Source organism: Eubalaena glacialis, chromosome 19 (assembly GCF_028564815.1).
Source record: "Eubalaena glacialis isolate mEubGla1 chromosome 19, mEubGla1.1.hap2.+ XY, whole genome shotgun sequence".
Taxonomy (NCBI): Eukaryota; Metazoa; Chordata; class Mammalia; order Artiodactyla; family Balaenidae; genus Eubalaena; species Eubalaena glacialis.
In genome coordinates, this window is record NC_083734.1 from 21,231,201 (window position 1) to 21,292,148 (window position 60,948).

A 60,948-nucleotide genomic window follows, 5' to 3' on the forward strand; every position below is an offset into this window, starting at 1 on the left:
ATTCCTATGGATTTAGAAAGTTCTTCTTTGTCTCTAGCCTGAGTCCCTCATGGTTTTCCATGCTCTCCAGCCTTTAGACCTGAGGTTTCCCCCCTGCCTAAAAACAGACTGGGTGACCTCTCAAGAGAGGCAGTTCCTATCCCTGACTCTAAATCTCAATGTCTGGTGTCAGTCCCAGGCCCTCCTTTCAAATAGGTTTCAAGGCCCCTCCTGTGCCTACCTCTGGACTGGCCCACCTTGTCAATATCCTTCCTAAATCTTCACTCGGAACTGGACTTGCCCAGAGAAAAACAAGCTTGCCCCTTATTTTGGCTACTGTTGTGTATGAACAGAGCCCAGGAGAAGTTAGCTGCTTGGGTATATGTACCTCTCCCTGCCAGCCCCTAAAAAAGGATTACTGCTGCCTGAGCCACTATGGAGAACAGTATCGAGGTTCCTCATAAAACTAAAAATAGAACTGCCATATGATCCAGCAATCCCAATCCTGGGCATATACCTGGCCAAATTATAATTCAAAAAGATACATGCACCCCTATGAATAGCAACACTATTCACAATAGCCAAGACATGGAAACAACCTAATGTCATTGACAGATGAATGGATAAAGAAGATGTGATACACACACACACACACACACACACACAACGGAATACTACTCAGCCATCGAAAAGAACAAAATAATGCCATTTGCAGCAACATGGATGCAACTAGAGATTATCATACTAAGTGAAGTAAGTCAGAAAGAGAAAGACAAATACCATATGATATCACTTATATGTGGAATCTAAAATATGACACAAATGAACATATCTACAAAACAGAAACAGACTCACAGACGTAGAGAACAGACTTGTGGTTGCCAAGGGGAAGGTGGAGAGGGAGAGGGAGGGACTGGGAGTTTGGGATTAGCAGATGCAAACTATTATGTGTAGAATGGATAAACAACAAGGTCCTACTGTATAGCACAGGGAACTATATCCAATCTCCTAAGACAAACCATAATGGAAAAGAATATTAAAAAAGAATGTATATATGTGTATAACTGAGTCACTTTGCTGTACAGCAGAAATTAGCACAACAGCGTAAATCAACTGTACTTCAATTAAAAAAAAAAAAAAGAATCACTGCTGCCTGGTATCAGCTGACTACTTGCTAAACCCCCAGGTCTTTGTCACTCCTGCTGGCCCAGCCTTGGCTCTTGGGACCCCCAAAGCAGGATGTCCTCTTTGTCCCTGTTAAGCTTCATCTTTTCAGATTCTGGTCTTTGCTCCAATCAACAGAGATGCTCTTAGATCCTGATTGCATCACCCAGCTTATTTGCAGTCCCTTCTGGTCTCGATTCAGTCTCCGGGGCTGGGCCCAGGGGCACTCTGGGGGCACTCTGGGTGTTGCTGGGTACAAGGCACCCTTCTCTCCCCTTGCTCCTCAGTGGTGATCTATGTGTGGGCTGCTCTGGCCCTTTGAACTGCCCACTGCCATCAAGCTCCCCATTCATGCTACACATAGTGGCCTAGCTGTGCCCGAGAGCCGGGACCCTGGCGTCACGGGACGGGGCCCACATGGCCCAAGGTGGTCTGTTGGTGCTGAGGCACCTCCATTCAGCCCTCTCGGACCCCACAGTTCCCCGACTCGATAAACTTAGAGCCCACACAAGCTCCAGATAACAAAGAGGGAGCCTGCACCCTCCCACCAGCTGTGACGAAGCAGGAGCCTGCCCTTCCGATGTCCAGAGGCCTTGGTAAGCATGGCCACGGGAGGAGAGGCTACTGGATGGCAGCTCGTTTCCCAGTGCTGGTACTTAACAGCTCTCGGCACAAGGCCACAGTCACCCAGGGATGTGGTAGCTGTGCTTTCCCAAACTCCACCAGCGTCAAATTGACAGAGAAGAGGAGCCCAGGACTCCAGCCAGCCTTTCCCTGAGTCCCGTGTCCAGCAGGGGCAAGGGCCAAGGGGGGTGGGCAGTGCACAAGTCACTGGCTAGAACTCATTCTGGGTTGGCTCTGGGAAAAACAAGTCACCTGACAATAGGCAACATAATTGAGTGTCTTACACAGTGTCCAAGATCGTAAATTTTGTAGGACTGCAGCTCTGCCATTTAGCTGCTGGGTGACCCTGAGAAAGTTACTTAACCTTTCTGAGCCTCTATTTTCTGATGTGTAAAATGAGAATACTACCGCCTCCTTACAGGGGTCATCTGGGCATTTATTGAGGGCGCACTGAGTCCCAGGAGCCACGAAAGGACTGCTTCATTTCTGCCCCACAGAGTAGATGCTGCAGGTTCAAATCCATTTTCCAGAATCCTTGGAACCAGATTTTTGAAAAGTACTTCAGTGCATGTTTTGTTTATTTCATGATGCCTCCAGGGGTGCACCCCATAATCAGAGACATGCATCTGCGGCTAAACGCATGATTATTGACATGAAGCAAAGCGAGTAAACTCTCTGGTTACAGCCTCACATCAGGTCAAATTTTTCACCAAATGAGTTTTGAAACAAAACTCAGTTTTCCGACATTGTTGACTTCCTGAATTGCAGGTGGACCTGAATTACCATCCCCATTTTTTAGGTGAGGCAACGGAAGCTGGGCTCAGGCTACATTGCCCCAGGATGCCCAGCCAGTGGGAGCAGGGCTGAGGTCTGTCTGCTGCGTCCAGGACCTGAGTCCTTATGTGGCCACCTCACCTTTTGGAGGGATCAGTACGTGATTTTGCCTCTTGCTTCCTACACAGTGCCTTCATGTCAGGTCCCCCCTTCCAACCTGGTAATCTCCAAGGGGCAAACTGGGGAGGTTTAATGTCTGTGAACAAGGCATTAAATCCCAGACTGGGGAGTGACTTTTGCAGTGATCCAGGGGTTTGTCCTTGCTGCCCTCACCTGCCTTCCTAGCTGGCCTCTCTCTCCAGCCCAGGCCCTTTCCTTACACAGTGCCCAACCCCCAGGCCTCACTCAGGCCAGAGTCAAAGGTCCATTACAGCTTGGTACCCATGGGGGTATGTGTGTGCTTACTTGTGAGCCAAAGGCAGGCATGGAGGGGATGGGACAAGGGCAAAGTGCCCTGACCTGACACAGGGACTGTGGGTCAGTGGCGTGTCTTCATGGTGCTCTGGAAAAAATCTCTCCACCCAGCCAGGTCCTACCCCACCCAAGTCCTGGCAGGGGGAACATCGTCAAGAATGTAGGCTTGAGATGTCCTGCTGCTGGGCCTCCCCTCTACCCCAGTCCATAGGCAGCCCCTCCTCCCAGCTGCCTTCCCCAAACCCAAAGGGTGTCAGGATTACTGAAGGTCTGTGTACTGTGCTGTCCCCAGGTTCAACCACCCCTTCTGTCTCTGTCCTGTGGCTGGGCTCCCACCCTGAGATCATTGTATGTGTTTTTTTCCTATTGCTGCAATAACACAGCACCACAAGCTTGGTGGCTTAAACATATTTATTACTCTACGGTTCTGGAGGCCAGAAGTGTGAAATGAGTCTTGGTGGGCTAAGATCAAGGTGTCCGCAGGGCTGTGTTCCTTCTGAAGGCTCTAGAGGAAAATCTGTTCCCTCGCCTTTTCCAGCTTCTAGAGGCGGCCCACATTCCTTGGCTCGTGGCCCCTCACACTGCATTGCTCCAACCTTGCTTTTGCCATCACATCCTCTCTGCCTCTTCTGCCTTCTTCCATATTTAAGGACCCTTGTGATTATTTTGGGCCCGCCTGGATAATATTGGGTTGGCCAAAAAGTTGATTTGGGTTTTCTGTAACATCTTACGGGAAAACCCAAACGAACTTTTTGGCCAACCCAATACAAGACACTCTGCTTACCTTAAGGTCAGCTGATTAACAATCTTAATTCCACCTGCAACCTTAATTCTCCTTTGCCATGTAACCTAACATATTCACAGGTTCCAGGGATTAGGATGTAGACGTCTCTGAGAGGCCATTGTCTGCCTACCACATTATGCCAACAGCCACGGAAGCCAGGGAAGCAGCGTACTGAGGGCGAAAGGGCGTGAGCTGGAGAGTAAGGAGGTCTCAGCTCACAAATTGTTCTGCCCCTCAATGCTGGGATGACCCTAAGTAAGTGACTTAACCTCTCTGTGCTTCAGCTATCGCATTCATTCAACAACTGTGCATGGACCACCTACTATACAATGAGTCTAAGTGCAGGGGATAAAGCAAGGACTGCCTCTCATGGAACTTACTTCCTAGTGGGAGAGAGAGAGAAAAGAACAAAATCAATATATTAAATGTCAGGTGGTGGGAATAATTGTTATGGAGGAAAATAAGCAGGGGAAGGGTATAAGGACTGAAGGGTGGGGTGAGAGGTTATTTTAGGAAAAGTGGTCAAGAAAAGCCTCTCTGTAGAGGTGACAGTTGAGCTGAATGAAGTGAGTGGATGGATCAAGGCCTGTGAATGCATATCAAGAGAAGGACGTTCCAGGCAGATGTGAACAGTACATGCAAAGGCCCTGAGGCAGGAGTGTGCCTGGAGAGTGAGGAGTGGCAAGGACACCAGGATGGTGAAAGGAAGCAAGTTGTGAGGACTTTGGAGAGGCAATGGGGGTCACAGTAACTAGGGCCTGGTGGGCCATAGGGGGCACTTTGGGTTTTACATCAAATGAGATGGTCAAGTTGAGAGTAAGAACTTTTCAAGAATTAATATTGTGTAAGAATACATAGCACAAGGGCTGAAATATAACAGCAGCTTAATAAACTGAAATCCCTAACTTCCAGGGCAGAGGCCATGTCTCCTCCATAAGTCCGGGAGCTTCCGCAGGCTAGCCTCTGTCTCCCCCATCGGACTAGGGCATCCTCCATGTCAGAGCATCTTCAGGGGCCTGCAGGGCTTCCTCTGCGTTCAGATGCCACAGCCCAGAGCCCAGCCCTCTCCCAACAGCCTCCAGCATCCGGCCCTGTTTGTGTTTTCTCAGTATTTCCCGCAGGCCCCATGATTCTGTTAGTTTTTGTTGCTCCTTTATTAATTGGCTTTTCTGTCCTTGGGCTTATTTGATTTCCACTTAATTGCTTAATGACAGCAAGGTTTGTTTTTGGTCTTTTCTTTCCCAGAAGAGGGGCAGGTGCTGGAAAATGGGCCAGGCTGGCTGCTCAGGGCCATCTGATCTTTTCCGGGGCAGGCCTCTTCTCCCACCTGGGCTATCAGGTCCCCCTCCCACCTGTCACCCTACGGGGGACAGAGGAGGGAGGCCAGAGGCTGCCGCAGCTCTAAGCTGCACACCAGGGCCACCCTGGGTGTTTGCAGCCGGGGGCTGGTACTGCGGATCCAGTTACACCCCTTCTGTGGAGCACGGATCCAAGCCAATGGGCTTGGCCTTGAATACACAGCATCACCCACTCTCAGCAGCTGGAAAGTGGAAGCCTGATATCCAGGCTGAGGCCACAGAGGCTCCCAGAAAACTTGCCTGGGGCCACAGAGCCAGCACTGAGCAGCACGAAAGCCAGCACTGAGCAGCACGAAAGCCAGCTCTGCCAGATGCAAAAGGCAGGCCCTCCCTTTTCCGTGGGATGGGAGAGTGAACGCGATGGGCTAGGATCCTGTGCTCTTGGACATCACAGCGCAGCAATGAGAGCTGCGTCCACCTGACCAGACCTACCCCCTTGGAGGAGGAAGGGGGAGGGAGGGAAGGAGGTTCTCTGAATACGTACAAGGTGCCAGGCGTATGCTGACCTCTTACATTCGCCATATTGTTTAATCCTCATTGCAACTCTAGGAAGAAGTACATCGAACATGATTTATAGATGAGGGCCCTGGGAGGTTAGGAGAGGCTAAGAGGTTTGCTCAAAGTCACACCACTGTAAGTGTGAGCCGTAATTTGAACTCAGATTTGTCAGAATCCAGATCCTGAGCTCCTTTGAGGTCACCACGCTAGAGACTGGAGGAGGGTCTTATTTTTGTGGGCTGGGCAGGGATGAACCTGTGGTTGGCTGGTGACCACTGGGTGTGGGGTTGGGAGGTGTCAGCTACCTGAGACTGACCGTACTGGAAGGAGGTGGTTTGCTAGGGAATCAGACCGAAAGTGCCCCCTTCATGCCTGTGATCTGGGCTCGGGCCCTGCAGGGAGCACCCAGCAAGGCTGTCTGAGCTGCCCCCTGGCCCTTGAGGCTCTCTCTCTGGGGACACTCAGGGCCTAAACTTCAGGGACTTCCCTTCCACTACACTGGGGCTGCCAGGGCTGCTCAGAAACTTCAGTCTCTCCCTCTCTCTCTCTCTCATACACACACACACACACACACACACACACACACGGAATCTGTGGTCTCACAGCCCGGCATTCTAAACCCTGCCCAGCCTGGCCCCAAACTCTTCAGGCTCATTTTCTAACACCTGGCACCTCCCAGCATACACACCTCATCCTACAGCAAGCCAGGGGTCTCTGTGCAGGGATTGTTGATGGCCAGGAACGTAAAGCCACTCATACTCACTCAAGGGAGTTTAAGGGAAGCACACAGGACACCTCTCGGGGCCCCAGGCTTCTCTCTGCTCCCTGCCGCTCCTCAAGCACACCGGCTTTCTCTGCCTCCCCATAGCCCCGCCTGGACATGGGCTGGCACCAATAATGCGGGCTGGCACCAGTTCCCGCTCCCGGGATGAGCTTCCTGCCCACTCACCTGCTCACCACCATCCATCTGACTAGTTCTCAGGCCTCAAGTTCCCAGGAGCAGGGCTCTGATTGGCTCAGCAGAGGTCAGGGGTCTATGTCTGGTCCAATCAGCTGTGCCAACAAGAGATGGAGTTCTTTGGACATAGGACTGTCCTGTCTAAGGGCTCAGGGTCTCAAAGAGCCGGCAGTGAGCCTAGAACAACGGTTGACATTGGGCCACTTCTTGATCCTCAAACAGACCTACACCTGCCAGCCTTTGCTCTTGCTGTCCCTCCACCTGAACACCCTGCCCACAGATCTCTGTCCTTTGTGGTCCAGAGCAGGTTATTTGATTTCTCCAGTCCTCCAGCTGGGTAAAACCCCTACCCCCAACATCTTGGGATGGGCCCCTACCCCACCTCTCCCCCCATGGCCTCTTCCAATGATTCATTCCTGGTTTATCTGGGCTCTTCCCCAGCGCACACGGATTTGGTCCTGCCCAGCCCCAGTTTGCCCAGGCACAATGTCCTTACCCCTTACCCTGCACTGATGTTCAAACAAACTGAATAGGGGAAAAGCAATTGCATATTCTGGAGACCCAATCAGGACAGTGAGGCTAACTCACTGAGAAAAACCATCTGCCAGGCTTTTCCGCAGCCAAGCTGACTCCCCCTCTAGCCTGAGAAAATGACTCCTTGCCAGCCCAGCCTCCAAGCTAACCCCACACCCTCAGACCAGACCTATTCGGCCAGACTCCCCCTGAGGCCCCCATCTTCCCAAGTTTCCCATTCTGGGGCCCACCTCCTCCCCTTCTTAACACCTAATCTGAAACTCTCAGGTGCGGGTTACTCTTCCACCCCCTCCCACACCTGCAAAACCTTTTAAAGTAGAGCTCACAGTCAAAATGCTCAGATGCTGAAGATAATAATCCCGCCCTCTTTCACCCCCTTTGTCTGTAGAGCAGGGTCTGACTTGGACTTTCCATTCTAAGCCCCATTAAATTTTTCCCCTCTCTTCTTTTTTAAACACGGGGTAATTTAAATCCTCTTTTCACAGATGAGAGGCTTTCAACTTTGGCACTAGAACTGGGGTTTGATTTATTTATTTTTTGATCCTCAGAATAGATTTTTTATTTTCCCAGCCAGAGGGACCCCCTGATCCTCTGGGCCGAGCTCTTGCTTTTACAGAAATGATTGCTCAGACCCAGGAGGAGAGGCGACCCACCCAAGGTCACAGAGCACAGGTGGGCTGAGGACCCAGGTCTCCTGATGCCCCTCCTCTGGACTCCTCTATTTTCACTCTGCTGCAGATGGTCGTTTTTTCTAACTTGCAGCAACTATGTGCTTCAAGAGAAAAACAGGAGGGAATTAGATCAACAAGCATCACCTGAGAGACGGCAGAAGCCAAACCAGCTACAGCACAGACCAGAACAATTATGAGGACAGTCGCTGTGTGACCACAGAGCTGGCGGCTGGGCCTGGTGGGCAGTGCTAGAACACAGCTGCCTCCAGAGCCCCCTGGCCCCCAAGCAGGGCCTCGGGCACTAAGAAATAGTGGCCCTGGTGCCTCTGCTTCCCTGACACTCCAGGTGAGGCCGGGATCCCAGGATCTACCCTTTGTTCTGGCTGCTGTCATCATAGAGCTCGAGGTTCACTGCGGGCTTGCTAGGTGCCAGGCCCTTTGCACACACACGGTCACATCCAGCCTTCCCAACAATCCCGCGAGGCCGCCACCATTCCACTATGCCCACTCTACAGATGAGGAAACTGAGGCTCAGAGGAACCCAGCAACTTGTTCAAGATCATACAGCAGATAGAAGGTAGATCTGGGATCAGAAGCTGTCTGGCTCCAGAGCCCACACTCTTCCCATTACGGCCCTCAGATTAGATTTTTTGAAGTTCCACAGGTTGGGAAGGAGCCAGGTGGACAGGATCAGAGTAGGACTGAGGGACCATTCCATCCACTAATTGAAAAAAAAAATGCTGTCTGTCATGAGTGCCTGGGGCCATGCAAATCAGCAGACGGCTGACCTTGTTGCCGACCAGGGTGGACCCCAGCCGGCAGCATCAGCGGATCAGACACTCACCTGGGATCAGGCCTTTCTTTTCTTCCCCTGGAGGCTGACCCTGCCTGTGTGGACATGCCAGCCATTCCAAGGCCATTCCAAGGCTAAGATACCTGTACACCTGTACCTGAACAGGGGTGTGGCCCTGGACCCTGGGGGTGGGCATCAAAGTAGAATTAGATGGAAGCAAGTTGTGCCAGGGCCGTGGAAAGGGCCCCCATTCCAGAAAGTCCTGCACTGATGGAGGAGGGGGAGAAGGAGGAGCCTCTGGCAGTAGAGAAATGAAGCTGCTCTCTCCTTAGAGCTTGGGTCTTAGGAGGATTCTGCGTGGGATTGGTAATTTACTTGGGATTTACCCAAGTAAAAGCCCATGGTCTTGAGATGACCGTCAGGGCCCTGTATGACCTGTGACCTCAGTGACCTCAGGCCCTATTCTGTCCTCGGTCCTTGCTCCTCCCCAGCCACATCTGCCGCCTCACTATTCCTCAAATACCCCAGGCACAGTCCTGCCCCGGAGCCTTTGCAATTGCAGGTCCCTCTGCCTGCACCTCCTCCAGACCTCACATGGTTGACTCATCTCTTCCCTAGAATTGCAAGTCAGCTCACAGTTGCCTAACCCCACGTTCTTACCTTTTCTACTTAATACCTCTGGCCATCTAGTATGATATATTTTGTCCTAATAGATGCGTGTATTTGTTTGTCTGTCCCACATAAGCTCTGTGAGGGCAGGGATTTTGTCTGTTTTGCTCTCTTCCTGGAGTTTCCAACAGTGCCTGGTGCATACATGCATCGTCCTTGAATGAGGTCTTCAGCTTTCCAAAGGCAGAAACGGGCATCACCTGGGTCACAGTCTGGGTGGATGTTTGGAAGCGGCAAACACCAACCGCTGGTCACATCCAGGCACCTGTAAGACCACCCAACTGTGAACGAGTGTGGGAGTGAGGGCAGTGGGAGGCCAGCCAGGGCAGGGAGGAAATTTCCACCGTGTGGTCCCAATTATCACGTAATTACAGCCTCACATTTCTCTCCACTGCAGCATCTGCTTCTATTCAACCAAGAGGGTCTAGACCAACACTGAGAGGTGTGTGTGTGTGTGTGTGTGTGTGTGTGAGAGAGAGAGAGAGAGAGAGAGAGATAGAGAGAGAGAGAGATGAGAGAGAAGTTTTTAGAAAAACATATTCAGAGTCAACAGGCAGCCACAGACCAACGGCACCCAAAGGGTATGTGCCAGCAAGAACAATTGCCTTTTCCCTTCTAGTAAATTCCCCACAGGGGCTGTGGTACCTGAGTCAGTAAGGAAGTTCTAGGAAAGAGCAATTAAGAGCACCCAAGGCTGTATTTACGTGACATCCACCATCTGGATGAAAAGTGAAAATTCCTCATTGTCAGGGTGTTTTTTCTCTGTACAAAGCTCTAGGTATTTAGAAACATCTGGGTGACGGGCTGGCTGATTCTGCTTTTCATCCAGATGCTCAGCCCGACTGTGGTTTCTGTAGAGACAGGTTCAAGCTGGGGGGAGGGGGCGCGGAGACGGTCGGGGAGAAGGGGCCACAGTCCTGCCCTGAGGAACCTTCTGACCCTTGGTTCACTCTAGTCCTTGCCACCTGCCTCCTCAGCTGGAAGGATCTGTTCTCCCCAACCCCTCACAGCCCCCAAGTTGCACAGAGCTGAGACACACTGACGTTTATGCAACATCTTCCACTGGGAATCAGCCAGCCCAGCACAGAATTAGCTGGCATCTTCCCACTCTTGGATTATACAGACAGCGACTTTGATGGAATCTGGCAACCAGATTTATGAATCAGTCGATATTTATTGCGGGGAACAATCCATCTTCATGTCTGGTCTGTGCACACAGAACCCTGCTCCAGGCATGCCCAGAGGCCTTGGTGCTAAATGTTGAAGAGCTCGGGGTGAATACATCTGAGGAGGGGGCAAAGGAAAGGGGTATGACACCATCAAAAATGAGACAAAATATAATGTGAAGTGTAACTGGTAGGGGGAGAGAGGGAAGGAGGTAGCTACCCTATCCATCCCATGTTCATCCTGGTCTGCCCTTCTCAACCCTCTCCCAAACCCTCACATCCTCCAACTAGCAAAAGTCACTGTTTTTTTTTTGTTGTTGTTAAATTTATTTATATTATTTATTTATTTTTGGCTGCGTTGGGTCTTCTTTGCTGCACGCGGGCTTTCTCTAGTTGGGGCGAGCAGGGGCTACTCTTCGTTGCGGTGCCTGGGCTTCTCATTGCGGTGGCTTCTCCTGTTGTGGAGCACGGGCTCTAGGCGCACAGGCTTCAGTAGTTGTGGTGCGCGGGCTCCGTAGTTGTGGCTCACGGGCTCTAGAGCGCAGGCTCAGTAGTTGTGGCACACGGGCTTAGTTGCTTCGCGGCATGTGGGATCTTCCCGGACCAGGGCTTGAACCCGTGTCACCTGCATTGGCAGGTGGATTCTTAACCACTGCACCACCAGGGAAGTCCAGAAGTCACTAATTATTAATATTCTTTGAAGTCAAACATGTTGCAAAATTTTGATGCAATGCATTCCAGTGAACTGAAAGCGTGTGTGTGTTCTTCTAATTATCTACGCTTTTGTTCTCTCCCCTGCCCACTGGACCATTAAAGAAACTGAGCCTGACCACCCAAGCCCAGTCTTCTGATGGACCAATCAGAGAGCCAAGGTTGTAGCACAGCTGATGAATGGCCAGGGAAAAGGCTACTCAGGATTCTCTCATTTGCATGCCTGCACTGATTGGCTAAACCACAGCCCCTGTGGTAGAAAGTAAGCTCCCAGTTAAAGCAGAGGGGATCCAAGTGTCCATCCATCCAATGGCAGTCTGTTTATTTTGAGGCCTAGGAAGGATGGTCTGTTACTGGGCTTCTCAGACTAATTGTAAGAAGTGAGGGGTGGAATTTAAGACAGGTGGGAAGAAAGAAGTAAAATGGTCACCTTCTTGTGCCTCCTTCCCAGCCCTAACTCTGCATCCTGCCCCAACTACTCCTGATTCTTCTGGCCCTCTGTGCCAAGGCCACCACCCTTTCGACACTGTGCCAAAAGCCCACCCCACAGACCCTCCCCCACCTGGAGCTTCTTGCAGGAAATACAAGGCACTAAGGGGCACTGACGAGGGGAAAGGGAAATGTTTGAGGGGCTTAGTAGCCCTCCAAAAATTAAAGAGCAGAGTCTCTACCAGCAGGGAGATGAGAGACACTCTGACCCTTCCTCATTTCTCCAGCCTTCACACCATTTAGGATCATGAGGGCTGCTCTAGGAGTGATGGAGGAGCTGGGGGGCAACGGCTGGGTTGGGGAGACAGGGCCTGGCACCATAGTCACCCATCCACAAAGCTTGGGCCTGAAGTTGAGCAGAGGAACTGCTTTCTTGCCTTACGGAGACAATAGGTCTGGGCGGGGAGGGGCAGGCCAGGCAAGAGAGGCATCTCAGGAACTGACTCCCCAGATGGTACAGACAAGAAATGGGCTGGGCCAGCCCCTGTCTCCCAAATGGGAGGAGAAGGAAAGCACCCAGAGGAGATAAGAGACAACTGTCCCCCACCCAACCCAAGAACCAGGACACCTGGGCTCTTAACCTGGCTCTTGTCAATTACTTCACCCCTCCAGACCCCTGTCAGATGGGGAATCATGGTTTCTCAGACCTACCCCAGAGCTAGTCACACAAGACAATACATGTAAAGGACTGGAATCTCTGTGGCTCCAAAGGACAGAATCTGAACCAATGGGTAAATTTACAGGGGATCAGGCTTACACTCAGTGTATAAAAGAGTTTTCTACATTCAAAGTGCCCGGCAATGGAAGCAGCTCAGTTAGTGATTTAGCACAGTTCAAGCACCCAAGTAGAGTTTGGATGACCATCTGTTGTAGAGTATGATTTCCAGACATTTTCATGCACTAGATGGGAATTTGGGCATAATCTGTTGGCTGCCTCTAACTCTTTAGGAGTCTATGATTCATTCATTGAAGAAATGTTTATTGGTTGCTCACTAGACCCATCTCTGTCACTGATATACTGTGTGACTACCAATTTTCCTCTCTGAAGCCAGTTTCCCACATATAACATGAGAGTGTTGGGCTAGTGGACCACTGAGGGCTCTTCCAGCTCTGACAGGCTGCCTTGTTCTAAACGGAATCAGAAGAACTACACAGGCTCACTCTCCACCCCCTCGTCCCCCTCCTTCTCCTGCTTCTTCCCACACTGCCCATAACTTAGCAGAGTTGGGACAGAATGAACTTCTCCTGGCCTGGGAAGCCGTGTAAAACAGATGGGCCTGTTGCCATGGAGACCAGGGAGCCACTTGTCTTGGGGGGCTGGGGATTGGGTGGGGGGTGAAGGCAGGCACGGGTGATTTACTCCTGTAACAGCCCAGCCCAGAATCTACATGAATGTTAAACGGGGTGGCTCCAGGCAATCACTCAGCCAGACAGATCAGAAACCACTTAAGATAAAAGACCCAGAACATCTGTACATCCCAGGGATGCCTGTGACTTCCCCGGTTCCCCACCCCCACTGCACAACCTTGGGCAGGTCAGCCCCTCTCTGGCCAGAGGATTTGACTCAATCTTCCCGCAGGCAAAGCTGGAGGAATGCAGGATCTGTCCTGAAGGGAGGGGGGGCAGGGGATATAGGCAGTTCTAGAGGGCACTGGCTGGGGGAACTGAGGGAAGCTGACTTCTTGGGCTCCTTAGAAAAAAACAGTTCTCTGGCAATCAGCACTGTCCAACCACAGATGGGCTGCCCCAGGAGGGAGTGAGCTCCCCAACCCTGGAAGCATTCAAACTGGGCTGGGAAGATCCTCCATCAGAGACTCTCAGGACGACTTCCCCATCAAGCAGGAGACTGAGCCTGGTAGCTTCTGAGGGCAGCTCTTTCAATTCTGATATCCTGTGATAGCAGAGGCAGAAGAATATTGTGGTTACAAGTGTGTACTTTGGAGTCAGACAGACCTGGGCTCAGGTCCCAGCTCTGCATCTTACTTGCTGTGTGACCTTAAACAAGTTAACTTCCTCTGAACCTCTATTTCCTCACCTGTGAAATGTGAGGCATAATACCAGATCTATAAGATTTTCTGGAAGGGATTACAACGCAGCAATGTATCTAAAGTGCTTAGTACAGTACCTAGCCCGTATTGAACACCTGACAAGTGGTTATTATTAGTATTCTGTAATTAGTAAACTTACAAAGGAATGGGAGCTCCCAGCTGTTTGGATTGGACTCAGCCAAGACGCCTGGCTCCTGATCTTCCACTTACTGTGTGATCGTGGGCAAATTTCTTAATCTCTCTGTGTCTCCATTTCCTCATCAGTAAAATGAGGCTAATAATAGTGCTCACCTCATAGAGTTATTGTGAGGATTGAATTCTATGTCGCATCTGAAGTGTTTGGGATAGAACCTAGCACAGAGCAAGTACCCAATAGCCGTGCGCTACCATCACCATCACCATCATCATTGTCTCATCCTCGTCCTCCGCTCTGGTTGTCTTCCCCAGTGCTTAGTACTTGTTAGGGCCAAGGGATCGATTTAGAGATAGTGGATCATGAGTAGGCAATGCTGCTTCAAAACTTAGTGGAGACAAGAGAGACCGAAAGGAAGAAAATGGAAAGGGGGCAGCCTGAAGGAAGAGGCAGCAGAGCGAAGTTGGTAACTAAAGGAGAAGAGCAAGCATTCACAGTGGCTCCACACTTGTAAGGAAGGGAGGGGGACCGACAGAACAAGAGAAGGGACTGATGGGGAAAAGGGTGAGTGGCTCCACGTGGAAACCTCGGTCTTCATACAATGCAAATGTTCCATATTCAGTTGACAAACATATCTTGAGCACCTACAGTGCATAAGGCACTAAGAATATAAATATGAATAGACATGTTCCTGATCTTAGAGGAAATGTTTTTAGCTTTTCACCGTTGTGTGATGTTAGCAGTAGGTTTGTCGTATATGGCCTTTATTATGTTGAGGTATGTTCCCTCTATGCCCACTTTCTGGAGAGTTTTTATCATAAATGGGTGTTGAATTTTGTCAAAAGTTTTTCTGCATCTATTGAGATGCTCATATGGTTTGTATTCTTCAATTTGTCATGTGGCATATCACACTGATTGATTTGCAGATATTGAAAAATCCTTGCATCCCTGGGATAAATCCCACTTGATCATGGTGTATGATCCTTTTAATGTATTGTTAGATTCGGATTGCTAGTATTTTGTTGAGGATTTTTGCAGATGAAAAAAAAGAATGTTTATGCCAAAATGAAAAGGAGAAAAATAAATCAAGAAAAAATAGGAAAAATATATGAACAGGTATGGTTCCTGCCCCCCAAGGACCTTGTAGTATCAGTGGGGGAAGTAAAGACATCCCAAATGCATGCAACAAGCATAACAGATGCTTTTATCCACAGTATCTGTCCAAGTAGCTGCAGAACAAGGAAGTGATTGATTTCACCAGGCTTCAAGGAAGAAGTTACTCATGAACTGAGTAGATGTTCTCCAGGAAGACTGGGGGAAACATACCTGTAGGAAGGGAAAGCATGAGAGAAATACCAGTGAGTGAAAAGCCATGCCATGTTCTACACTAATAAGTCACTCTGATACTGAAGACTCTCAGATCCAGAGCTGAGGCTGGAGATGCCTCAAGGGACCGTGGCCCGGACAGCAGTGTGGGCCATAATACAGAAGGAGGGAAGGATCAAGAAGAGAGTTGTGTTGGGATGTGGGGACCCTGAAAGGGAAGGAGATAGGAGTTTACAACGTGGGTTTGGAGTCAGACACATAAGAGGAGAGTTCGGCTGGGAAAAATCAGGGACAATTCTTCCTTTAAGGTAGGAGGGAAGGAGGAAAGAAAAGCACAAGACATTTTGAAGTAGGGAGTGAGAACTGACAGGCCTAGGAGGTCCACCCCTGACCTTTCCAGAAAAGTCAGAGGCAAGGACTTTAGTTAAAAAAAAAAAGTTGGGACAGTATAAGGGGCCCAATGAAAGAGGGACTGTTACTACATTTCCTACAGACATTAGAAGGGTAAGTAAGAACCTTATAAACAACTTAGACAAACTGGACACATTCCTTGAGAAATACAAGTTACTAAAACTGACACGAGATAAAATAGAAAAACATAAATAGCCCGATATCTATTAAATAAAGTGAATTTGTTGCCAAAAACCTTCCCACAAACAAAACTCCAGCACTGGATGGTTTCATATGAATTTCATCAAATATTTAAGAAAGAAATAATGCCAATCCTACACAGACTCAGAAAATAGAGGAATATGAACATTCCTAACTTATTTCATGATGCCAGGTTAACCCTGATACTAAAACCTGACAAAGACATTACAAAAGGAGAAAAATAATGACAAAACAATATCCGTCACATATATAGATCACAAACCCTTAACAAATTACTAGCAAGTAAAATCCAGCAATATACAAAAATAATTATGCATCATGACCAAGGTTTATCCTGAGAATATAAAATCGTTTGAACGCTCAAACTCACTAATATAATTTACTATATTAACAGAAGAAAGAAGAAAGCCCATATGACTGTTTTTATAAAATCCAATACCTGTTTAGCATATTTTAAATATCTGAGCAAGTTAAGAAGGGAAAGAATTTCTTCAAACTGATAAAGGACATCTATGAAAAACCTTCAGCTGACATCATATTTAATATGCTTTAATAGATATTCCTTCTAAGATCAGGAACAAAGCAAGGCTGGCCACTCTTACTACATCTATTTAACATTTTACTGGAGGTTTTAACTAGGGCAATAAAGCAAGATAAAGGAATAAAAGGCACAGAAAGGAAAGAACTAAAACTTTATGCACAAATGGCATGATTGTTTATGTAGAAAAACGCTGGTAATCTATAAAATAGCAACTAGAACTAAGAAATGAATTTAGCAAAGTCACAGGATAAAAAAGCAACACTCATTGTTCAATCGTATTCCTCTATACTAGCAGCAAACCATTGGAAAGTGAAACCCTTAAAAATTCCATTTACACTAAGGCCAGAAAACATTAAAATACTTAGGAATAAATTTAACAAAAGATGTGCAAGACCTATACATTGACAATTACCCCCAAAAATACTGAGATAAGTTAAGGAGGACTTAAATAAATGTTCCTGTATGAGAAGACTCAATATTATTCAAATGTCAATTCTCTCCAATGTGATATATAGAGTCAACAGAATCCCAATCCCAATTTCCAGCAGACTTTATTTGTAGAAATCGATAGGCTCATTCTAAAATGTACATGGAAATTCAAATGACCTAGAATACCCAAGGTAATCTTGACAAAGAAAAACAAAGTTGGAGAACTTATACTACCTAATTTCAAGTCTTGCTGTAAAACTGGTGCACAGTCATCAGGACAGTATGATGGTATAAAGAGAGACATGTCATTCAATGGAACAGAGTAGAGAGCCCAGAAATAGACACACATTTAAGTGGTCATTTGATTTTTCAAGAGGGGAACTAAAGCAATTCTATGGGTAAAGTAGTCTTTTCAAGAGGTGTGGCTGGGACAACTGGCCATCAATATAAGAAAAACATGAACATTGACCTCTATCTCACATAATACATAAAATTTAATTTGTGATGAATCATAGATCTAACCTCAAAAGTGAAGACTGTAAAGCTTCTAGACTAAAACGTAGGAGAATGTCTTCATCACCTGGAGATAGGCAAAGTTTCCTTAGAAAGGAGGCAAAAGGTAATAAATATCAGAGAAAATATGATAATTCAGTTTTCATAAAAATTTATAACTCCTGCTCATCAAAAACATAATTAAGAAAACGATGATATGCAATGGCTGCGAACAGCAGTCTCCCCAGTAGTGTGTGCCACCTGTTGCTTACATGGGCTGCCTTAAGGGACATTGGAGACCACCCTTTCCAGTGGATGTTTATGTCTGACCTCATGTTGTCCCCAGTCGCGGCTCCAGACAGGTATTCAGGTGCCTTCAGAAAGCCCCAGGACAGGGTGACCAGGGTCCACATTTTCCAAGTCATCATGTCTGTCACACCAAGCTGCAGGACCAGGAGCATGTGACTGAGGTCCTACACGGGGCCCAGTTCAATTTCCCTGGTTGCCAGAAGATCCATGTCTCCAAGAAGAGGGGCTTTAGCAAGTTTAATGCAGATGAATTTGAAGCCCTGGCAGCTGAAAAGTGGCTCATCCTGGATGGCTTTGGGGTCAAATACATCCCCAGTGATGGCGCCGTGGACACATGGTGAGCCCTGCACTCTTAAGGGCTTCAGCACTGCCCCCTCCTTACTCACACCCACCAACATATCCTACTTCTTGTCCAAAAAATAAAATGGATAACAAGTCACAGACTAGGAGGAAATACTTGCAAAACACTCCATTAAAGAACTTGTATCAAGTATATATAAAGAACTACAATGCAATAATAAAAACACAACCAACCCAGTAAAAGGAAGGGCAAATGCTTGAACAGACATTTCACAGTAAGGGAGGTATACTGAATGCATGCCTACGCGATGACCCAGCAATTCGACTTCCAGGTATTTACCCAAAAGACAGGAAAACATATGTCCACAAAAAGACGTGTACAAGAATATTCACAGCAGCTTTATTCACAGTAGACCCTAATTGAAAACAACCCCAAATAAACTGTCCATAAACAGGAAGGTGGATACACCAATTGTAACAACTACTTGGTGATACAAAAGGGACAAAGTACTGACATTTGCAACAAAATGGATGAAACTCAAAAATATGATGAGTACATACTATTTGATTCCATTTATGTGAAATTTTAGAAAGGTTTTTTTAAAAATGAAAATGGATTGCTTCTGCAGGATGAGAGCAGTGATTGACTGGAAAGGGGCATGAACAGATTGCCTGGGTGATAGAAATGTTCCATATCTTGATAGGGATTTGGGTTACACATACAAAGCGTTTGTCAAATCTCCTCGAAGAATACACTTATAATTTGTGCATTTCACCATTTCACTGATGGAGATTGAACACCCCTCCCCCATACACATGCACACAAAAAAACACAAGCAAATATTGAATTCTACTTAATGATATGCATGCTGAAGTATTTGGAATGAAGTATACTGATGGTCTGCATCTTACTTTAAAATATACCAGAAATAAGATGTATTGAAGGCTAGATATATGGATAGGTATTTGATGAAAGAGATACGGCAAAATGTTGACAATTGTAGACTCTAAATGCTGAGTACTCAACTGTGAGTACTCAAAATTCTATCCAATTTTCTATATGTTTAAAATTTCAATAGGGGAGTCAAGAGAGGGGTTGCAGGACTGGTCAAGAATGGAAAAAACTCAGAATAGCCTTGAGGTGAGGGCAGGAAGGAGTTTTCAGGCTTTTCCAGGGACAGTGAGGGTTCAGCTAGGGTCTATAGCCCTCGTCTGTAAGAAAGCCAGTCAGCACGTGTCCCCAAGGCTCTTTTGTCAACAGTCACCCCCCCCAGCCAGCCTGATCCTATCCAACAGGATATCTGAGGACAAGATGGTTCCATCACATTTTCCATCTCCCAGTGGAGGGTGTCTTCCCCTTTGGACCAGAGGTTCTCCATGGCAGGGTCTCCCCCATCAGACTAGGAGCTTACTTCAACCAGGACTTAGATCTTCCCCATCACACCAGGAGCTTCCTTAGGCTAGAGGTTATGTATCTCCCATCAGCCTGTGAATGGGGACTAATTCCACCATCAGACCAGAAGGCCTCTCTGGATGTATCTGCCACCAGATAGGGGCTTCTCAGAGGGCTGTCAATCATTTCTCTTTATTTCCTTCAAGACTCCCACTTGGGTTCTGCAGCTTGAGCTCACTCAGCAGAGAGGAGGGAGGAGTGATTGACAGTATCCTAGCAAGAATAGCAGGAATAGCTGTAACTTCAATCATCCCAGAAGCAGACACTCACTTATATGGGTTTCACATTTAGCCAGGGAAAAGCAACGTTAATTCACTGGAGTGACTGAGACTTTACACACCCTAAAGTGAAGAAATTCTAACGTGAGGTTCCCCCAGCAGCTGTAGCTGGGAAACATCTCCCCCAGGCATCGGCAGGAGGTCACGCAGCTCAACAGATCATTGGGCAGGGGGAAGCACAGCCACCTCCACACACCTGGGCTTACAGGAACTAAGGGTGGGGTGTACCCAGAGATCCAGAGAGTAAGGGGTGGTGCTGAGGCCCCAGGAAAAAGAACAGGCAAGAGAAGAGAGGGGAAGAGCCAAAATATGTCTCCTTCATTTCCCTCTTTCTCTCTCTCTCTCTCTCATGCATACACACACACACACACACAGATGCAGTTTAAACTTAAAATATGATTCCTGTTCACAAGGGTAAGTTCCCTAGCAACTGATTACACATTTGCAAGGTGTTGCATATAGGACACTAGAGTAGATGCCTGGCTGAGAAACGGAACAAACCTGGTTGCTATACGGGATACAAGATCTATTGATATTTATCTCTCATCCTTCAAACCAGTTTCCCTAGACCCCGCCCCCAACACACAGACACCTCTGACCCGTATAAATTTGATTAACTTCCAGATTTTCTTTGGGACTCAGCTTCTATTGTCATAACCCAGATTGTTGTTATTATTCTGGGTGAGATGGAGAGAGGACCATCAAGCTGGGCCATGAGAACTAATCTGCCATTTTCTACATCAGAGTTTTTCAAAGTGTCATCTTGTTTGCTTCCAGCAGTAGCAGACTAGATAACGTAAAAGGTCTTTTCACTACAAAACAACTAGCTTCTGCTAAAAGAGTCTTGAGCGCATTTCTGGGGTCAACATAAGTAACAGAAATATATTATAGTCCCATCCATCCCCCCAAATTCACTGAAACTAAGGCAATGAATAACAAGCAGCAAGACAACTTGAAAGGCAGGTGTTGGAATAAGACAAGGATATCTACTTTCATCATTGCTATTCAATGTTGTACAACTAGAGCAATTAGACAATGAAAATAAAGACATCCAAGTTGGAAACCATGAAGTAAAACTATGTCTATTCATAGATGACATGATCCTATATGTAGAAAATCCCAAATAATCAACAAGAAAGCTACTTGAGCTAAAATTCAGTAAGGGTGTAGGGTATAAGATCAAAACCAAAAGATCAGTTGTATTTATACACACCTGCAATGTAGAAAGGGAAATTAAGAAAGCAGTCTCACTCATAATAGCATCTAAAAGAACGAAATATTTAGAAATAAATTTAACCAAGGACATGAAAGACATATACACTGAAAACCACAAAATTTTGCTGAAAGAAATTAAAGAAGACCTAAATAAATGGAAACATATCCCATGTTCATGGAGAGGAAGGCAATAGTTTTAAGATTGCCTATGCTACTCAAAGTGATCTACAGATTCAAAGAAATCCCTATCAAAACTCCAATCGGCTTTTTTTGTAGAAAAACAAAAGCCAATCATCAAATTCATGTGAAATTGCAAGGGACTCTGAGTAGCCAAAACAATCTTGATAAGTAATAAGACAGAGGACTCACATTTCCCCAATGTCAAAACTTACTACAAAGATACAATAATCAAAAGAGTGTGGTACTGGCATAAGGATAGACCTATAGACCAATGGAGTAGAATTGAAAGTCCAGAAATAAACTAATACATCCATGGCCAGTTGATTTTAAACAAGAGTGCCAAGTCCATTCAATGGGGAAGGAACACTTTTTTCACCATATGGTTCTAGGACAACTGGGTTTCCACATGCAAAAGAATGAAGTTGGACCCTACCTCACAGCAAATACAAATATTAACTCAAAACAGATTTATGACTTAAATATAAGAACTAAAACCATAAATATCTTAGAAAAACATAGGGGAAAATCTTTATAACCTTGAATTTGGCAATGGATTCATAGATTTGACACCAAAAGCACAAATAACTAAAGAAAAATACAGATAAATTGGACTTCATCAAAATTAAAAATTTTGTGCATCAAAGGCATTATCAAGAAATTGAAAAGACAACCTACAGAATGGCAGAAATTATTTGCAAATCATTTGATAAGGGCTAAATATCCAGAATATATAAAGAATTCCTACACTCAACAAAAAGACAAACAACCCAATCTCAAAAATGGAAAAAGGACTTGAATAGACATTTCTCCAAGGAATATATACAAATGGCCAATAAGCACATGAAAAAATGCTGAACATCATTAGCCACTAGGGAAATGTGTATAAGAGCCTCAATGAGATATCACTTCATATCTACAAAGATGGTATTAATAATAATAATAATAAATGGAAATTAACAAGTGTTAGGATTTGGAGAGATTAGAATTCTCGTGCATTTCTGGTAGAAATGTAAAATGGTACAGACTCTGGAAAACAGTTCGCTGGTTGAAAAACCAAAATTTAAACATAGATTTCTGTATGACCCAGCAATTCCACTCCTAGGTATATACCCAAAAGAACTGAAAACAAGGATTCAGATACTTGTATGCCAATGTTCATTGCAGTAGCCAAAAGGTGGAAACAACCCAAACAACAGGGTAAATGGATAAGCAAAATGTGGTATACACACACAATGGAATATTATTCAGCCATAAAAAGGATGAAGTCCTGATACATGCTACAACATGGATGAACTACAATCATAGCCATATTGGGGGAGGGGTGCAGATTGTGTAGGTAGCTGGCTTTTACTCTAAGTAAGACGGAAAGCCATTGGAAGGTTTTGAAGGGGCAAGATGTGAACTGACTTATGTTTTTAAAGAACCACTTTGGAGACAATGAGGGAAGTAGGGAAACCAGTTAGGAGGCTATTGAAATTACCAGGTAAGGTACAATGGTGGCTTGACCCAGGATGTAGCAGTGGATGTGGTAAGAAGTAATTTACATTTCTGTAAATAATGTCAATAGGATGTACAGACAGCGTGGAATTAGAGTGTGAGAGAAGGGGCAGAGTCAAGGATGGCACTGAGGACTTAAGCCTGAGCAAAGGATCAATGGAGTTGACATTTACAGAGAGAGGGAGACTGTAGGAGGAGCAGATTTGGAAGGGGGAAGATCAAGAGTTTGTATTGGGTCATGTTAAGGTTGATTTGCCTGTTAGATGTCTAAGAAGAGTTACTGAGTAGGGAACTGGATGCATAAGCCTGGAGTGAGATATGTCAGAGGTAAGGAAACAAATATTCAGGTCTAAGACACAGGTCACACAGCTAAAAAGTGGCAGGACCCAGGACTCACTCCAAAACCTGGGTTCTTAACCTCTGTGTTATACTGCTTCCCCAGTAACCCATGGTGAGCCAAGACTTGGTTTTTGAGGAGGGAGAACAGAGTGGAAGTTTTCAGGCTGTTGACCCTTAGCCTTGATGACTATAGTTCTCCCTGTCCCAACCTGAGTTGTTACTAGGATAGGATTCATCTGCAGTCCCTCTCAGCATGCATTTATTTGCCTTTGTAAGAAAGCATTTCCCAGGAAATGGGCACCCCATGTCTCTCCGTGCGTGTGAGTGAATAGAGTGGGAGGAAGCGAGAGTTGTTGAGGGTTTTTTTCTTTCTTTCTTTCTTTTCTCCTTATTATTATTATTTTTTTTTGGAAACTGTCCGGGGGACGTGGTGTTGCTGCTGGTGGTAGCAGAAACTGCTACAATCAGAGCTATTTCGAAGCAAAGAACTAATTTACTGCATGAATGACTTTAGCTCAAAAGAAGAAATAAGGACGACCAGGAGTCCTAAGGCAGCAGAATAATAGGGTAATTTACACGGAGAGATGAGAGAGATGGGAGAAACATGCAGGGTAATTCTTTTGCATAATCTTTATTTTATATTTTTGCCCTTTATCCCTTTGCCTCTCTGGGCACAGAGCCTCAGTTCAGACATGCTTCTTGGCCATCCTCAGGTCGATCCCTGAAAAAGAAGAAAGGGCAAGGAAGACAGGGCTGCTCAGGCTGGGGAAGAGACCGTTGGTCAAGAGGGGGTTTCATGGCTGCTTTCTAAAGCCAGCTTCTGTTAGGAGGATGGTCTGTGGGAGGTCCCCACTGAGCCTTGAGATTGCTGAGGGATTGCAAAGGACAGCTTCATATGCCCAGTTGAGTGCAGTGTACAAATTAGATGCTATCTACCACCAGCCTCGGCTGGCCCCAAACTAAGAGCTCACTATTATCCTTGTTATGGACTGAATATATGTCCCCCCTTCCAAATTCATATGTTGAAATCCTATCCCCCAATGTGATGGTATTAGGATGTGGGACCTTCGGGAGGTAATTAAGTCATGAAGGTAGAACCCTCATGAATGGGATTAGTGCCCTTATAAAAGAGACCCCAGAGATCTCTCTCCCCATCTTTCTACCATGTGAGGATACAAGGAGATGTAGGCAGTGTACAACCCAGAAGAGGGCTCTCGCCAGGATCCAATCATGCTGGCACCCCATCCTAGGAATTCCAGCCTCCAGAACTGTAAGAAATAAATTTCTGTTGCTCAGAAAGAATTAAATATCTAGGAATAAACCTACCTAAGGAGACAAAAGGCCTGTATGCAGAAAATTATAAGACACTGATGAAAGAAATTAAAGATGATACAAACAGATGGAGAGATAAACCATGTTCTTGGATTGGAAGAATCAACCTTGTGGAAATGACTATACTACCCAAAGCAATCTACAGATTCAATGCAATCCCTATCAAACTACCACTGGCATTTTTCACAGAACTAGAACAAAAAATTTCACAATTTGTATGGAAACACAAAAGACCCTGAACAGCCAAAGCAATCTTGAGAAAGAAAAACGGAGCTGGAGGAATCAGGCTCCCGGACTTCAGACTATACTACAGAGCTACAGTAATCAAGACAGTATGGTACTGGCACAAAAACAGAAATATAGATCAATGGAACAGGATAGAAAGCCCAGAGATAAACCCACGCACATATGGTCACCTTATCTTTGATAAAGGAGGCAAGAATATACAGTGGAGAAAAGACAGCCTCTTCAATAAGTGGCTGGGAAAACTGGACAGCTACATGTAAAAGAATGAAATTAGAACACTCCCTAACACCATACACAAAAATAAACTCAAAATGGATTAAAGACCTAAATGTAAGGCCAGACACTATCAAACTCTTAGAGGAAAACATAGGCAGAACACTCTATAACATAAATCACAGCAAGATCCTTTTTGACCCAGCTCCTAGAGAAATGGAAATATAAACAAAAATAAACAAATGGGACCTAATGAAACTTAAAAGCTTTTGCACAGCAAAGGAAACCATAAACAAGATGAAAAGACAACCCTCAGAATGGGAGAAAATTTTTGCAAATGAAGCAACTGACAAAGGATTAAGCTCCAAAATTTACAAGCAACTCATGCAGCTCAATATCAAAAAAACAAACAACCCAATCCAAAAATGGGCAGAAGACCTAAATAGACATTTCTCCAAAGAAGATATACAGATTGCCAACAAACACATGAAAGAATGCTCAACATCATTAATCATTCGAGAAATGCAAATCAAAACTACAATGAGATATCATCTCACACCGGTCAGAATGGCCATCATCAAAAAATCTACAAACAATAAATGCTGGAGAGGGTGTGGAGAAAAGGGAACCCTCTTGCACTGTTGGTGGGAATGTAAAATGATACAACCACTATGGAGAACAGTATGGAGGTTCCTTAAAAAACTAAAAATAGAACTACTATATGATCCAGCAATCCCACCACTGGGCATATACCCTGAGAAAACCATAATTCAAAAAGAGTCATGTACCAAAATGTTCATTGCAGCTCTATTTACAATAGCCAGGACATGGAAGCAACCTACCTAAGTGTCCATCAACAGATGAATGGATAAAGAAGATGTAGCACATATATACAATGGAATATTACTCAGCCTTAAAAAGAAACAAAATTGAGTTATTTGTAGTGAGGTGGATGGACCTAGAGTCTGTCATACAGAGTGAAGTAAGTCAGAAAGAGAAAAACAAATACCGTATGCTAACACATATATATGGAATCTAAAAAACAAACAAAAAAAATTGGTTATGAAGAACTTAGGGGTAGGACAGGAATAAAGACGCAGACCTACTAGAGAATGCACTTGAGGATACGGGGAGGGGGAAGGGTAAGCTGGGACAAAGTGAGAGAGTGGCATGGACATATATACACTACCAAATGTAAAATACATAGCTAGTGGGAAGCAACCGCATAGCACAGGGAGATCAGCTCGGTGCTTTGTGACCACCTAGAGGGGTGGGATAGGGAGGGTGCGAGGGAGGGAGATGCAAGAGAGAAGAGATATGGGGATATATGTATATGTATAACTGATTCACTTTGTTATAAAGCAGAAACTAACACACCATAGTAAAACAATTATACTCCAATAAAGATGTTTAAAAAAAAATATTTATGTTGCTCATAAGCCACCCAGTCTATGGTAATTTGTTTTAGCAGCCCTAACTAAGACCATCCCAGATTCTTAATTTCCCAGCACAGAGAAGATCTGGGCTGGCAGGATGCTTAGAGCGCATTTGGTCCAAGACCTACATATTCCAAGTTAAGGAAACCACAAAGGCCTGGGTTCCAAGTCTTACTCCAGTACATACTAGCTATATGACCTTGGCCAGACCCCAGAGCCCTCAGTTTTCTCATGTATAAAATCAAGATTGTCATCTTCACTGATATTCGTGAGGATCAAGTGAGTCGATGCTTGACAAAGTGCTTTGTAAACTGCAAAGTAACATATAAATGTGAGTTACTGTTATTATTTGTCAATGAAGGAAACTGAGTCCCAGGGGGATTAAGTGACTCATCCAAAGTCACATTGTAAGTAAATGTAGATGAGAGCTTGAGCCTAAATCTCCAGTGTTCTTTCCACAGGAGAGACAGTGTGGGGTAGTGGTTAGAGTACAGACTTTGGAGCAGGCTGCCTTGTCTGCCATTTGCCAGCTATGGGACTTAGGGTAAGTCAGTTATCATCCCTGTGCCTCAACTTCTGCAAAGTGAAGATAATAATAGTACCTACCTCAAAGAGCTGTTGTGAGTTAATATATGTGAAGCGTTTAGAACAATGTTTGCAAGTGGTGTTTAATAAATGCCAGCTATCGCTATTACTCAGGAAATATGAGCTAAGCCCCGGTAACCTCAAAGCATGTGGGGCTCTCCCCTTGTGGATCCTCTCAAATACCAAGAAAGGAGAAAGGAGAGTCATGTGCAGCAATAAGAATTCTGGTTAGGTTGAGTTAGAGCTTCAAGTGTGGTAGAGCCAAAGGGTTCTGCCTTGGAATCAGGAGACCTGAGTTGTGGCCCCAGCTCTACCACCTAAGACAATCTCTCCAAGGTCCAAGTGCCTTCCCTATAAAGTGAAGCTGACAATCCTTTCCAACTTGTTCGTACTATAGGGCTTTGAGTACACCCAAGTGGAACACCTCATAAAGTTTAAAGTTACCTTTACAACTCCAGATTGGGAACTGTTTGAAGGAAGGGATTCACTTTATACCCCTTGTGTTCAGAGCCTAGCATACCATAGTAGCTCAATTTTTGAGTGAATTTTTGTTTAGAGGTTAGAATGTGTCATTAGTTGTTAGAATTATTTCTGGAGAGCTGTCAACTGCACCTCTTTGCCTTTTTTAGAACTTAGGAAGCAGCAGGAGCCTTACTGCACAAATCCACATCTGCCTTATGACCTGGACAGATCATAGGAGACCTTAAAAGACTAAAGGCTAAAGCAGATGGGAAGAGAGGAGCCTAAGATCAAAGACCAACCCAGAGTTCCTGATGCTGACAGTGACCATGACTCACTGAATCAAGATTTGAGGGGATGGGGAAGGAAACCCCAAGGAATAGTTCAAAATATCCTGCTTCCTCATTGACATATATACACTACCAAATGTAAAATAGATAGCTAGTGGGAAGCAGCCGCATAGCACAGGGAGATCAGCTCGGTGCTTTGTGACCACCTAGAGGGGTGGGATAGGGAGGGTGGGAGGGAGACACAAGAGGGAGGGGATATGGGGATATATGTATACATATAGCTGATTCACTTTGTTATACAGCAGAAACTAACACACCATTGTAAAGCAATTATACACCAATAAAGATGTTTTAAAAAAAATATCCTGCTTCCTAAATCCTAAAGTGAGCACCACCAATCTGACCTGGACATTAGGCTCATCCTTCCTGGAGGCAGAAACATGGACAGATTGACTTTGACCACATTTTGCTTCCTTGGTCATGAAATTCAACCTTAGCCACAGTTCTATATGCCCTGACCTTCCCCATTCCAGACCTCTTTGTCCATTCACCATAATTAAACAGCCACAGAAACTCCATAAAGGTCCAGTTATTGCTACAAACAGAAGATCGGGAGCTATTCTCTGTTACCTGTACATAAATGCTCCTACTTAATGTGTAAAAACACCTATTCTATGATTGAATGGGCTCTAGATTTATGGTTGTAGCTGTTGCATTGCTGTAGCCTGTGCTTTTATGGCCCTAATTCCACACTAAGCCTTAGTTTTAATTTTCTCCTCTTACCCTGAAGCCAGAGTTTCCTGGATGTGGGAGAAGGGAGAGGGTTCCTGCCCAATCACTCTAGGCCACCTGTCACAGCAAAAATTCTTGCTAGAGCCAAACCAACCCACCTGCTCCTCCATCAAAGAAGAAGGTCACCTACCCTGTAGGGAGGAGGCCTGAGCAGCCCAGATGCCCTCTGTGTTGGAGGTCTGAGCTTTGAAAGTAGCAAGTTCATCCTCTAAGTGTGCGAGGGTAGTGCCAGCTGTTCACGGCCCCAGGAGATGCCCAGGCTAAGGCAAAGGGAGGGCAGGGGTCAGATAAACAGGTCAAGAAAAGAAGGCCTGCCAGTTGGAGGACCTGACCCTCGCCGTAGGTACAGCATCATTGAACAAAGAGCAATGGGAGGAGGGCAGGTAACAAGCTCTGTCTCTATCCCTGGTGCTGACTCATGCTTGTAACACTTGGTCCTGATTGTTTCTCCCTAACCCCAGGATTCTGGTGACTCCTGTCCAATCTTCTGTTGCTTTTATTTCCTCTCTTGATGACATTTTAGCAATTTTTACACTGCTGTAGAGTAAGCAGAATTGTAATTTGTGTTTCACAATTGACGCAACCTGTTTCAAGTAACGTTGACAATTCTATCACATTTCCAAGAAAGTGTTTTCCTTTGGGCACATTGAGGACTCCTCCCCCTAACACAGCATTGCCTCTCACACAGTCCTTACCCATGATGCAGAGGTGAGAAGTGGAGAGAGAATGACATCAGCAGGAGCTACTGGGTGAGTAAAGTTGGTCCCAGCAGGACGCCTCTCCTCCTGAAGATTTAGTATTCTAGGGAGCCACCAAACAGCCCTTGTGGAGCAGAGTGGGTTGTTTGAACATTTCAAATTTTGCAAAGCCACTTAGTGTGACCAAAAAAACTCTCCCAAGAGGCATATTTGAGATCTGGAGGGCAAGGATAAAGAGGGAGAAGCCCCACCTCAGCTCCACTCTCCAGACAAGGGAGAAGGATGGACTCACCCTATGAGGAAATCTGGTATTTTACCTGCTACAACCAAGACAGGGCTACAATGGGAAAAAAATGGGTGATTTGAAAGAACTCCCTGAGGGATTCTTTTAGGTCCCTTCTGCTCTTACCCATGGACTTGTCATTCATTTTGGAGTGGAAGAAGTATGGGCTCTAAACTGGAAACGATAATCTACCACTTGCTAGCTGGTGAGTTTGCACCAGGCATTTAATCTCTCTCGACTTCTGCTTCCACATCTGTAAAATGCATGATAACAACATCCCTCTTCACAGGATTCTCATGAGGACTCAATGAAATAATAAATGTAAAACACCCAAAGCATGATGAGGCCTCAATGAATGGGGAGAGGGGTTCTCTTCTGTCCTCCCTCTGTGCCTCACTCTTCTCAGATATACAATGAGACTTTGAACGCCTCCTCAGAAACCCAAAAAGGCAAAGGCCCTTTGAACTTCAGATTTCTGAAGCTCAAATTCTTACCATGCTCTAAAGCCAGGACTAGAGAGAAAAGTGGGCTTTCTGAGGCCAATTCTCATGTTCTTAAGATTCTGGGGGGAAATCGTAAGGTCATGGATACTAGTCATTGATAAAAGAATCATTGGCACACCATGGAATAGAGCACCCACACTCATCCAATGGGGGAGAAGAAAGAGCCATTTAAGTAAATAATCTGTTCCTTTTCTGCCCCATGTCCCCATAGTTCCTCTCCATGACCCCTTCCTCCATACACATGCGAATATTTGGGAAAATGGGCATGGTGCTTTCAGTCCTTTCAGGAACCAGACACCTTCCTAACCAATGCAACCAGGTGGTGGACATCACTATAAAGTGAGAGGATTGGAGTAAATGTCCTCTAAGCTCCTTCAGCCCTGATCTGGTTGTAAGTATACACACTGGCTTACACAAGCTGCTTGTAGGCAAGGTTTGAACCTTGTACTTTGACTATGTCACCCTTAGATCTGATTATTGTGCTTTCCATATGTGTGCACAAAACTCGACGACTGGTAAGTGGAAAAAATTACAACTAATTGGGCCAGATAGGCAATTCTCACTGGCCCCAAGGTCTTCAGAACCATGGACAGATCCTGCCCCCAAGGGGAAGTTGGTCGAGAAGACTCACAAGGGGGAAAAGACCAAAAACAAAAACAAGAATGTCAGGGGCTAGAAGAGACCAGAGAGATTTTCTAAATTTAACTAATCATTTTAGAGACGGGAAAACTGAGGCCCAGAGAGGAGGAAGGACTCTTCTGAAGTCATACAGTGACCAAGTATGTTCTTATGACTCCCAGACCTTTTTCTCATAACTCAACAAAGAATACAAAGTCCAACAACTTCAACTTGGTAAAGGGAGACGATGTTTCTATGTTTGTTCCCAATTTGAGCTTTTCTGCTCCAAATGACAAGGAAAAGGACAAGAGAATCCTTCTCTCAAGGTTTCTTTGTGATAGTCTCTGTCAAACAAATTTAGAAAGTAAGAGTTCCAGTCCTGATCATGAAATGGTACACACACACACAAAAATCAATATTATTGGGTTCCCTGAGGGTGATTCATCTCCCTTTAAGAGAAAGGCCACCTGAGGGCAGAGACCTTCCTCTTCCCCCCCAGCATCAAGTTGAATACTCGTCTTCAGTCAGCTTTCTGCATTTGAACGTTATGTTTTCCCCTTTCAGCCCCCTTAACCTCTCCAGACCAGCCCCTGCTAAGACAAGCATACTATCTTCCTCACCAGCCCAAGAATTCCCTATGGGAGGCAGCCACGGTGTCTCTTTGGGGTGAGTACTCCTTCCCATTGGGAGCTATGCCTCCCTCACTGGGCTCATATTCCCACAGGACAGGGACTGGTCTACCCCAGTAGGCAAGCCTGTCTTTTCCTCCTTCTCCTCAATACTTAGGATGATAGTATAAGCCCAGAGGAATGGGGGTAATTATAAGAAAATTATACTCGGGCCAGGAGTCCTTTCAGGAACCAGACACCTTCCTAAAAGTGTGAAGAAAGTGCAACACCCAGGAGTCTGAAATCTCTCTCACTACATTTTTACAGGTTCACATCCTACCTCCCATTCTCCTCATCCCAGCCCCAGAAACATCTTCATTAATCAGTGCATCCAACAGCAGGAAAGCATCTGGGAACTTTGGTGCTAAGCTGCTAATTGGGGTCTGTGGCTTGGAGGGAGGGGTCAAAGAAGGAGGAGTTATTGTGCTACAGAGAAATTGTTCAGGTTTCCTTACACACTGGAGCCCTGAGACTGGGCTGTCTCTTTGCCCCCTTCCTGGCGGCAGTCACATGTCTGCCGAGCTAGAGTCAATAGCCAGAGGACTCGGTGTCTGAAGGTGGTAATGATGAGGTCCTGAGAGGCAAGAAGACTCCACTCTACTTCACTAATGACAAAGGTCAGCCCAGGTGCCTGGATATCCCTCCAAGCTATTCATTGTTCTCAACTTTGGGTTGGGGAGGGAGCCCCAAAACTCTCACCTCTTCAGTGCAGAAAGACAGCACTAAAAGGGACTTTGGACATCATCTAATCAAATCTTCTCATTTTACAGATGGGTAAATAAAGGCCCAGAGAGATTCACATGGCAATTTAGCATCAACATACGCCTCCAAAAATCAGAAATTCCAACTCTGGAGCCACAGAGAGGCACCATGGTAAAGTAGAAAAGGCTCTGGATTCAGACAGGACTGGTGTCTAAATCCTGACTCTGCCACCTGACATGCTGTGTTCTTGGGCAAATCACTTAACCTCTCTGAGCTTGTTTCCTTGGTGATGATGGGAACTGCGGGGATTTAATGAGATGGCATGTGTGGAAGAGCTTCATACATAACAGACAATCAAAGAAGGGAATTCTCTTTCCCCAGTCTGGATTTCCTCCACAGCTCCTTCTCAACCCCATCAGCAAATCTGTTCTCCCCACCAGCCTATAGGGCCTCTGCCCTCACCTTTCCTGCCACCATCTAAGTGCCCCCAACTCCCTCCCCCCAGAGTAAGTTGGGGAAGGAGGGTTCTTGAGTCCTTTCTGAGCTCTCTCCCTCCCTGCTTCACTCTTTTTTGTCTTTCCACCCATCTCTGAGGGGTAGCAGAGGTTCTAGTACAACCAAGTGGAGGCAGGGAGCAGAACAAGGTGGGAAGAAACCAGCAAGGTCAGCAAGCTGGCCTCTTTGTTCCTGGAAAATGAGTGCAATTTCCATTCCTTTCCATGGGAAGCTGGGTTCAGTGAGACAGCGGCAGCTAAGGTGTTGCCGTGGTGAGTAATGGCCCCAGCAATGGCTCTGCCCTCCGCTTGTACCTCGTGCCCCAAGGATGAACTTGGGGCCAATGAGTCAGGGGGAGCGACAGCTTCAACTCAGCCTCAGTACGCACACCAGCCCCTCAACCCTCTGCAGTATTTCTCTTCTCCCGGGAGTCCCCCAAACCTGGTCTCAGGAGAAGCGGCCACAGCTCATTTGATCCAGTGCACCAGGGGGAGACGGAGGCCCAGAGAGGGGCAGGGTCTCACCTGAAGGCACACAGCTGCTCAGCCATAGGCCCTCCCTCCCGCAGAGGCTGCGAGACTTTCTGACACTCCCTGGGGCCCTGCCGCTAGCCCTGAGCGCTTATCTACAAAGGAAAGAATGAAAACACAGACAGACCTAAATTGAATGTTAGCTTACTAGCTATGTGACCTTGGGAAAATTACCTAACCTCAATGTTCCCATCTGTAAAAGGTGACAATGATGGTATCTCTGCGACCGTTAAAGGATTGATGGGTCAGCATATTTAAAGTGTTGCACACAGTGCCTGGCACACGGCAGGCACTTAATATGCATGAGATCCCTCTCAGCCCCATTCTGTGCAGGTTTCCACTCTCCATTTCTTCCCCAGACATTGCCAGGGGAGCAAGAATACCCAGGTGAGGCTCACAGCCAGTGTGTCCTCCTGCCCCATGTTGAATGGTCTCTAGAGGGAATTAAAGTCCAGAAGTGGGAAATCGTGTTTCCAGAGAGGCCCAGGGGTCCCTCAGGCCTGGGTTCCTACGCAAGGTAAGAGAAGCTTGTTCTGGGTCATGTCCCAGCCTTGAGTCTGAGCACATTTGATCTGGGTGGGATAAGCTAACTTTCTGCATCTGCCCTGCTCCCAACCACCACCGGGCCCTCGGAAGGGCCCCCGAGCTCTGGGCCCGCACATGTGGTCTGCATGGGCATGGCTGAAATGATGCCCATTTGCAGAACCAGAGGAGGACTTGATTGAGAAGAGCACAGAGGAGCCCCTGAGGGGTGCAGGGGGAGCTTTCTGAAGATCCTCCCCACCCTACGCCCTCCCCCATCACATTCACAGGCAGGTGTACACACGTGGAGACGTGCTACAAGCTGCATCCTGCTGAGCGTGTTGATGGGCGCTGCCTGCAGGTGAGTAGGTGAGTGGGAGAAGACCCCCCTCCTGACTCATGGCCAGTGCTTCCCATCACTCTGTGTGTCCCCCCTGGGACTCGTCCCACCCAGGGAGGGACATCCAGAGTCCCGGTTCTCATCTCCGAGCCTCTTGGCAGATGGCAAACCCCAAAAGGGTCAACCAACATCACCCAGGCTGGAAGTGGCAGATGTACGGCTCGAAGCCATGACTTCTGAGTCCAAATCCAGTGCGTTCCCAATGAAGTGCAGCGCACACACAAGAACACACATGCGTGCCGGGCCCACACACGCCCTCACCAGCACATGGGAGCGTGTGGCCAACATTAAGGGCTTACTCTTGCCAGGCCCCATTCTAAAGTGTTATTAAGTCAAGTTGAACCCTTTCAACACCCGTAGGAGGTAGGTACTCATTGTCCCCATTTTTCAGGTAAGGAAACTGAGGCACAGAGACGTTAAGTAACTATTCAAGGACATAGAGTTAGAGCCTAAAGATGGATCTTGAGAAGTCTGGCTTCAGAACCAACCTCTTAATTGCTCTGCTATCTCTGCCGTACTGGCCATTTGCACAAAAGGACACACACTCTCTCACACACACACACACTGGGAGCCACTGGGAGAGAGGCTGGTTTGGGCCCTAGAGTTGACCCCCTTCCTGGGAAAATTGCAGAAATAACTCTCCCCATGATCCCTCTCCCCTGCCCAGCCCACTCAATGAGAAAAAAGCCACCCACCATTCCCCTCCCTTGCCCCACCGCCATCTCCCTAAGGCCCCATCTCCTTGGTCCTCCAGGGGCCTCGATTACATTGCAAAGATGTCCTGGCAGTCAGGAGGCAAGAACAGAATGAAATATATGTAACATCTTATTAGTAAAGGACATCTGAGCCTCTAATTAAAATTTGCCTAATGACCCAACTTCTCCGTCATTTTCGCTCTCAGAGACATTAATTTAAGGTGACAGGTACTTAGGCAAAGGGAAAATTAATTTTTCCTTTAAAAAATTAAAGGGGAAAAGAGTGGCCTGCTCCCTTATTTATTGATTTCTCATTAAAATGTTTATTTTTCAAACTTCCTCCCACTGTTTCCCAATAAAACCTGACGTCGAGAATAACTCAGTGAAGGGAAGAGGGGTGGAAGGAAAGCGTCATGGAGGTGGGCAACCGGGGGGCACCCACATGCCCTGCGGGGAGCGGGCAAGCTGCTGCGCTGGGCAGGGCTGGGTGGTCCCTCTGCCTAGGACCCTGGATGGTCACTGAGAAGCTGGCTACTGGTGCTGGGATTCCGGGGGAACCTGTTTTTATCCAAGCTGTTTGACTTGGCTGAGCCAATGGTGCCTGTTTCTTCACAGAACAGATGGTGGGCACCTCTCCCTCAACACCAGGCTGCAGTCTAGCTTTCTGCCTGGGCATAATTCCCCGGGCAACAGGCTGCAGCCTAGAATACGCTCTGCAGGTGCAGGGACCCAGTGTGAGATGCCCAGGGAGGCGGCCGTGGTCTGTCTACAGGACCCCTGTCCCGGTTCTCGGCCTCCTGACTCCCCAGGTCTCTAAGGACAGAGGAGGGCTATGAGCCAGGGGTGGGGCCGTCCAGGCAGGGAAACAGGGCATGTCCTGGATGATATTCCAACCTCAGAATATAGAGTCTGCACAAACCCATTGGGGATTGGTCTAAAGAACGCAGAAACATTTCCCTCCCCTTATGTATTAATTTGTGTCCAATAGTCTCCTCTTCAGGCTCCCTGGTGCTTTCTGCCTCTGCCCGGGGGGCTTATCCCATCTTCCTCTGCATTTCCATATCCTCCCCAGGAGCTTTCTGCCCCACCCCGGTCCCCAAATCCTCCTGCTGCTCTGTCCTCATTCTTCAGGATGTTAGCTTTCAACCAGGGGTTCCTGGTAGACTAAGGAAGAGAGGGACAGGGGGAGGAGAGGCGAGGAGGAAAGAGGGTCCTCCTTTCTAGAGACCAGAAGTCTTGTTACTATGTTACTAACTTCTGCCTCGTCTGTCTCTGTCTCTCTCTGCCTCTCTTCTCTTTGTCATCCTCTCTCTCTTTATTTCCCCCTCCAGCGACATGACTGCTGCTGGGAAATCTGTCAGGTTTTGCTTCCTGGGGAGCTGAGGAAGGCTTTTCTAGCAATTAGGCCAAGGCCTCTGATCCGAGAGATCGCTGAACACCTGGCCAGCAATAACTCGCTCCACTGAGCTCCGTGGGGAGGCAGCGGGGAGGGAGAGGGCCGTAGTGGGGGCCTCCCTCCATCTCCTGGCCAAGGGAAGGCCAACCACAGGAAGGGCTGGGGAGGGTGGTGGATGCTACCGTGGGCATACGGGCCTCAAAAGTCCTTCCCCACAGGCCACCTTTCCAAGGACCACTGGCCCCGCTTGGCCCCCACCAGCCCCCCTGAGCTGCAGTTCCCCTGTCACACAAGGGCCAGGAAAGAAGTCAGTGGTGAGGCCATGGGCAGGAGGAGGCATGTGTGCAGGGCAGAGTAAAGAAAATGGGATTTGGAAGCAAAAGACCCAAGGCCCAACTTCACCCTTTCCTTCCTATGTGATCTTGAGCACATCACTTCACGCCTTTGGGCCTCACTGGCCTCGGAAGTAAAATGGGAATGTTAATAACACCCGCCACCGGGGGCTTCCCTGGTGGCGCAGTGGTTGAGAATCTGCCTGCCAATGCAGGGGACACGGGTTCGAGCCCTGGTCTGGGAAGATCCCACATGCCGCGGAGCAACTAGGCCCGTGAGCCACAACTACTGAGCCTGCATGTCTGGAGCCTGTGCTCCGCAACAAGAGAGGCCGCGATAGTGAGAGGCCCGCACACCGCGATGAAGAGTGGCCCCCACTCGCTGCAACTAGAGAAAGTCCTTGCACAGAAACGAAGACCCAACACAGCCAAAAATAAATAAATAAATTAAAAAAAAAAAAAAAAAACACCCACCGCCGAGGGCCCCTGGGAGGGGCAGAGGAGCAAGTGGACAAGAACTTGCTTTGGAAAGTGACACAGGACCCCCTCTGCCGCATCTGCCATCGCTGCCACCTTTCCACCCACAGACTGGGGAGAGCTGCAATTCCACTAATGCAAGGAGGAAAAAAATGTGTCAGGGTTTTAAAGATGCCTGTTCATCTTGCTTTGCATACATTTGCATATTGAGTTCAAGAGGCTCGTCCTAATTCTGAGGATGGAAAATAAAATAAATTAACGAACGCAAGATTAACAAATGCGACTCCTGCAGAAATTGTCTCCCGGCTGTTCCGGGCTTGACACCTGGGAGACAAAGAATGTTCTCAAGGCAATCAACCTTTGATCCTCTCTGGACCCTGCCTCTCTGACCCCCACTCAGAGGTCAGTGCTGGGGGAGCTGGAGGTGGGGAGCTCAGAAAGTGGGGGGCCAGGCCCAGACCCCAGGGCAAGGAGTACCCCTCAGTTTGCTCCACTGTGAACTTGCAGTGCAGGATGTAGTGGACAAGAGCATGCGCTCTGGACTACACTGCCCAGGTCTGGATGCCGGCTCTGCCACACGCAGCTCTGTGGCCTTGGGAAAGTCACGGAACCTCTCTGTTCTTCGGTGCCCTCGAGAGTCAAATGGGAAAAACTGTGACACCGACCCTATAGGGTTAGTGTGAGGACAGAATGAGTTAATGTATATAAAGTACTTAGAGCTGAGCCCTGAATAGGCAACTGCTAAGTGTTCATTGGTGTTACTATTTTTATCATCACCCTCACTCCCATCATCACCATCATCACCATCATCACCATCATCATCATGTGGTAGAGGCCTTCATCCACTGTGTGACTTTGGGAAAATCCCCTAGCCCTTTTGGCCTTTGTTCCCCAAAGGGACTGGCCCAGGCCCCCTTCAAACTGTGACACAGCAGATCAGACTGATTAGCTCCCAGCTTGCTCCAAGGCTGCCTGAGAACAGACTCCAAGGCATCTTGTCATATGCAAAGCACATGTAAAACACATGCAAATTACCACCTCCCTTGTACTCCTCAGCTCCTACAAATGGGGAGGGCCCTTGGGGTCATCCCTGTGCAGGCCAGGGAGCTGGGACACTGCCCAGCCGCCTGGGAAGAGTTTGGTCTTCCTGCTTCCACCCCTGCCCACACTGCCCCCACCCTGCCACCCTGGCCCCCTCACCCTCTGCCTGGACTGGCCTGAGAATCCCTCACCATCTGGGAGAAGGGACAGAGCAGCAGATTGCATATCACCAAGGTGTACATTTGCCTTGCGCTGGGCCCTTCACCCATTTTTTCACATTTCTCCCTCACTGCTGGGAGGGTGGTATCAGGACGCCCACTTTACAGATGGGAAGACTGTGGCTCAGAATGAAGCAACTTGTAAGAAGTCACCCTGCTGGAAAGGTGAACTGGGAGTCTGGAGACTCACTATGCTGGGATTCCTTCCCATGGGCTATAGCTCCAGGGTGGAGAAAGGAGAAGAGGTGGAGAGAACCATGTCAGCCCATTTTCCCCCCTGGCCTTAGTGCCCCTGAGGCAGCGAGGCTTCCCTGCTCAGGATGCTGGCACCAGTAATCGAAGCTGAGGATCAATGCGGCTGTCTGCCAGGAGATTTCTGGAGCCCCAGTGACTGATGGTGTCTGAGAGTCACCACTGAGGGCCACCCCCGTGACCATGATCCCTGACCCACTTAGAGTGGGCTTCCCCACCTTCTCTGGATCCAGCCCAGCACCTGGATTGCAGAGGCTGCTAAGCTGGGTCAGGGGTTGGAAATCAGATGCCTATGGTCAGGTGCTCCCAATTCCCAGGAAGAATTCTCTCCCTTCCCAAATCCCAGAGGGGCCAGGCTGTGGGCTGGGGAGAAGGTTAGGAGGGAAATGATGACGCTCTCGACCACCAGTCCAGTGTCCAGGCTTCCCCCGGGCCCCTCCTCAGGGCCCCCTTGGTCAGCAGCAGCCCCACTCTGCTGGCCCCCTGCCCACATGCCACAGTCACAGCCTCAGCCGCCATCTCCATCTTCTCCTACCCTCTATGGCCCCTGCTCAGCCAGAGGCCCATTAAGTTGATTAAGAGGCACATTCCAGAATGAAGGAATGCATTTCAGTCCCTAGAGGACCCTCTCCTTCCCTCTCACTCCTGTTCCCCTCCTCCTCCTCATCCTCTGTCAAGCCCCTCCCCTGCCCTCCCTGGCCCTGTCACTCACTCTCTAGAGATTCTAGGGACAGAGACGCTGGTCACAGGGTGAGCCAAGACTGGACCAGGCTGACATTTGAGATGCGTGATTGGAGAGGGAAATAGGAATCTTTCTGCACTGATCATGTAATTTAATCCTCTCAATGGCCCTTCCAGGGAATAAGTACCCCCATTTTTTATAGATGAGGAAACTAAAACTCAGAGAGGTTAAGTGCCTTGCCCAAGGTCACCTAGCTAAGACAAAACCTCAGTTGTTCTGAAGCCAAGCCCTGCTCTTCTGGGAAGCTGGTTCAACACAGAGATTCCTGAGCCCTCTCCCAGAGATGCTAGGCCTGGCTGGGGTGGGACCCAGGGATCTGTATTTAATAACCACCTTTAGTAGTTCAGATTTGTATATAGGTTTAGAAATGACTTTATTAACCCAAATTCTTCATTTTACAAATGTGAAAACTGAGACCCAGAGAGGGTATGTGATTGATCCAAGGTCACACAGCAAAAGGCCAAAGTAGGTAGGACCTAAGTCCCAGCTCACTTTCCACTTGGAGGACCGTTAGCAGCCCCAGGCCTCCTCTGGCACCACCTGCCCCTCATCTCTACCTCCACTTCCCATGGAGAAACCAAATGTGGAAAGTCAGGGCAGGGCCTTCCCCAAGAAAGGGGTAGCTGATGACTCCATACCCCTTCCTTCTGGGCCTGGCATGGATGTGCTGTGTGGAAGTTCTCTGCCCTCTCTGGGCCTCATTTCTTCCATCCGCAACTTGAGATGTGCCTTTTCTGCCTCCTGGAGAGGAGAAGGAAACCCCCTGGGTGGCAAGGAAGCTGCTTGACTTTGACAAATCATCACACCTTCCTTGTGGCTATTATCCCCTGTGGATGGAGGAAACAGGTCAGGGCCCAGAGACGACAGCAGGGTGACCAACCACCCCGGGGTTTGCCGGGACTTTCCCCACTTTAGCATTGAAGGTCCCACATCCTCGGTTTTGGGAAAAAAACAGACTTTTGGCCACTCTAGACAATAAGCCACACATTCAGGGTTACACAGCATGAGTCCCCACAGCCTCCTTCTCCTCCCTCTTCCAGGAGTTCTTTTACTTTTTAAGGTAAGGAATAGGTAGTGGCATCCAGGTCTTCAAACTACTAATGACAATAAATAACAGCAATAATAAGGTAATGTTTCTTCAATTCTAAGATGCCATTGACTTTAAGTTAAGTCAAGTTAACAGCTTTTCAGGGGCAGAAGGAGACCTACATTATAATACCTTATATTACATTACATTATGTGTAGAATGCCTCCTGATGGCAAAACTAAAATGTTGGAAAGATAACGGGGAGTCTTTCAATTGAGGAAATACGGTCATGGTAATAACCCTAATAGATGCACAGCCCAACACACGTAGCCCTTGTCTATTGACTGAGCACCACGAGGTATGGCAGATGTTACCGTTCTCTCCACGGCAGTGATGAGGAAACTGAGGCTTAGGAAGGGCATACACCCTCCCAGGGATCCCCCAGCTAAACCCAGGCAAACGTCTGTCTGTCTTGTGGAAGCACAGACCACTCACTCCTTGAGGCTCCCAGGAGCAGACACTCAGCCAAGGAGGGTGGAGTCGGGGGAGGCTCCCTGTACCCTTCTGGGGACTAACAGCATTAGCTCCAGCCCCATATAACACCCACGGCCTTGTAATTTATATTGTGGTTTTCATTACTTCCCTTCTCCAAAGACTTGTTCAATAAATTACCATTTTTATGAATTCCAAAGTGCTCTGTGGAGGGCAGAGCTCCACCTGGCTCTGACTGCCGTGGAGAGGACAGAGGGGCTGGAGAAAGGGGAGGGGAGGGCGGTCTCCCAGGTCCTGCATGCCAGGGGCTGGACAGCTGGCCTACCGTGAGGTGGAGGAAACCCAACAGGCTTGGCAGATACCAGCCTGGGATCAAGTCACAGTTTCTCCCCACATCCTGGCATTGGGAGCTTGGGCCTCACTTCTGCATCTGTAAACGTGGGAGGGATCAGATGTCTTTTGTGGATGGTGTGAGAAGTAAATGAGGTGATGGGAGTAACATACCTGGCACCTCGTAGTTATAACAAATGCTGTTTTCCTGCCTTGTTTGTAACCACCTCCCTGATCCTCTCAGGTAAGTCAGTGAGTCGCCCCCTCCTCTAGGGAGCCTCTCAGGATTGCCCCACTTCAGGCCTCCTCCTCTTCTGCTCTTAATCCTTCTCAGCAATATAAGATAGATCAATATTTGCCAGTATGGAAAATCTCCAGCGTATATCCTGAAGTTAAAAAAGCAAGATGTAAACCAATTTGTAGAGTATGATTCCAATTTAATACAGTATATTGTGATATGTATGAATATATAGAGATATATCTGTATACGCATAGAAAAATCAGTAAGTAGATTTCACAAATGGTTCATAGCTTGTGAAACCTCTGAGTGATAAGACAATGTTGGGGGCAGCAATTTTATTTTTGTGCAATTTTATGTAGTGGGACAGAGGTAATTTTTACCTTGCAGTAGGTATTTTTAATATATTTTTCAAGTTAAAAAGGAAAAGAAAAGAGGCAGAATACATCCTCCCCTGAAGAATACAAAATCCCCATCTCCTCTTTGCTCTAGGGAGATGCAGCCAGAGGTTAGATGTTGATGCTCCGGTGCCATGGATTCTGAAGCCAGAAATTTCAAGGGGAATGCTTTGCTCTCAAGTGAACCGGACTCTGGGCCCTGTTCCCTCCCTCCTACCCTTCTTCTGTCTCTGGCCCCCAGGCCCACCCCCACCAGAAGCCTAACCCTGTCCTCCCCGGAGACATGCCTAGTGAGCGTTGCATGTCAGAGGGCCTGTCTGCACACCCTTGGGTCTCTCTTGGAGGGGGACTGAAAGCCAGTTAGGAACTGGAGCTGTTTCCTTCACCATTTTGAAGATGCACCTGTACCCACTGTAGTCACCATGGCAACACAACTGCACCAGAGGGCACTGCCCAGGAAACAGTCTGCCTGGAAACAGTGTTGAGGATGGGCAGGGTCCGATCAGAAACAGCCCCTTCCCCTCTTTCTGAGGGGGAAGTGAAGAGAGGAGAAGCCAGGCAAGAGAGATGGCCCTCCAGCGGGAGTGGGGAAGCCCAGCAAGCATCTCCTCGCCCGCTATGTAAAGAGACAACAGCAGAGGGTCGTCAGGACCACTTTGGGTCTTGCTGTCACTGCTCTGTCTGGAGAAGGGTAGCCCAGAGCCAGGTTAAGAGCTTGGGCTCTGGAACAGACAACCTCAGCTGGTCAATAAGCTCTGTCACAAATGTTGGCATCTCCCTGTGCCTCAGTTTTCTCATCTGTGTAAAAGAGGGATAATAGAAGTACCTGCCTCTCCTGGTTCTTGTGAGGAATAAATACAAGTCTGCTTATAGAGTATAAACACAATACACGTCAACTCTTGTTATTAAAGTGCCTGGCACATAGTAAACACTCAATAAGCATGCTAATTATTAATTCCTCCCCATCCTGGTAGATTCCAGACAGCCTGCACCCTCAATTGACCCTCAACAATTATTTGTTGACACACACTCTGCCAAGCTTTGTTCTTGGCCCTGGGGATACAAGATTTAATAAAAATAATAATTCTTCTTTGTGGACCTCACAGACTAGGGGGTTATGGAAACCCATAGAGAGACGATGTGACTCTGTGACCTGTGCTGGATGGAAGCAAGAGCAGACTGGGGGGAAGCTTGTCCTGAGGCAGTAACACCTGAGCTCAAGTTTGATTAAGACACTGGCCAGGGAGAGAAAGGCATTCCAGGCAGGGAACAGCATATGCGAAGGCACAGAGGTAAGCAGGAAACAGCAAGTTGCACTTGCAGAATGGCAAGGAGGGTGGTGCAGTTGGAGTGGGAACTGGGAAAGGGGGAGTAGAGAGCCCAAGGCTGGAAAAGTGGGCACGGGGCAGGTGGTAAATGGCCTTGAATACCAAGTGAGAGTTTGGATGTCACCCTGAGGATGGGGAAGAGCCCTGGAGGGTCTCTAGCAGGGGAGGACAGAAGGACACCTGGAGAGGGAGTGGGTGGAGGTAAGGGGGGTATGAGGAGGGTCACCGGATCAGGGCAGAAGCCATGGAAAGAGTGGGAGGGGCGGGAAGGCCTCCTACCCTCTTCCCACGGCACCATGTGGGGCTCATAGCCCCACTGGCTCCTCTCTGCAGCCTCATCCCAAGGGGATGCAGGGCGCGATCTGAAGAACTGGCCAAGTCTTAGTGCCTGGAGCACTTTGTCAGCTCCTCCTAGGTCTCCTGGTAGCTCTAATGGCCTTGCCCAAAGGGGACCTCCCAGACAGTCCGAGCAAGCAGTGTCACCAGAACAAGTGCTGTGCCTCCCGAGAGAATGCCAGCACGGTGGACAGAGCTCAGGTCACATATGCCGTCTCGTCTTTCTGTTCCAAGAAAATCCAGGCACTCGGCGGCATAGTCACACCTTGGATTTGGGGTCAGAGCTCAGATGTGCAGGAGCCTTGGAGACCCTGCTCTCTGGTTCCTGGACACCCCACAACCCCTCTATGAGGGAGTCACCCCAGTTTCCCCAGCCCCTTTCTTGGGAGCCAGAAGGACCCTGAGCTCCTTGGCGGAGCTGGAGCTGCTGTGAACAGGAAATGGGGGTGGCAAAGGTTTCAGCCAGTGGGAGCCCAGTACATTCTCCCCTGAGTTTTACAGGTGAGGAAACAGAAGGCCAGTGAGGACTGACTTGCTCAAGCCTGCAAGAGGCGCTGGGTCATTTTGTCTGCCAACCCCTCCCCCAGCTTTCCAAAGGACCAGACGGGCAGTGCCTGCCACCGCTGCCAGCGTGGAATCTCAGCTCCAGCCTGACTCAGAGGCTGCCTGAACAGTCTGACCTGCTCCTGCTCTTTTGTAAAACCTTTTTCCTTTTAACCTGACCTTGAGCTCTGCTCGGTTGAGGAAATAAAATGAGCTTTCCGAATGGCAGAAGAGAAGGGGATGAAACTCAGTGCGAGGAGCGAGGGTCAGCCGTTTCAGGTTCCTCATAAGCCCAGGATTTTACCCATTTCCAGCGGGGCTCAAAACAGAAGGGGTTTGGAACACAGCCCTAGAAAGAGACATCACTCAACTGAGAAATTAAGAGAAGACAAGGACAGGGGATTAGGGACACAGGGACCACCAGCTTATAAAGCCTGGACCCGGGAACATCCTCTTTTAAGCAGCAGCCTCTTTTAACTTGAGCCCTCCTCAGTTTCCACAGGTGTTCCCCAGCCCCACTGGAAGTGAATTAATGAAGCAAGAAGGGAGGGAGGAAGGAAGGAGGAAGGGGAGGGAGGAGAGGCCCCTCGCACTAGACTGTGAGGTCCTGAAGAGGAGGAACTGGATCTTATTCTTTGTCGAGTCCTCAGTATCAAACACAATAAATTACCTTTAATTGAAGTTCAATAAATATGTGTCACAATAGAAGAAAGAAGCAGGTATTTATTAAGCACTCACTGTGAATCAGGCTCTCTGCTAGGAGAATTCACATATCTTGCCTCATGTTAGCAACACTTCAATATGCTCAGAGAGCTGTGGCTGTCCCCCCCTTGCAGCTCAGGACTCTGAGGTTCAGAGAGGTTAACTTCATCTCCTAAGGCCACACAGCTCGTGAGGGGCAGAGCTGGGATTCACACCGGGGCAGCCTGGCTCTGAAGCCTGGGTTTGCTCCTCCTCACCTGTTACCAGCAGAGTGGAGGAGCTGTGGGGTGCGGAGAGGACACCCAGCTCTGGCAGGCAGACCTCCCGGAGCAGCCCCTGGGTCTGGAATCCATGTCCTCGTGCAGTTCAGCATCTACAGAGCCAGCTTACACCTCAGCCTGGCTCCTGGAACCCGGCTCCCTGTCAATGCCGCGGTTCAGTGTTCCTGAATAAATGTTTACCAGGAAATGGAAATTCCCCAAAATGACTTTTTTCACCAAATCTGACCTTTGGGGCTTGCTTCGAAAGGGCACTGTGACTGCGGCGTGTACTGGTGGCTGGAGCACCGCACTGGAGAGGCAGGGCGGGAAGGCACGGGGCCTGGGAGCATGTGCAGTGTGAGTCCCAAGCAGCCACCTCACACCCCTGCCACCCTGAGATCTGGGTGTGGGCCCTCGGTGAGACCGGCCAGGGAGCGGGCAGGGAATTAACCCCTATTGAGAAGCAAACAGCGCCAAACCCTTGTGGGGGGCGAGGGGGGTATCCCTTCACACCCCGGGCTGCATTTAATCCTCAAATAGCCCTGCGAGGAAGGCACTTCTGTCTCCACCGTATAGACTGCAGATTGAGCCCCAGAGAGGAGAAGGGACTTAGCCAAAGCTACACAGCTTGGAAGTAGCAGAATCAGGATTTGAACCCAGATCTCTCTGGCCCCAGACCTGTATTTTTTCTGCGGCATTACACTGCCTGAGTGGAAACCTTGGGCTAAATGTCCCTTGTTGGGTGTGCCAGCTGCCACATGGACCATGTCCGATGGGGAGGGGGACATGGCCTCCTGGCAACTACCCAGCAGATTAAACCCATAGAGGTGGCCACCAGCAGCAGTCAACCCCTACCACTTCCTGAATCCCTCCTTCCTGACCCTTGGGGGTCAAGGGTTCCTCTGCTCTGTCACCTCAGAGATCCCCAGGAAAGGCTCAAAGAGCCCACAAGGTCTACATTTGGATGACCATTAGGGACCCTCTCCGCCAACCCTCCCTGCATTTGGCAGGTGGAGAAGCTGGGGTGCAGAGAAGTGCAGGGACATAGCCAAGCCCACCAGTCCGTGGGGGGCTGAGACAAAGGCACTCACCCCCCTGCCACCCTCCCCTTGTGGGAGCTCCTCCTCCCACAGGCTCTGGGGCCATTTGAGAAGCCTGGACCCTGAGCCAGTACCAACTGGTGGGTGCTGGGGAGGCAGGAATGACTGGCTTAATGTCGCCTTGGTCCACTGGATAATTATTTCTTATGGTTTGGGTGGGGGTGAGATGACACAGCAGATGGAGAGGATGGAGCTCCAGGGACATAGTAGGTTCATCATCGTGATAAAGAGCTTAGCTTGTGCCAGGCTTTCCACACGCCGTCTCACGCAACCCTCTGTTAAATGAAAGCATCACTGTCATGTTCGCAATGAGGGCCCCGAGGCCCAGGTCACACAGCCAGTGAGTGGCTCGGCCAGGATCCAAGGTTCCCATGTCGGTGACCCCAACACCCCCCCCATCTCTTGGAGCTCCCTCCTCCTCCCCCGTCTAGGTCAGAGTTGGTAAGGATGAAGCACAGCCCCTTCACCAAACCAGGTGCCTCCAAGCACCTGGAAACAGGCTGCGCTGGGAGCGGCAGAGGGAGCAGGCTGGGAGACGCGCTGTCAGCTCCCATCTGCGTGGGTTTGATGCCTGCTTCAAGTTTCCCATTCAGGGGTGGTGATTGAAGGCACCGGAGGGGAACCGCGCGTCTTCCAGGATGATGATGATTATTTGCTGGATAATGACTCTATGTCTATTCTTAAGCAGGGGGCTGGTGCCAGGTGCCCCCTCCTACAGCGACCTCGGCTCTTGACTGAGGCCTGCTGTCCATGGGCCGCCCTTCCAAGTCACAGGAAACCTCCGCTGAGACCCACTGGGAACATGCAGCTGGAGATCCAGGCTCAGCCTCCCTGATGTACAGCTGGAACTCTCAGGCTGCCCTTGGTGGGTGAGCTACCAGAGAGCTCTCTCTCAGCCAACTCTGAGATTCCTCTGCGTTTCTGTCAACTGTCAGAGGCAGGGAGTTTTTTCTCAAGTTCAACCTGTGATGGGAAGGGCTAAGACACTAGCCTAAAAGGAACCCAGGTTCCAGTCCTGAATCTGCCACTAACATGCTGGATGTCCACCCCTGCGTCAAAGGTGCTTGACTGGGGACTCTTTTTTTTAAAATTTTTATTGGAGTATAGTTGATTTACAATGTTGTGTTAGTTTCAGGTGTACAGTAGAGTGAATCAGTTATACATATACGTCTATCCACTCTTTTTTAGATTCTTTTCCCATATAGGCCATTACAGAGTATTGAGTAGAGTTCCCTGTGCTATACAGTAGGTCCTTATTAATTATCTATTTTATATGTAGTAGTGCGTATATGTCAATCCCAATCTCCCAACTTATCCCTCCCCCCACCCTTGACTGGAGACTCTTGAAGCTCTGCCAGCTTATGGTTCAAACCCGAGACATCCTGCAGGTCATCCTCATCTGTTGCTCAGGCCCCAGAAGAGCCACGTAGCCCCTTCATCTGCTTGCCCTACCCATTTCAGTCACCATAAGACAATGAAGAGGGGGAACAATTTCTACTCCACAGCTCTCGGGGCCAAGTTCCAGCTGTTCCTGTTTATGACACTATGGTGTAGTCGAGGATGCACCCTCCTCCCCCATAAAGAGCTGTGCCTTCCCTATCGGAATGGGGCCTCCTCCAGGCCCACAGTGGGTCTCCCACCACACACAAGGGCCCCGTTTCCATGGAAATGCTGCTTCCCTCCATCCTCAGATCCCTCAGGACCCCTTTCACTAGGCTCAGACTCCACCTCCCCCCAGACCCCAAAGCACCAAGCTGGGTTGGAGCCTCTTAGAGCTGTATCCCCACTGGTCATGGAGATGTCTGATCAGGGGAGCAGTGCAGAGAGATGCCCCAGACCCCACTGAAGCTCTGAAAGCCATCCAGCCCTCAGAGGAGCCCCCCTGAATCTCAGTGTCCGTAGGCCAGGCCGGTAAGCAGGGCAAGAGGTCTGCACCTCCCCCTCCCATCAAGACACCAACGCTCCAATCAGAACAATGGCAGCAGCTAATGCCCACCTCCCACCAGCCCACCTCCCCGCAGGTCAGGGCCAAAAGTGGGACATCTCCCTCCAGAGGTTCAAGAGGAGTAGGGAAAAGGATGCGGTGAGATTGGGGGCTGGCAGCAGAGGCAGCGGGCCTGGAAAGAAGGGGTCAAGGTGTTTTCCTGTGTCTCTTGCAAATTTTCTATACGGAGGGCTCCGGGGCACAAATCTCTTCCAAAGGAGCTTCCAGAACTCCTCAACATGGGCTGCCTTTGCACAGTGAGCCTGCTATTACTCTGTAGATTATTTCAGATCAATGAAAACAGCCAAGCTTCTAAAGGTGCCTTATTCATACTTCCCATGAGATTGAGAAATCATCAATTGCCTATATTGCGAATAATCCCACCACTTTAAAGGGTGACTTTAGAGGTAGGTGGGGAGATAGGGAGGCTGATGAAATCCTGGGGAAGCAAAAGCCACTCCAGAAGCCTTGGCAGGAGGCAACCCCCCTTGCCTGGCTTCTTAGAAGGATGAGCCTGGTGAGTCCCATTCTGAAATCTACCAGGTTTCTCCCCATCCCATTCTATCAAAGAAGACAGTTTTCCAGAAGTTTTCACATAGTAAGTCCTGAATGAAAAAGTGGGGTCCCCAGCCCACAGGGCCCTTAGGAGCCAGGTCTCTAAAGACTGAGGCACCAGAGGGTATGCAAGTCTGTTTACTCCTTGGCAGAAACACAAGTCTCCCTGGCTTCAAAGAAAAGAGGCTTAGAAAGGTTTGGACACCAAGATGCAGACATCAAAAGCCTCCTGCCGGGCTTCCCTGGTGGCACAGTGGTTGGGAGTCTGCCTGCCAATGCAGGGGACGCGGGTTCGGGCCCTGGTCTGGGAGGATCCCACATGCCGCGGAGCAACTCGGCCCGTGAGCCACAATTGCTGAGCCTGCGCGTCTGGAGCCTGTGCTTGGCGGCGAGGGGCCGCGATAGTGAGAGGCCCACGCACCGCGATGAAGAGTGGCCCCCGCACCGCGATGAAGAGTGGCCCCCGCTTGCCACAGCTGGAGAAAGCCCTCGCACAGAAACGAAGACCCAACACAGCCATACATACATACATACATACATACATAAAAAGAATGTAAGCAGACAAGAATAGCATTAAAAAAATAAAAAATTTAAAAAAAAAATTAAAAAAAAAAAAGCCTCCTGCCCACGGCCAACCAGATGTGTTAACTGCAAATGCAGCTGAAATGTGCAGATTCAATTTCCCTTGAAATGTACCTGTCAGCCCAGAAGGGAAAGATTAGAGAGTCGAGGGCTCTTCTTGGCCTACCACATCTGCCCTCCTCCCTGGCCCCCAATCCCCCAGCTCCCCCTCCACACAACTACTGAAATCTCTTCTTCGGTGGGTTGACTGCTCATTCTCAGGGTGTTTCGGGAAGGGAGGAGAAAGCTCCTCTGGAGACATGTCGGAGTTGAAGGCAGAGGGATCCTTATAAGGCTCTCAGCTATAGAAAGTGAATTGAGGATGCTTTGCCTCTTTCATCGGAGCAAAGGGACATCTATCTAAGGATTGAAAATGACACAACCCCTACCCCATCCCAGGGATGCCCAAGTCTGGTAGGAAAGACCCAGTCCTTGCACCAGAGCCTTCAGTTTGATGGGAAAGACATGGCCCAACTGGAGAAGCAGGGTTCCCCTAGTCTGATGGGGCAGAGACAAGAGACAACTCATGCTTCCCAGGAGCCCCAGCCTGATAGAGGAGACACAGCCCTACCTCAGACGTGCTCCTATACTGATGGAGGGGACAGCTCTGCCCAAGATCCCCCAGTCTGATGGTCAGTCAGCTTTTCCAATATCTAATAAACAATCAAACAACCAGAGATTCCCTAGCCTTGAAAATTCCCTGGATGAGCCTTTACCAGCTTTGCCATAAGCACAGACAGCTGCTGGGTGTCTGGGCACCAGATGCTCTCCTCATCTGCTTCCTGCCCAACCCTGGGATCCAGGACCTCTCCCCTACTCATACTTAGAGCCTGAGCAGGGCCCAGCCTGGGCTGCCCTGCCCACTCTCACCCATTACCCCTCCATCCACATTCCCCAGCAAACATTCTGGAAAGCCTGGATTCCTAAGGCAGAAAGAGTAGTGTCCACTCAGCCTGGCAACAGTCCCTGAAAGTCAGCAACAAAAGCAGTGAACATTATCGGGTGCTTATCACGTGCCAAGCACGTGCAATGTGCTGGGGAGGAAACAGCCAATAAGACACGGTCCTGCCCCTGGGGGATCCCCTGTCCCAAACACAGAGTTGTCACACAATCTGGTGCCTGCATATTGAGTGTGCCTGTATGAACCCTGAGGAAATGCAGAGGAGGGAGTGATTAATTCTGCCTGGGGTCGGGGTGGAGTGGAGAGGCTTCCGGGAGGAGGGGACGTGTGGCTCAAGCCTTGAAAAATAAACAGGAAGTTGCCAAGTGAGGGAGGAAGGAGAGAGAAGCATTCCGGCAGGGAGAGAAGATAAAGGCTCCAGGAAGGGACGTAGCTTGTGGCACTCAGGGATAAAGAAAGGGGCAGCCTGGTTGTACACCTGTGGCTCTCAAACTAGAGCCTGCATCACCCCCAGAGTTTCTGCTTCAGTAGGTCTGGGGTGGGGTTCAGGTGAGGCTGAGGATACTTACTAGTCCAGGGACTGGCTATACCTTCATGAACCACAGTTGTAAAGGACTGTGGCAAACTGCATTATTATTCCCAGTTCTTCAGTTCCTCCTTGTAATAGAATCACATATCTGTTCCTTTGGCCATGGAGCTTGCCCTCTCCTATTAGAGGAAGTGGAGTATATTTCTCTGCCCCATTGGGCTTGGCCACGCGACTTGCTTTGGCCAATGAAGTGTTAGTGGACTTGCCGTGAGCAGAGACTTTAATCTCGCTTATGTGGGTCAGCTTGGCGCCTTGTGCTTGTGCCATCTGGCATGGGAAGAGCATGCTTTGGGTAGCTGCTGGTCCCAGAACAAGAGCCATGTGTCACATTCCTGAACCCAGCCTGCAGCTTGAAACAGAGCTGCCCTAGCCGACCTGAAGACTCAGGAGTGAGAAAAATAAGTGCTTGTGTTTGCAAGCCATTGAAGTCTGGGAGACTGTTCATTATACAGCATCATCACAGCAGAAGCCTGATGAATACAAAGGTTTTGAATGACACACCAAGTAATTTGGGATCAGTACAGGGAGGAGAATAAAAGCTGAGTGTGGAGTAGGTCTAACTGGGCAAAATTGGAGGCAGGGAGGCCAGGTAGGAGGCTGTTGCCATGTTTCAGATGAGATACAGGATGACTGTCCCAATGAGCAGAGGGGAGAGGGTAGGGTAGGGACTGGAGAGGCACAGAGATGCTAGAACCAAACCCACAGGACCTGATGAGTAACTGGCTAAAGAGAGGAGGAAGGCAGGAGAAGCTCACAATAACAGCCACCCTCCTGGCAGCAGGGAGGAGATGGAGCAGTTCACCAAGAACACAGACACCTTCTGTTCCACGATGCCCCAGGGAAGCCCATCACACCTTGAAAGCCAGTACACACAGAGCTTCCCCCAGGAACCCCACCACCCACCTAAGCAGTGTCCTAGCCAGGGTGCTCACCTGGGTGAGCTGCAAATCCCCCAACCCCACCAGAGCAGCATCTAAGAGCTGCGGGGGGACTTGCCTGGCTGAGGAACTGGAGCCTCTGCAAATTATATTGTTTTTCTTCGATCCATTTGGTTCTAAGTCAGCTGTAGAAGAGCTTCGCCCACAAGCGCTGGGCTTTTAATTTAATTGTGTGGTGCTGGGGTGTTTTTCCCACTGGCAAATACATCAAAATTGTCACATTGTAAATAAACAGCCTTCTTCCCCCACTCAGCACCCACCATCCACCATCATGCCCCCCCACCATGCACAGCTGCAACAATGGGAAGGGAAGGAGGCCTGCCAGGGGCGTGGATCCCCGAGGAAAGCAGGGATGCTCCCCTAGAAGGAAGTGAGACCTGCCTTCTGAGCTGAAGGACCTCAGGGATAGATTCTCCTGAAACCCTCAGCCAACTATAGACCACATGGAGCCCTGGAGAGGCTTGGACGCAAGCTGGGCCACTGGGGAGCATACCTGCTTGTCTGAGCCTCGGTCTTCTTATCTGGAAAATGGGTTTCATTGCAAATCAAAATACATCATAGCTACAACCAGAACTTGTCAACTGTACACAGTTACAGTGTCGCAGTCACTGGTGCGTGCTTGGCGTTTATCCCAGCTCCACCACTTGCTGTGTGATCTTTGGCAGGTTATTTAACCTCTCTGTGCCTCAGTTTCCTTGTCTGCAAAATAGAACTAATAAAGGTGCCCGAATCAAAGGACTGGGTGAGAAGTAAACGTGGTATATTTAAAGCATCTAGAACAGAGCCAGTACACAGTAAGGGACTGATGAATGTTAGCTATTAATGTTATATCCAGGAAGAAACTGGTTCAAGAAGCACAGTCTCCCTCTGATTACTCAGCCTCTAACTCCCAAGCTGTGTGTCATGAAGAGTGAGACGCAGATACGGTTTGAGGACCAGGAAACCACACAGCAAGAATTCTTTTTGGCCGAGTTCTCGCTCTTGAAAATCAGACTCACTGTGCAATGCCACCAACACACACACACACACACACACACACACACACACACAGAGCAAGGAAAGCAAAGTTGCAGTGGTGGATACCCCCAATGGGAGGGAATAAGTAAAGAAATGGAGACCCCACCGGCACATTCCCACAGGGCAAGAAAAAATGGAAGTCCCTCCTCTTGGGTTGAGGTGCCAACAGAAGGAAAAGAACAGAAATTCACTCATTCCAGAAATATTAGTAATTCGCCCCCTACTGTTATAAGTGCTGGGAATAAAGCCGTGAGGAAAACTGACAATGCCCTTCCTTTCTTGGAATATTCCTTCCGTGGGATGTGATGGGAAAGTCCTGGGCTCTGACCTCAGGGGCCATCACTGTGGACGCCATCTTGTCACTTTTAAGCTTTGCGATCTTGAGCGAGTCATTCAATGACCCCTCCTCACCCCAGTTTCCTCCTCAGTGAAGAGGAGATGATCGCAGCTGCCGGCAGTGTTGCCGCGAGGTGCAAATGAGAGCACGTGCCTGCTAGGGGCTCAATAAATGCCTGGTTTTAGTGTCTGTTATTTTAGTCCCTTAAATCTGTGCAGTGGAGATGGCTGGTTGTCTCTCCCTCTTCCCTAAGTGATGGATGGCGCTCCAGGTTTTAGCTGGGCACACAGCCCTCCAGGATCAACTACATTTCCCAGCCCCGCCTTGCAGCTCAATCCACGCTGCTTGTGAGAAGGGGCTTGTGCACCTCGGGCTGTGCTCTTGGGAAAGGTGGCTGGGGGCCTCTAGTTCCCCCGCTCCCTTCTAACTGGCTGGAAGGCAGACCCAGTGGACATGCTGGTAAGTAATCTTGCCCATGTCAAGTAGGGCAGCACCCTGAGGAAGGAAGGAGTCAGATAGAAGGGATCCCCAACACCAAGAGACCAGCCTATAAACATGAGAAAGGAAGGTGTCAGATAGAAGGGATCCCCAACACCAAGAGACCAGCCTATAAACATGAGAAAGGAAAGAGGTGGGGGGAGAGAGGGAGGGAGGGAGAGAGAGAGAGAGAGAGAGAGAGAGAAAGAAAGAAAGAAAGAAAAAGAAAGAAAGAAAGAAAGAAAAAGAAAATTTGATCTTGTTCAAGCCACTGTTGTCTTAGGCTTGTGGTACAGCAACTGAAGCTGTATCTCAGTTGAAATAAGACTATTTTTCCTGAGTCTCCACAGCTACCACTGCAGCTTGATTGTGAGGAGTGAAAAAAACATGAGGAGAAAGGTTTTTGCATACAGTAAAGTGATGTGCCCATGCAAGCTGCTCCAGTAAAACCTGAGGGTGGAGGTAAGAATGGACCAATGGGACATTAAGGATGAAGAGACTGCGTTAGTGAGGAGGGTGATGAAGATGGAGAAGTGTGTGATGACTCCAAGATGTCTTGTTTGGAAGATGAGAAGAATGATGACAGAGCTGGTTACAGGGCGTGATGGGGAGATGAGGCCACCTGGGAGGGGAGGGGAGGTGATGAGCCCAGTCTGGGACCCATGGAGTTGAGGGGTGTGCACGACCTCCAGGATGCAGGGGAGTTTTGGGGGCTGGAGGTGGAGACTTAGGGGCCATCTCTCTAAGGAGCTGAAGCCCAGGTCTAGGCACAGGGGTAACCAAAACCTTTGGAGAGGAGATGGACAAACACTCAAACACAATGTGATAAGTACAAAGAAGGGAAAGAGTCAGGTGCTGTCTGAGCCAATAGAGAGGTTGTGTGAGGAGGGGCAGGGCAAACCTCCAGGAGGTGATGGTGTTTAAGTGGAGACCTGGACTCTGTGGAGGGCTTACCGGTCAATGGTAGGTGGGGAATGGGGTAGAAAATACAGCATAAGCAAAGGCCCTGTGGTTAGGGAGACTTTGGTGTGATTGAAGGCAGGAGCAATGGAAATATGTCATTCCTTTTGGCTGTCCAACATTAGAATCCCCTTCCTATGTTTGAGGAGTCCCCTACTTTTCTGGCAAAAGCAGCTTCCCACCCTGGGCACTATGTCAAATAATCACATTGCCAGTCTTCCTTGCAGCTAGGCCGCAGGCACGTGACCTGGGCTGGGTCACCCAAGGCATGCCTTGCCTTACTCTGTCACCCAGGACCCCGCCTGCTGCACAGAGATCACAGGAAGGGCTGCTTTGTCATTTAGGATTGCGATCTATTAGAGGAACCCTATTCAGCCTTTACACAGAGCCCCTCTTTGCCAAATGGAAATCTGCTTTCTGACCCCCAAACACATAACCGCGCACTTGCCACAGAGACCTCTTCGTGGACCCAGACGCCTGCTCTCACACACAGAATTCCACTTGATGCTACAGAACTCCACGTGGCTTCACAGAACTCAGCTCTCAGCTTTTTAAAAAACTAAAAATAGAACTACCATACAACCCAGCAATCCCACTACTGGGCATATACCCTGAGAAAACCATAATTCAAAAAGTCATGTACCACAATGTTCATTGCAGCACTATTTACAATAGCCAGGACATGGAAGCAACCTAAGTGTCCATCAACAGATGAATGGATAAAGAAGATGTGGCACATATAAACAATGGAATATTACTCAGCCATAAAAAGGAACGAAATTGAGTTATTTGTAGTGAGGTGAATGGACCAGTGTGTCATACAGAGTGAAGTAAGTCAGAAAGAGAAAAACAAATACCGTATGCTAACACATATATATGGAATCTAAAAAAAAAATTGGTTATGAAGAACTTAAGGGTAGGACAGGAATAAAGATGCAGACATTGAGAATGGACTTGAGGACACAGGGAGGGGAAAGGGTAAGCTGGGACGAAGTGAGAGAGTGGCATGGACTTATATATACTACCAAATGTAAAATAGATAGCTAGTGGGAAGCAGCCACATAGCACAGGGAGATCAGCTCAGTGCTTTGTGACCACCTAGAGGGGTGGGATAGGGAGGGTGGGAGGGAGACGCAAGAGGGAGGAGATACGGGGATATATGTATATATATAGCTGATTCAATTTGTTATAAAGCAGAAACTAACACACCATTGTAAAGCAATTACACTCCAATAAAGATGTTTAAAAAAAAAAACAGATTTCAATATTGATATACAGGGACCACCTTTATTCTAAATCACCATGGTTGGTTATACAGAAACTCACCCGGCTACACAGAATCCTACCTTTTTCTTCAGAACCATTCTTGGTTGTGCTGCACCCTTAGCATTTTTGCAGAAATGTGAATTCACAGAATCCTGCTTTGTTACAGAGAAACCTGCTGTGCTCTGCACAGCCCTGCCCCATTAGAGAGAACTCAGCATCGTTACACCAGCATAGTTGACTCAGACACCTGCTCTGGGGCTCAGGACCCTGCTGTCGGCCTGACCCCTGTTTGCCAACCTCATTGTGCCATAGAACCCACCTTGGCTGCACAAAGCCCTCCCGGGAGGTTCAGAATCCTGATTTTTAAAATAGATCCCAGAATTGGTACATAGAAACCTAGTGGGTTACACTGAATTCATCTGTTTCGTAGGACCCCGGCCTGGTACATGTTCCCCCACGAAGCCCAGCATCACCCCTGTGGCTTCCCTAAGGATGCTGCACTGTACCTGCCTTTGTGAGGGGAGTGAGGGGAAGAACAGCTGAAGGGTCGTCGCAGTATCACCCTTGTTTTAGGGGAGGCTGGGAGGACTCGCACCCCCTCCCCCAATTCAGGGTCCAGGCCTCCTTCGCTCCTTCCACCCCTGCCAGGGAGGACTTAAGCTTGAGCTCTGCAGAGCAAGGGGCCAGCAGGGACTCTGGTCAAGGCCTCAGGGGAGGGGCCCAAGAACCCACCTAGCTTCCCCTCAGTGCTGGCCCCGGCCACCTGGGCACAAATCTACTTGGACAGAAATAATCAGCCGAATTAATTTAGCTTTAAATAGCAACACTTAGAATGTTTCCACAAAATTTTCTCCAAGGAGACCTAAGCAGAATTAATGATGGCACAATATCAGAGAGAAATGTTATTTATTAAGGCCTAATCATTCCGAGGAGGGGGGAGTCATCATAACATAATAAAGTAGAAATCAGCCTGCCCAGCCCAGCCTGGCCCTGCTCAGCCCAGGAGCCAAGGAGGAGCCCCGGGAGGCCGGCCGGGATTAGGGAAGCCTCAAAAAGAAGCTTCCTGCAAAATGAACAGACTGGGTGAGGCTCCCCGGTCCCAGCCACGTTTCCTATGGGCTGTGTCCACTCCAGCTCATTTGCTTCTTTGCTGAGTGCCCCAAAGGGGCACAGCCTTGACAATCAATCGCCAAGACGCCGTTAAGGAATGGAGCTCCCCAAAAGAAGACCCTGTCCTGCCCCACCCCACTTCCTGCTGCCCTCACCTTAAAGCAGCCTTCATCCACTTCTTCTTTCAAGTGTTATGTATTGAGCACCTAAAACTGAGAGCCCAGCGCCGTCCTAGATGCTGGAGAATAGAACAGTGGGAAGATGGATAAACAAGTATTGATAAATAAACAAGATGACGTCTAGCAGTAATCGTGTTATGGAGGCAATAAAGTGATGGGGGTGATGGGAGAGGGTGAGTGATTTGGGCATCATGATCAGGAAGGGGCGCTAAGAGAAGGCAGCATTGGAGCTGAGACCCTAAGAATGAGGAGGAGTTGGTCCTGTGAAGATCTGGTGGGCGTGAAGGACTCCCAGGCAGAGGGCACAGCACAGGCAAAAGGCCTGGAAGAGGAGAGAAGCTTGGCTTTCTGAAGGAAGCGTGCGATGGCCAGAGTGGCTGGGGCCTGGAGGGTGGAGGGGAGAGTGACAGGGCCTATATTTGTCATTGCGTTACCAGCAGTGCAGGGATGGGTCAAAGTCACCAAGGGAAAGATGAGATTCAGAGGAGAAAGAGTGAGGGACCACTGATTCTACAGCCACTGCCCACCCTGAGATCTTCCTCCCATTATACTGTGACCTCTGATGTGCCTGACACTGATGTGAAGCTTGGTCGTTCCCCACCTACATGGGTTACAGGCTACCGGACAAGATATTTGTCCACTCAGGAGACATTTATCAAGCAGCTGCTGTGTGCCGGCTGCCACTTTCCTTAAGCACAATCAACAGAGTAGGAAAGGTCTGCAGGAGGCTGTCTCCCATCTGTTGAGGACATGCTCTCCGGGTAGTTTTCTGGGTCTGTGGTCCAAAATGCAGGTTCTAGAGTCAGCAAGACATTTCATCTCTAAACTCCAGCTCTTCAAGTACAAAATGGGATGATTGTACCTACCCTGTGGAATTCTTTAGGCGATTAAGTGGGTGCAAGTAGGCTGCTGTTTGGCTGATCTGGGGCGGGCTCAGCAGGGCCAGTCTGTTGCAGGCAGTGGTGGCTGGGTGGCTCAGCTTTACGTGGCTCTCATCCTCCTTGGGCCAGCACTCTAGCTCGTTCTTCTCATAAGAATGGCAAAGGGGCAAGAGAGTAAGGAGAAATATTCAATCTCTTCAAGACTAGACTCAGAACTGTCACTTCTGCCCCATTCCATTGGCCAAAGTAAGTCACACAGCCCAGCCCAGAGTCCAAAGGAACTGAAATCCACTCTGTCCCTTAAGTGGAAGGAACTGTAGAGTCCCATTACCAAGGGAGTGGACACAAAGAGGGGTTAAGATTTGGGGCCAGGAATGCAATCTACTATGGGTGGTATCATTTGAGCCCCTAGATCCAGCTGAACCTGAGCCACATTCACCACTTGAGTCCAACTGATCTTTCTGCCCTGTTCATACCTTGACAGAGTCCATGTTTTGCTTGACATCAGAGGCAACTTTCTTCTGAGAGAGACAGGAGGAGCCTTATTACATATTGAGTCCCAACATGTGACAAGCGCTGTGCTAGAAGCTATACACCCGCTCTCACACTTGACCCTTAAATAGTAGCTCTGTGAAGTGGCTGGGGACATGCCCATCTTGCAAGTAGGAAATAGGATCAGCTGGGTTGTGTGACCTGTCCACAGTCTCGTGGTGAGGAAGTAGCTGAGTGGTGAGGGTTGAAAGTGCCCAGTGGTCGGCTTGAGAATGAAATGAGTGCTTTCCCCACTTTGTAATTGTGACCCTTCACCCTGGAAGTGGGTGGCACAGATCTTATACCCCATGCTCCCCTCAGCCAGCCAAACTAACAAAGATAACAACTAATTCTCCTGAGCCCTTCCTGTGTGCCAAGTAACTGCTAAGCACTTCAAATGTGTTAGCTTAGGTGATCTTTGCAAGGCCCTGGGTGTAAGTGTTAGCATTATCTCTGTTTTACCGATGAGGAAACTGAGCCTCAGAAAGGTTAGAGAACCTACCCAGGTACTAAGTGGTGGGGCCAGTATTCCAACCTCTCCTGTCTGGCAGCAGAGCCTGGCCTCAGAGACTCCGTTTAGGCCAAAGGGAGGGTCCTTAAAACCCCAGGGAGGGTCAGAGGCTTCAAACCTAGATCACCTGGCCTCTTCCCAGGCTCTCCCAGTCTCACAAATTCTCAACTCACCCCTCAGTGCCTGGTCACCAGCCTCTGTGCCCATGAACCAACCGTTTCTCTGGCTGCAGACATGATAAATGGCTCCAATTATCCCCTCCGAACTCCGATTTAATGCAATGTTTTATTAATGGCAACTATCAGAGGACAGCATTAGCCCACTGCGTGCGGGCTGCCTGCCTTCATTCTGAAGTCCGCGCTCCGTGCAGAAATGAAAAGGTGGGAGGAGAAAGGCACTGCCCTCCTCTCCAGGTCCACGGGCAGAGAAATTACTCCACGCCCCTTTCCACCAAGGCCCCAGGCTGAAGGAAAGCCACGTTTTAGCCTGGCACATTCCACACATTGCTAATGCTTTGTTGCTTCCTTGACTGACAAATTAGGGGTTTGAACAAAACGCTGGTGAGGGAGGGGGGAAGATGGCAGCGGCCCACCCTGTAATTAAGAGGGGGTGACAGAAAATGGGGGCCGGGAGAGTTTGCCATCCCGCAAACATTCCTTCGTCTTGTCCGGCTTTGGCTGAGCATTTTGAGAGTGACTATAAACAACTCTCTGTTAACCACTGATGAATTTTCCATGCAGAGCCTGCCCTCTGGGTCATCCCACTGATCCAGGCTGAAAGTTCCCACCCAGCTTTCAGACCTGCCGTCCCAGGCCATCTGAGACTCAGGCTGGGAAGGTTTCACTGGTCCCATTGAACAGATGGAAAACTGAGGTCTGGAGAGAGGCAGTGCTTTATTCCAGGTCACGGTGGGAGCTGGTGGGAGAGCCAGCTCTCACACCCCAGGCTTCTGACCCAGCCCAGAATCCTCCTACATGGCCACGGATGGTTTGCAGTGAGGAAGGGGCGTGGGTATCTTCTCCCCACTTCCCTGGTAGACTCTTGAGTCATCAGTCACCAGCAAATTCTAGACGGTGTGTGTATGTATGTGCATGTATGCAATGGATGCTCACCCGAGACTCACCTGATACTGTGAAATCCCCCTCTTCTCAGGATTAACATAGAAAGAGGCCTGATGTTACTCGTTCAGTCAACAAACAGGTACTGAGTGCCTTCAACAGGCATGTGCTGTGGAAAGAATGGGAGACCAGACCAGACTCTGCTCCCAAAGCATCTTCAAACGTTAACAGACTACTTCAGTACCCTCTAAAAATGAGGTAAAGGAGGCAGGTACAGACGGCCCAGGGGCCCCAGATAGAGGTACTGTTTTGTCAATTCCAGCCTATAGATGGGGAGGCTCTCAGCTAGGAATGCCTGAGGACTTCACCTGGCCCATATTATTCCTAGCGAGCCCCACAGACACTTCCCCCACCAGGGCCAATGTTGTGGCTGGACCGGCCCTTGTGGTTCTAAGTGTCATCCCAGGACACTCACTTCAGTAAAAACCACCAGGGAACTTTGAAGATGTATCACTCACAGGTCTTGGAAGGTACACAGCGTGCTGGAGGGCCATACAGAGGTGTCGTGGGGAGAGAGAGAGAACAGACCTGGGGCTCTGTTTATTAGGGTCCAAATGTGGAGTATCTATGGTTTTCTGGGTTTGCTCCTTATGGGTAATTTAAAGCATAACAGCAGGAATTAGTATGTGGGAAGGGATAAGCAGGGCCTTTCAAGCAGTGTATTATCTACGTTACCCAGGGCTTTCTGAAAAAGAGCCCTTCCTAGGTGGGGCAACTTAATTCCTTATATTCCTTATCCAGTTGTTGTGTTAGTAGCTGTGTCATAAGCTGGCACTATGTTTATTCAAGATGGACGTCTTGTGAAATGGATACCTCGGCCATCAAAAGCTTAATATCAGGCACTTACTGGGCTATAGGATGAAGTCAAGGAAAACTTCCAGGAGGAAAAAATATCCAAGGTGGGACTGAAAAAAGAGTGGGAACGAACCAAGTAAAGGGGGTGGGAGGTAATTCCAAGCAAAGGGAGCAGTGCAAGAGGAGAATGGGTGGGGCTCAAACTCCCAGGAGAAGAAGGCATTGGCTAGAGAGCCTGAAATGAAACTGAGGTTGGAAGGGGACAGACCCCCCAGGGCCATACCCCCCAGGGCCAGGCTAGAGAAGTTATGCTTCCCCCCGCAGGACCTATGTGGCTCTAAGCAGGGAGGTGAGGAAGTGATGCTTCAGAAAGAGCATTCTGGCTACAGTGTGGAGAAGGGATGGAAGCCGCAGGACTGTGGTGGGAAGGGCAGTGAGAGGCTGTTACCATGGTCCAGAGCAGGGAAGGCCAGGGATTGTGGCCTGAATTGGGGAAGATGGCAATGGAGATTCAAAACAGATTAAGGGACTTCTAATTGACTTACAGAGGTCGGGTGAGGAAGGAAGCATCAAAATATCACCCTGTTTTCTTTTTTTGGCTGCGTTGGGTCTTCGTTGCTGTGTCCGGGCTTTCTCTAGTTGCAGCGAGCAGGGGCTACTCTTTGTTGCGGTGCACAGTCTTCTCACTGCAGTGGCTTCTT

General features: G+C 48.6%; 1 long non-coding RNA gene and 1 pseudogene across 1 annotated transcript; one reads left to right on the top strand and one right to left on the bottom strand.

Moving 5' to 3' along the window:
* Positions 1-13,517: 13,517 nt before the first annotated feature.
* On the bottom strand, positions 13,518-59,538 carry LOC133080400 (uncharacterized). The gene is made up of 3 exons (XR_009698483.1): positions 59,458-59,538; positions 57,278-57,435; positions 13,518-13,537 (listed from the first exon to the last, which is right to left on the bottom strand). It is a non-coding gene; the product is annotated as an uncharacterized LOC133080400 (long non-coding RNA).
* On the top strand, positions 17,410-17,531 carry LOC133081062 (small nucleolar RNA SNORA70; annotated as a pseudogene).
* Positions 59,539-60,948: the final 1,410 nt, after the last annotated feature.